General features: G+C 41.6%; 1 protein-coding gene across 1 annotated transcript; it reads left to right on the top strand.

Moving 5' to 3' along the window:
• The first annotated feature begins 46,480 nt into the window (after positions 1 to 46,480).
• LOC107805454 (uncharacterized) lies at positions 46,481 to 49,037 on the top strand. Its single transcript, XM_075248643.1, has 7 exons — positions 46,481 to 46,630; positions 46,728 to 46,998; positions 47,632 to 47,726; positions 47,949 to 48,106; positions 48,189 to 48,309; positions 48,373 to 48,573; positions 48,879 to 49,037. The coding sequence occupies exons 1-7, from the start codon at positions 46,481 to 46,483 to the stop codon at positions 49,035 to 49,037; spliced, it is 1,155 nt and encodes a 384-aa protein (XP_075104744.1).
• The last annotated feature ends 23,052 nt before the right edge of the window (positions 49,038 to 72,089 follow it).

Here is a 72,089-nt window from a genome sequence, read left to right as displayed (position 1 = left end):
GTTCAACTGAGGTTTCAACTGGTACGTATGCTTCGTTCAGGGTCTTGAACAAGATCTTTTGGTGCTCGGTCGACCTCATCAGTAGTGATAGCATGGACATATGTTCGGGTCATTTGTGTAGTTGATCTACCACTTCGTAGTCTGGCATTTTCATTTGTTGGAAGAAAACTTCCGCTTCTTCAACGCTTACAGGCTTCTTTGGTGGGAAGCGTCTCCGCGTGGCGTTGTTTAGCTCTTGAGTGTTCGAATACCTTCCAACGAAAGTATTTTCCAGAAGTTCTCCCGTGACTTCTTTACCTTTGTACGTAACCAATGTTCTTTGATAGTTCCACGGCACTGTGGATGGGTTGGTCATCGGCTTCTGTGGCACGCATCCGATAACCACTGGCTCATTCAGCCGAGGTGGTTGAATCGTTCCCCGGACCACATAGGCCCCTTTTGGTACGTACATTGGCCTTGCCCTTTTGACTTCGAAAATCTGCGGCTTCTCTGCTTGACCTCGCGGGACGTAAAGAACTCCATTCTTCACATCCACCGTCTTTTTCTCCTTCTTTTCAGGCTCGCACTTCACAGTACTGACCTTCTTTCCCCCTTTTTCTAGCTTTTGGGCTGTTTCAGGCTTTTTCCCTGCGTCGACAATGGCGATTATAGCTTTCAAAGCACGGTCAAATTCTTTGTCTTCGCAAATCATTCCAATCAGCGACCCGTTATTGTGAGCTGGCAATGGATTATTAGTCACGTTTGGGACCTCCTCATCCCTTAGCACTATTTTCCCCTGCTCTATTAAATTCTCGACCACCCTTCTCAAAGCCCAGCAGTCGTTGTATCGTGCCCTTCCGCTCCTGAGTGATAGGCGCATCTAACACCGGCTTTGTAAGAAGGTGATGCCGGATTGTGCCTTGTTTGAGGGACTGGCTGCAAGAAACCCAACTGGACTAGTTTCGGGAACAAAGTAGAGTATGGTTCACCGATGGGTGTGAAGGTTCGCCTTCTAGGTGGTTCCTGAGGGCGGAAGTTATTTGGAGGAGGTTGTGGGTTATAGTGGTTGCGGTAGGGAGGCTGGTTTCTGGGAGGTGGAGCTTGGCCCCGATTGGCTTGTTGCGGCGGATGGACATAAGGCTAGGTGTTCATGACCATGTAGGGTTGAGGAGCATATGCCACTTTTTGGTGGGGGTAGTAGTGTTATGGGGTCCTTTCTGGAAAACGGGGCCTGGGATTACGATATTCCCTTGCTTCTGATGCTGCCATGGCCGTTTCTTCCTTTTTCTTTCCTCTTGCCATTCCTCCTGAACCGCTTTGGACGGCTTGGGAGGTTGCCCTTATGGCTGCCTGACGCAAAATTCTACCCGTTTTCAGACCATTCTCCACCATCTCCCCAATCTTAATCGTTTCTGCGAAAGGCTTTCCCATGGCTGACATCATGTTTTGGAAATAGTCGGACTCTTGAGCCTGGAGAAAAGTAGTGACCATTTCTATCTCATCCATGGGAGGCTTCACCCTCGACGCCTGCTCGCGCCACTTAATAGCATATTCTCTGAAGCTTTCTGAAGGTTTCTTCTTCAAGTTTGACAGAGAATTTCGGTCTGGTGCAATGTCGATGTTATACTGGAATTGTCTCACAAAATCTCTGGCGAGATCATCCCATATATGCCATTGGGATATGTCCTGGTCCATATACCATTCCGAGGCTATTCCTACCAGACTTTCCCCGAAATATGCCATTAGCAACTCCTCTTTTCCTCCGGCTCCCCGCAATTGGTTGCAATATTTCTTGAGATGAGCAATGGGGTCCCCATGCCCATCGTACTTCTCAAACTTTGGGGTCTTGAAACCCACTGGTAGGTGTACGTGAGGGAACATGCATAGATCGGCATAGGAGATGCTCTTCTGTCCGCTCAAACCTTGCATGTTCTTCAAACTTTTCTCAAGGCTTCTCATTCTTTTGGTCATTTCATCTTGTTCAGCAATTTTGGGGTTCTGATCCTGCCCAGGTGCAAACTTGCACTGAGGCTGTGGAGAATGAGTGCTGGTGGTGAACCGAGTTGGTTCCATTGAGAAAGATGGTGCTTGGAATGTAAACGAGGATGAGTCAAAATTTGGCTTGTATGTAGCAGGTTGTGCCGTGATCGGGCAGGGTGGTGCAGTAAAGATGTTTGTGTTTACATCCGTTGTTGATACTCGGGGATAAGAATCAGAGGGCGATCCAGCAGAGAAAGCCGAAATGGCTGGATACCCGAACGGGGTAGCAGGATAGCTTATGGGGACATTAGAAGTCCCGCTTGTCCTGGAGAATAACTCAGGAAATCCAGGGACGACACTTGGTGGCTCTTTTCCGTTATTCCAGTCATCCAACATTTCCAACATGCGGAGCCGCAGGATTCTATTTTCCTCCGCAGTTGCGGACTCGGGCGTGAGGACGGCCGAGATCGAACTCTCCTCGGAAACAGGAATTGTGGGCAAAGGAATTTCTGAAGACATTTCTATGCTTCCTTTTGACCTTGTGAAATAAGTGTGAGCATCGCCTCCTGACTTAACAACAAGTAATTGAACACTCCCTTTCGACCTCGTGAAGTATGAGTGTGAGACCAGACTTTCACCAAACCAACCGCCTTTTCTAAAACCTGGAGGAACTCAACGACAAACGAACGGTTAGTTCGAAACAAATAACAGATAGGCAATCTCACGTTGGGGAATGATGCACCTATACAGTTAAGTGGATCCCTACATGTTTGCGACGAAAGCATGCGTCATTCCGGCTTTCTTTTTATTATATTTTTATTTTTCTTTTATTTCTCCTTTTGTTTTTTGTGGTTAAAATGTGACCGGATCCGATGAGGATTGCCTACGTACCACGATACCACGCGAATCAGATCATTACGTAGTTCAAATAAAAATGAGTGTAAAAAGAAGCACACCTTTTATTACTGAAACGATCTATTACAACCAACATTTTTGAAAAAGGAAGAGCAAACCTTGAAAATAAACATAGACTCAAACAGACTAAAACACCCTGATGCGGAAAGATAGACAGAAGATGTTAAGATACAGACTCGACCTATGAATACATTATTGTTTTGAAAATTAGTGCCCGCGGGGCATCGTTCGGCCTCGCCGCGGTCCTGGGTGTGAGATCCCTTTCAAGTTGTTCCAACTCATGCATGGTCTGCTTGACATAACCCATCACTGACGAGATAACGGTAACGCTGGTCATGTTCTCACACCGTAGACACCGCCTGATGATGGCATGGGCAATGGTCCTGATCCTATCTCTGGTTTGTTTCTTCTCTATGAGCAGGCGTTTTATCTAATTACTGCACATCTTGAATACCTGAGAATCCTCTATATGTTGATCCTTCAGTTGCCGCACTTCTACCTTCATCTGGGCTAACAAGTCGTAACAGTATCTGCTCTTAATTTGGAAATCCTCGGCCTGATTAACTGCTTTAAACTCAAGTGCAGCCATCTCTCTCTTCATTTTGGCCACAGTTTTCTCGTGGTCGCCTTTCAATTGATGCAAGTATCCGTGATGCTTATCTACTCTTGTATCCCACTATGCCCTGAGCTCTGTCATGACGTTTTCAGACGTTTCTAAACCATCTCGCCATTCCTTGACTTCACTTTTCAACCTTTTTATCAACTGCTCGTCTGATCGACTCCTTGGTTGTTTATCAGCATCCATCTTCACCTTTCTGATCTGGGCCCTGAGCATCTCGTTTTCCTGAGTCAACCTGTTTCGTTCTCCCAGATCGGTAGCAACTTGCACGTTGTGCTCATATTTCAGGCTTTCCACTTGTTGCTTCAACCTGCTGATTTCGGTATGATAGCCTCTTTCTTTTGCCAACCAATCCCACTGCTTTTGCGATGACTCCGCGAAATTCAGGATGTGGGGTCTTTTAGTCGGCCTTTCATGTTCGAGTTCTCTTCTGTACCATGCAAGGTAGCCTGGTGCAATTTCACTTTTGGCCCGATCCCACACGCAAGTATCTGCTTTCAAATATTGACATTCATTCCACATCTGGCGGATTTTTGCTTCAGGAAATTGTCCGTCAGGACTTATCTCAATTGTTTGAGCACTAAGATCCTCCTCGTGTGGTACTATCTGGTATCTTCCGAGCTGTCTCAAGACTCGGCAGGGCGCGTAAGGTTGAATGCTCTTAAGTCCCATCAGTAGGAAATGAGTTTTAGTTGCTGGCATATATATGACCTCATCAACAGGCAGCCATCCCAGTGTCCACTGTATTTGGCTGGCAGTAAGAGCTTGAAAGAATGAGGTCCATGCCATAACTCTTTTGGGCAGACTGATCTCTTTGGTTCTCGTGTAAAATTCTTCTATGCAAGTTTTCTCCGAGGAACCATGGCTCAAGAGCTCGGAACGATGGCAGAGATGTTCAGTCATCCACATTTGTTGCAGCAAGTTACAACCTTCGAAGAAATTTCCCCCGGCTTTGCAAGCTGTGAGAGCTCGAAAGATATCGGATACCACCATAGGCGCGAGAGTACTGTCGTTCTGAGTGAGCAAAGCACTGACTACCCCGGATATTTTCAGATCAGTATTCCCATCTTTCCTTAGAAATACTAAAAGGCCCAAAAATGTTATCATGAAAGCCACCCGTCTGTGCTTATCCCACTTCTGACGACTACCTTTGCTGCATAGCTTATTAATCAGATTGTTGAATCCTCCTACATGACCATACCTGTCGTATATGAAGCATGGATTACAAAAACCGGCGGCCAAATCTGGGTTGCGGACCATCCTGGGTTTTTTTAGTGAGTCTAGGAATCGATGTACCGTGACAGCTCTTGGGGCGACAAGGTATTTTTGCCTTAACGGAAGTTCAGCATTTCCGATGTACCCAGCCATTTCTTCCATAGTCGGGGTGAGTTCAAAATTGGAGAAGTGGAAAACATTGTGTCGGGTCCCAGTAGGTGACCAAAGCTCTTATGATATCTCCACGAGGCTGGATTTCCAATAAACCCGTGAGACCTTTCAGATATTTCTTGACCTCACCTTGCCCCTCAGCACCTAAATCATTCCACCATAGCCATAACTTGACAGGGATTTTAGTCATTATCGAAAAGTGTTCATTTTGCATTGTGCTCATCCTGCACATTTGTTAAGGTGACTTTTTTTTAAAAAAGAAAAAGATATTTCGACTATTTTTCAAAAGGAAGATCAGATTTTCGAACACGGCCTTTCAGCACTTCGGGGATGAAGATTTTAAGGCTGTGTGGGTCAATTGGACAAGATCCTGAACATGACCCCAAAAGTGGCTGTTTATGCAAAGTCAGCCTTCCGGCGTCCCTTTTGGAAACATTCGGCTATTTATGACAAAACAGCATCACCCGACTTCTTTATGACAGAATTTTGACATGTTTTTGGCTATTTTAGCAAAAAGGGGGTTGGACCCGATGAGGGTTGCCTACGTATCTCACATCCGGTGAGAATCAAACCCGCGTAGTTCGGGCCGATCAGGCGTAGAGTAAATAAACTAAACCCCTTCTGACTACAATCTTTTAAAGAAAAGGAGAAAAATATTTTTCTGGATTTTTATATTTTTTTTTGTATTTTTTGAAAAGAGACTAAGGAAATATTTATGAATTTTAAACTTCTTTTCACTCTTTTTTTTTTTGAAATTTCGAAAATATTTTAAATAGATACTACAAATGAAACAATATTTTTTGAATTTTGAATTTTCTCCCCCTTTTATTTTACTTTTAAATAAATACCCATTTTTTGATTTTGAAAGTGATTGAAAGGAAATTTTTTTTTTAAAATTTTTTTTAATAAATCAAACTAGAAGACAAATTTTGTTTTCATTTTCTTTTCTTTTTTTTTAAGAAAAATCCGGCGAGATTTTGACACTACTTGGACATTGGTTTTATTTTTCAAGAATAAGTAATTATCTCCCTACGCTGCTATTTTTTTTTATTATTTTTTAAAAGGTTTTTTTAGAAACCGGTCAGCATGCAGAACTGAAGCAAATAAATGCGCAAAACAAACGGGATGTAGCAGGATGGTCTTTTCATTTCAGGTTGCCTGTCCTAGACGGACCCAACCCCTGTGTTGAGTCCCCTATGTCAAATGCAACATGATGCAAATAAGCGTTCCTACTAGGGATCTGGCATGCGGCTTTGTTATACTAGGTTTATAACCTGGGTATATGTTCTAGACTGTGTACCCAAGCGGACAACTCGAGTCGAGGAGGGGGCTATGTACCGGGGACCCGCGAGATCGTCCGGCTTTGTAACTTGTCCGGCCTCTTTCTTATTTCAGGTATTGACACTAACAGAATAGGGAGTCTCGACCAGCGAGCTTCTCCCCGGAGGTGAAGAGAGAAGGATTCGGCACAGTTTATATATACAGTCAAATAATATCAAAGCGGTAAAAGCAGCATTTAGCACATTAGGCTCAAACATATAAAAATCAGATAAAGCCAAATATAACAATTATTCTAAGCTCGAATTCTTGAACCCTGAACCAGTGGTTCTGGGGCATTTCCCCAGCGGAGTCGCCAGAGCTGTCACACCTCCTTTTTGCGCGCCCGTCCCCGAAGGGTTAAATGCGTGAGGGAGTTTTTCCAATTTAAGTGACAATATTCGAAATTGGATTATTTTTTTAATTCAGAGTCGCCACTTGGGAAAGGTTTTGTTTTTGGTGTCCCAAGTCACCGGTTTATCTTGAATCCCAAATCGAGGAAATTTTCGACTTTTTCAAATGAAGTCTGCGAACCAGAAATTCTAAGTAAGGAATTCTGTTGACCCGAGGGAAAGTGTTAGGCACCCTCGAATCCCGTGGTTCTAGCACGGTCGCTTAAATTATTATAATGGCTAAATATCTGATTTTAAATACATGTTGTGACTTATATGCTTTTATTAAGTTTAAAACCGCTTTTATTATTATCATTTATTTTTATAGGATTGGAACGTCATGAAAATGCATCTCGAACCACGTCACAATCAATGCACCCGTAGTTGTTAACACATTTCGACTCCATTGAGATTTGAATTTGGGTCACATAAATGGGCACCCAAATTTAAGAATGTAATTTAATTAAGCCGCTCCTTAAAGAGTCTAAACGCGTTATTATCTTTGGGGATGACAGTGAAATTCGCTAAACAGTCGCTCCCAAATTCTGAGTATTTATTGTGATCAATTATGGAGGGCCCCGCAATTTGCATTTTTATTTAGCGAGGCTCGTCTCATTGTTTGAAAGGATAAACCTACAGTGACTACATTTCTATTATGTTTGTCTCTAAAAATAGAAGAAAGAAAATGTATGCTAATTAAATTGCATGCTTAGCTAATCCTGACCTTTTATTAGTTATCTGATTAATTATTTACAAGGTGAAGAATGTTGTACCTCATGGAACATGCTTTTAATTTGATAAAAGGAATTACATACGAGATTGATGAAATACTACACTTACTCCAAACACTCCTTAAGCTAAATTTAAATTAACTCATTTGAACAGGATTAATAGAATTCCTTATTAAAGGATGCTACTAATGGTATTCAAAACTCGTCCTATAAACTGCCTAATGAAGTTGAAACTCGAGAATCTAAAACTGTATTGTATTTGGCGAGATTTAAAAGCCGTCCACCCTACATATTCAAAGCATGCTGGAGAATGAGTTTGAATTAACAATCATACTAGATGGTTGCATATTCCATGAATTATAGTTACATCCTGTATACCACTAAACGAATCACATATCGCAGTTTTAGATCAGCATAAGCTTCAATTAAGTACAAACTTACTAATGTATTCTCTATTGAACTACAAACTAAAATTTACACAATTTAACAACATTTATAAAAACTGTAAGTAAAACAGCAGATGATTATAATTCCTTCAGATCTTTCAATTCATGCTTTTCGTTGTTACATCAGTTACACCAATGTGGGACTCGAAATGTGTACCTGGGAAATGCTTACAATGAAGAAGCAGGAGAGTCAGTAGAGCAGTAGTGTAAACGAAAATTTGGGAATGTTAATGGCTATTAATTAATCCTAATGGGGAACAAAAGGGAGTTGGGAGTGTTGAAAATAAGGAAAAAGTATTCTTAGTGGCTGATTGATTAGAAAAGCTATTTTAGTGCTATTTGAGTGGATTTTTTCTGGTTTTAAAAGAAAGGGAGAGTAGGCTGCTAAAGGGAGGGGAGACTTGTATAAGAAGGGGGTTTAGGGACTGATTTTAGGGGTGGAGAGAGGAATCTAAAAGAGGACTGGATAGTGAAAAAAAACTGGGCAGAACCCAGATAGGAAAAAAGAGAGAGAAAACAGAAAAGACTGGAGAGAAAGATCAGAACAAAAAATCTGAAAAAAAAGAAGGGAATTGAACAAAAACTGAAAGATAGACAGATAAAAGAAACAGAAAAAGAAAACTCTCACACACACACAGAATCTGAAACAGATATAGAAGAAGGAAAGAAAATCAGAAACATAGTTTTCTTTGAACCTGTCCGGGTCTGTTGGTTGATAGGGTTAAATCTGAAATTTCCTAAATTTCTTGCTTCACGGGTCTTGTTGTTTGTTGCTCAAATCTATTAAGACATTGGTATATTATGTTGTTTTGTTGCTACTGCTACTGCTGAAATTTACCTCTTCTACCCTCATTTCCAGGTACATATCTGTAAACTAATGTCATGAAAAGCTTCAACATGGCAAGTAAATGAAGTTTGGAATTATAAGGATGTCTTCTACTCATTTAAATTTTATTAGTTTAAGTTTCAGTTTTGTTTTAGTTGGTTAATATAGTATTGAACTTGACATGATAAACTGTTAATTAATTAACCTTCTGGAGTAGTAAATTCCACGATAATCTTATGTGTTTTGAGGACTAGTGATGACATTTACTGTTTGAATTGTTGAGATAGGGAACATGGCAGAAAGTTGGCCATTAATTATATTTTGTGGTACTGTTGGTTAAGCGTAGGATAGTATGGAAATACCAAAAAACTACATTACTAGCATATCTCGTCCAATATTTGATTTTGTTCAAAGTTAGATGATTGTTAGTTGTATTTTGATCGTATATGGTGCAATAATGGTTATGTGTATAATCAATAGTTGAAAGGTGAATTAATCCGTTACGATTACAATGTTAGAATATTGCGAACAGTTCATGATGTATGTTTGCGTTATATGTGATGTCGTCTTATTAAATCAATTGGTAGATTAGTTCTCTTTCTTAATAACAAATGGCCTAGTTATTTTGGGAGTGCGATCAACTCAATTCTAAAAAACAAAGTATAAAAAATAATGTCAATAATTTTTACAAAATATAGAGTTAGTGTTTACAAATATTTGCATAGGCCGAGAATAAGAATTGGTTTGATTATATCTATCCCAAACTCAATCTTCGTAAGCAAAATTAACCAAAATAATCACACATTTGGATTAAAAGCAAGTGGTGTAGAAGAAGATTGGATTTATAAATCGTAACATTTTAAGAATGTATAAATAGAATTCGCTACAAATAGAATAATGCAAATTCTTCGTAAAATATTAGTTTGTTTATCCGTTTAAATTTTTCCGAATTTTGCGTGTAATTCACTTTTTATACTAATACCATATTAACTAATAAAATGGTAAGTGTAGCTGCACGTTATTTATTTTTTATCATTAATTCTTTAAATTTGAATAGTCTTTGAGAGACATAACCCATACGTGTAAAATATAACTCGCAGTCAACGCCTAATAAATTTTGAATTCTTTTTTTTCAAGAAATTTGGAGGCATCCCAATCGGTGATTCTCCATGACTCCCACATTTAAAAATAGAGGGATGCAATAAACATTTGTAGAGAATTTATATTACCATCAAGAATATTTTGCCTAATTAGGGATGCGTTCGCGTGACCTGATTATACTTCTAAAGGCAATTCGGATTATGCGTTCGCGCAACTTCGAGCAAATTTTTAATAAAAGGGGGTTCCTCGGAGGATGTTAAAATAATTTCATATAACCCGAGATGTGCAGTTCACTATTTAATAATACAAGGGTGACGATGTTCTTAATTTTATTTCGAACATATGATATTTTTTATAACAAAAAAAATATAAAAATATTATCAATCTTATTGTGTACACGTATGCGTGACATGATTCTTTTTATAAAAAATATATAATAAGAATATACGTGCGCGTGATTCATTTCAAAGAATGGTCTATAATTATAAACAATCTAAGGCGGTAACGAAATCATGTAACAACAAAAAATGTATTTAGTAAATCGAGATAATTAAGCCAAGTATAAAAATAGTTAAGCGACCGTGCTAGAACCACGGAATTCGGGAATGCCTAATACCTTCTCCCGAATTAACAGAATTCCTTACTCGGATTTCTGGTTCGCAGAATAACAAACAGAGTCATATTCTCCTTGATTCAGGGATTAAAACCGGTGACTTGGGACGCCTTAAAATTCCCAGGTGGCGACTCTGAAATAAATAAATAAATCCTGTTTCGACTGTCCTTAAATTGGAGAAAACTCCTTCGCACCCTCGCGGGGGCGGAAAAAGGAGGTGTGACATCTCGTATTGGGCTTGGTGCAGTGTTGATGCAGGATGGCAAAGTTATTGCTTATGCTTCGCGGCAGTTGAATATTCATGAGAAGAACTATACGGTTCATGATTTGTAGTTAGCAGCCATTGTTCATGCATTGAAGATCTGGAGGCATTATCTGTATGGCGTGGCATGTGAGATGTTCACAGATCACAAGAGTCTGCAGTATTTGTTCAAGCAGAAGGAGTTGAATTTGAGGTAGAGGAGGTGCTTAGAGTTGTTGAAAGACTATGATATCACCTTCATCCGGGAAAGGCAAATGTGGTGGCCGATGCTTTGAGTAGAAAGTCAGCCAGTATGGGCAGTCTTGCTTATATTCCGGTCGGTGAGAGACCGCTTGCTTTGGATGTTCAGGCTTTGCCCAATCAGTTTGTGAGGCTGGATGTTTTTGAGCCTAGTCGTGTGTTAGCTTACCTGGTCACTCATTCTTCTTTATTGGAGCATATCCATGATCGGCAATATGATGATCTCCATTTGTGTGTCCTTAGAGACACGGTGCGGCACGGAGGTGCCAAGTAGGTTACCTTGGATGATGATGGAGTTTTGTGATTGCTGGGTCGAGTTTGTGTTTTAGAGAAGGCCCATAGCTCCCAGCACTCTATTCATCCGGGTGCGGCAAAGATGTATCAGGATTTGTGGCAGCATTATTAGTGGAGGGGAATGAAGAAGGATATCATTACATATGTAGCTCGGTGTTTGAATTGCTAGCAGGTTAAGTATGAGCATCAGAGGCCTAGTGGTTTGTTCTAGAAGATTGAGATTCCTGAGTGGAAGTGGGAGCGGATCACTATGGGCTTCATTATTGGACTCTCATGGACTTAGAGAGAGTTCGATGCAATGTAAGTTATTGTTGATAGGCTGACAAATCAGCACATTTCATTCCTATGGCAGTTTCCTATTCTTCTAAGAGGTTAGCTGAGATCTATATCTGGGAGATTGCTCGTCTTCATGGTGTGCCCATGTCTATCATTTCGGATCGAGGTACACATTTTACCTCATATTTCTGGATAGAAGTTTAGTGAGAATTGGGCATACAAGTTGAGTTGAGCATAGCGTTTCATCCTCAAACGGACGGGCAGTCCAAGAGGACCATTCAGATTTTGGAGGATATTCTCCGAGCTTCTGTCATTGACTTTGGAGGCTCGTGGGATCAGTTTTTGCCTTTAGCAGAGTTCGCCTACAACAACAGCTACCAGTCGAGTATCCAGATGGCTCTTTATGAGGCATTGTATGGTAGGCGGTGTTGGTCGCCGGTTGGTTGGTTTGAGCTGGGAGAGGCTCGGTTGTTAGGTATGGATATGGTTCAAGATGCCTTGGACAAGGTCAGGATTATTCAGGATAGGCTTCGTACAGCTCAGTCCAGGCAAAAGAGCTATGCCGACCGCAAGGTTCGAGATTTGGCTTTCATGGTCGGAGAGCGGGTATTGTTTTGAGTGTCGCCTATGAAGGGTCTGATGAGGTTTGGGAAGAAGGGAAAACTTAGCCCTAGGTTCATTTGCCCGTTTGAGATTTTTGATCGAGTGGGAGAGGTAGCTTATAGACTTGCATTGCCGCCTAGCTTATCAGTCATGCATCCACTGTTTCATTTGTCCATGCTTTGGAAATATCACGGCGATCCATCCCACGTGCTATATTTCAGCATTGTCTAGTTGTAGAAGGACTTGTCTTATGAGGAGGAGTCGGTAGCTATTCTAGATCGAAAGGTTCGTCAATTGAGGTCGAAGCGTTTTCCTTCTGTTCGTGTTCAGTGGAGAGGTTGACCTGCTGAGGCATCGACCTGGGAGTCCGAGTTCGATATGCGGAGCCATTATTCCCGTTTTTTTCCTGACTCAGGTACTTCCTTCTTATGTCCATTCGAGGACGAACGGTAATTTTAGAGATGGAGAATGTGATGACCTTTTCGGTCATCACTTGTTTTTAAAATGAATTCTGTGTTTCAAGGCCTTAAAAACCTCTTATAGCTTCTCCTCAATTTACGTGCGCAACTCGAGCATGTAGCCGAAAAGCTATTATGTGAAAGATCTGTGAAAATATTGAAATTTTTGCTTAAAATGCATTTAAGTAGACTTCGATCAACATTTTGGGTAAACGGATCCGGACCCATATATGTGATTTGACAGTCACGGAGGGTCCGCGAAAAAAATTGGGACTTGGGCGTATGCCCGGAATTAAATTATGAGGTCCCAAGTTCGAGAAATGAATTTTTAGAAGAAATTGTTTTCTGAAAATATAAATGTTTTTGAAAGTGAAATGCTATGTGAAATCTGTGGTATCGGGCATGTATTATGGTTCCGGATCCCGGTATATGTTCAATAAGAGTTATATATGTTGTCGGTACAGTTTGGTAAGAAATGGAATCTAGTTGACGTGATTCGTACCTTAAATACAAAAGTTGATATTTAAAGAAGTTTTGAGGAATTTCATTAGTTTTGCGGTTTAATTCGATGTTCATGATGTTAATTTGGTGATTTGAGTACACGGATAAGTTCATATGATGTTTTTGAGTTAGTACGTATGTTTGAATGTGTTTCGGAAGGTTTTGAACTCATAAAAGGTTGCAGGTTTCTGTTGTTCAGTGCCCAGGGATTTTTTTCTTCACGTTCGCGTGGGCCCAATCGCGAACGCGTAAGGCAAAATTCCCAAGTGCCAGTTTTCATCTTCGCAAATGCGAGGCTTGGGACGTGAACGTGACCTCCTAGACGCGAACGCGAAGGGTTGAGGAGTTACTTCTCCACGAACGCGACCTCCAGGACGCGAACACAAAGGCTTGAGGAGTTACTTCTCCGCGAATGCGAGCCCTCTTTCATGAACGTGCAGGGCTGTCAGGCCTAACTCAACGTAAACGCGATGACCAAATTCGCCCAGTTATTTTATGTTCCAAAAACAGAATGCATTACAGGAATTCCACCATTTTTCATAAACTCCATCTTCTCCACACCCCTTGGGCGATTTTTGAAGAGGAATTTAACCATAACTTCATAGGTATGTAATCCTATGCTCGTTTTCTTCGATTTTTATCAACATCCACTAGATTTCTAGGCCTAAAACATGTGATTAAGGGTAGAAAATTAGGGATTTAGGTCGAGTTAGGGCTTTTTGATTATTGGGAATTTGACCTCGTTTTGGGGTCGGATTTCAAAACAAATTATATATTCGGGCTCGTGGGTGAATGGGTGATTGGGTTTTGGTCCGAACCTTGTGTTTTGACCAAGCGGGACCGGGGTCGATTTTTGACTTTTGGGAAGAATGATTAGAAAGCTATAATTAAACATTGGAATTGGATTGTTTAGCATTTATTGATTTTATTGAGTTGATTATGTCTAGATACGATTGATTTGGAGCCAAATTCAAAAAGGAAAGCGGTGTTTGAAGCTTGAGTTGGCCATGGAAGTTCGAGGTAAGTGTTCGCTCTAACCTTAGCTTGAGGGATTAGGAGTTGTGTCTTATTTGTTAGTTGCTTCTTGTTGAGTACGACATATAGGCATGGTGACAAGTATCTATACGTCGGTGTCGAGCATGACCGTGAGTCTTAAATAGAAAATTCATTGTGTTCTTAAATGATACTACGGATGCTTAAATTGAGGAATCTCTGTATTGAGCAAGGTTTTAGATTGTTTTCGGGGAAATTACTTATGATTGAGTATTGGTGTTAGCTGAGGTAGTTTGACGTTGGAATAAGTTTAGTTATAGTTGTTTCTCCCTTACCGGGATATATTTGTTTATACTATCGGTTCCCTTGTTGGGATAGTGTAGTTCATTATTGATCCCTTGCCGGGACTCTTGTTATGATTGTTGTTGACTGTATATTTGGATTGGGTTTTGGATGACAACATTGTTATATATTGGATCGTGTTGCACGCCGTAATAGTTACATAAATGGGTCGGGTTGCACACCGCAACAATAATATAATGGATCGAGTTGTACGCCGCAACAAAGATATAAAGGGATCGGGTTGCGCCCCGCAACAGTGATATAAATGGATCGGGTTGTGTGCCACAACAATGGTACAGTTGGATCGGGTTGCACGCCGCAACAGAGATAAATGATAGGGATCGGGTTGCACGCCGCAACAGTGTTATTATTGTTTTGTTGTAGATCTTGAATTGTTCCCTCATATTTCTCTTAAATTACTGCTGGACTTGATATTTTCTCCGTAGCATGTACCCCCTCCCACCTTTATTTGTTTATTTCTGCACAAGTTTATCTGGAGTCTGCTCCTAGCCTCGTCACTACTTTGCCGGGGTTAGGCCAGACACTTACCATCACACGGGGTCGATTGTGCTGATTCTATACTCTGCACTATGTGCATATCCCGGAGTAGCTTTCGGACAATAGCACTTGTGGAGGCTTCCTTCAGTCCAGCTAGAGATCCCGAGGTAGTCCTGCAGGCGTCCGCCGGCCCGGCGTTCTCTTCTATCTTATTAAGTGTTCTATTTTCACTTATATCCAAGACAGACTGTATTTCCTTTTTCAGACACTTGTATGTTGTTCTCCTAGATAGTTCGTGATATTATGACACCAGATTCCGGGTAGAGGAGTGTATTAGCATTGTAGTACTGACTTTGGTTAATTTTATCTGCTTAAGTCTTCTATTTGTTCTGTTTATCGTTAATATTCACTGTTGATTACCTGTTAATTTAAGTTGTTACAAATGGCTAAAATGAAAGATTTAGTGAATTCCATATTTTGCGGCTTGACTAGCTTCCACAAGTAGGTGCCATCACGACTCCTGAGGGTGGAAAATTCGGGTCGTGACACGAAGGATGAACTTGACCCAAAGTCACCTGATAGCTCCGGCATAAGTCAAGAACCACAAGGTCGATCGGGGGCGAGGACGGCCCCACCGGTTCCAAAGTGAATGGGTAGGTATACACACTCAGAAAGCCGGCCCTGTGAGCCGTAATATCTTCATCCCGAGTGGTAATATCCATGAGAATGGTACCCCCCAGCAATAATCGGCCCTCACTCTTCCGACATCCGTTATAAAACTGATATATCGAGTTACTGGCTCGCGGCGTCCTGACTTCGAGGAGGGTCTCTCAACCCTAAAATCGGAGCTTATCTCAATGGGTCCTGGGACACACTTCTCAATACAAGGGGAGCGACCATTTCACCTTGGGAGAATAATAAAGAAGACGAGCCCGCAACTTCCTAGGAAGCGGCAGCGGAAATATTCGCCATCTTTGAAAAAATCCGAGGGAAGAAGAAAAGGGGGGTTGTGCTCCTGAAAAGGAGCAAGAACAAGAAAAAACAGACTTCACTAAGGTTTTCTATTGCGAGATGGGATACGAAAGGGAAGAGGCGAGTATTTATAAAAGCATCATGGGTATATTGAAGGAGGCCAACCGCCACAGTCAATGCTGAAATCTATATGAATGGTGCACATAGCGCGCTTTGACAGCTCGTAACCGTTCGCAGGGACATCGGAGGAAGCAGGAGTTCAAAATCATTTCTCATCGCTTCCAGTCGCCTTCACTCTAAGAAACGCGGAGACTATCTTTATACGGTGAATCTGGGGGCCCGAGTTCCCCGTCATAGGGCCATCTCGCGGTCATACCCCTTGAAGCTCGAAGCCAAGGTCGAGACTCATCCTTGGGGTTCATCAAGAGTCAATCTGAAGGATATTGCATTCCAACTAATACAGCGGGCTTCAACGGGCGAGGGTGGAGTTCCCAAGACACGTGGCTTAACCTGACAAGTACTGCCTATCCGGGGCCTATTTTCAAGATGTCACATCTAGCCATCCTAACCACATACCTTCATGATTAACACGTTTTGTATTATAACGGATTCCCCTCCTACATAAAGGGGATCCCCATCACTTTGTAAACCCAACTGATGTTGCTCCATTTCTCCACAAGTGCAATAATCTCTCTCTCTCTCTCTCTCTCTCTCTTTTCTTTCTAACTTGCTCGTTCTCACTGGCCCAAGGTCACTTTAATAGCTATCACTCTCTTATTTGCCCTTCACCATATTGCTTAATATTGGCCGTAAAGAGCCTTGTTTTATCATATCCTTAACTGTTACCCCATTCCTGGCTTCCCCTGATAATGCGAACTCGACCCGAACCTCGACCCCAAGGTCCCCCGTCGACCAGTCCTGCATCCGGGTAACAGGCCCCTCGATTTGATTACTGCCTTGTTTTAGCTTGAATTTCATCGTTAAACTTTACATTCTTAGCATCAACTGCTCTAATAACTAGCTCGAGAATAGATCACGTATTTTTAGAATCCCATTTACAAATTTAATTGTTGTTACCATTTTCACGGTAAATAAGACTCACAAATAACCTCTTTAAAAAACCAATCGTAATTCCATGTGATTTGTTTGGCAGACAAAGTAAGAAGTAGTTCTTTCCAGGCGTCAATCCTTTCTGGTAAGCCATTGATCATTCCCAACCATGCCTTATAAGAAGGACAAAGCGGTCGTTGCAAATATAGTCCGGGTATTTAGTCCAGACTCAAATCCCACAGGGAATTAACCTATTAATTACTTTTGTCTGACTCACTAAATTCTTCGTAATCAACTTCTAAGATATTTTGAATAACAATTTGGTGTGTTTCTACTAACTAATACTTAATGAACTATCTAAACTACGAGCTAAATATGAATGAGCTGTAAACAATAAAGAGAAGGATCTAAGGTTGTGATTTCCCCATATTGATGGAATCCCTTCCTGGTTTGTTTCATATAAATTTTCCTAATCTTCTCTATCGATAATGAGCACTCTTACTACCATAAATCACTCCCGAGTAATTACAACAAATTGCTACACGCACTCTCCTAAGTTACGCTAGCTAGCTTTTATTACAACTCACTTAGAATGCACCCAAGATTTCTTTATCCCTAATCCCACCTTTAAACCCTCAGTTATTGATTCCTCATATACTTTGGGAGTGGTGTTGTTCAACAACTACCTAAATATGCACTCTCTCCCGAGTAATACATTGAGGATCCTATCAATTAACTACAACAATAACGTAGTTGAACAAATAGAGATTAAATTTGGCAATTATATAAACACAACAAGAAGTTCATCCTTCAACAGGTTCCATCAAAACCTTAGACTAAAAAAATTAGCTACACATGGTAAATCAAGATAAAGGCTTAAGATAATTCATAATTCACAAAATTATGATAACAAGAGGAAGAATGAAAAACTCTAATGGTGACTTGATATTCTCACACTTGTTCTTGCCTCCAATTGAGTCTAAAAACTAGCTTAACCTTTACTTTGGCGAGTTTGATGAGTTTATATAGGGTTAGGATAAGTTTCCCACGCTTTACACTTTAGCCCTCAACATTTTTGGCTTTCTCCAGATCGACAGCGGCCGCCGGCCAACCGCGGTCCGACCGCGGTCATTTTAGACTTTTTGTTTCTCGCACTTCTTTCATCGTGTTTCAGCCGCGGCCCTACCGCGGTCGCGGTGGACTATTGCCTAGTTTTTCTTCCCCTTTTCTTGCTCGTTTTCACCCGAGCTCTTCTCGATTGGTGTTGTATCTACATAATTGACCCCAAAACACTCTATACCCTCCTCCTAACTCGAAGTAACTCCTATAAAGCATAAAAACTTTAATTAGAGCATTTTGTTATCATTTAGCAGTTAAAACATCAATAAAGTATGGTTAATTTAGAGCATAAATAGCATCTACACCGCATAATATAGGCTACTATCAGTCACATTTGTCAATTCTTTTCTGGTGATCATAAGTGTGATTGGGCCACAGCTTACTAAAATTAGTGATCGTAGGATGACGATAAAAATACTCTAAAATCATATCTGTAACAAAATGTTGCAGGCATCAAAGTTTCGTGCGCCCAATTTATATCTATTTAAATCACGAAAAATGGAAGAAAGAATCATAGGGACCAAAGTATAATCATCCCCTTTTGAGGTCAGAGCCTTAACTACACCTGCCAAGCGGATGTCAATGTGTCCTTCCCTTTCAAGAAAAACTACACTTTTGCCTCTTCCTTGATTCCTTATCTTCCTTTGATTTCAATTTTCCCACATTCCTTTCGAAATTGCATTCTAGGTCGTACAAGTGAAACAGAAATCCTAACATAACCCACTTGGCTCCTAAGCCTTCATACTGTCCGTAATTTATGTTCAAGAGCTTCAAAAACTTACGCTCATTCACATTTTTTGGTACTATGGGCCTTTGGCGGCAAAGATTGCGGCCCCACCCCTGGAAATGGGCTATTTCCTCCAAGGTCGGAGTCATTTCACAGTCAGTAAAATGGAACATATTATTTTCAGGATCCCATTGTGGAATCAAAGCTTCGATCACATCCCTCCTGGGCTTAATCGTCATCATGTGAACCAAATGTCCCAAGTCTTCTTTATCTGGTTTCTCTCATATTCCTTAAAATCTCTCCACCAATACCAGAACTATTGTGGTATCTGATCAACAATAAGAAAATCCGGTATTCCTTCTAACCTGGGCCTCTTTTCAGACTTATCTCTTTCCCCACTCATGGTGTACCTATTTATCTAAACACGAGGTTAGGTTTTAATCAAATATATTATTGACACAAAAAATCCGATTTTGTCGGGTTTTGACTCTATAAAAATAAAAAATAATAACTAAACTATGGGACTAAAAAATATTGGTTAAATTAGTAAAATAATTATGAGGAAAAAAGGGCTCAAAATGACTATTTTCTGTAAAAATAAGTGAACATAAACAACCGGCCTCTTTTGTTAAAATGACCATTTCGCATTTTCGAGGAAGATTTCACGGCTATTTTGACAAAAGGACCGAACGCATGGGCAAAACTGGTCAAAAGAGAAAAAACTAATAAAGTGACTATATTATTATTTTTTTTTGACAGGAGAGAAAGAAAAAAACATAGTCCATAGACACCATTTTTATTTTTAGTTTTATTTTTATTTTTTTAAAATGAGGTTGAACCTGATGAAGGTTGCCTACGTATCTCTGGAAAAATGTTTGGAAAAATGTGATTTTACATACTAGAATCCTTCAAAGTTTTATTTAAAAAACGGGTATTTTATAAAAACTTGGAGGAATTTTTCTCTTCAAACTCTCTCATCTGTTCAATCAATCTATCCTAAAGCTAGTAAATATTTGAATGAAGCCTACCAAATAATGTTATATATAGCACATAAATATGAACATGTTGGTCCGAAAAATTGGTACCTGTCCTAGACGGGCCCGGCCCCTGTGCCGAGTCCTGCTAAGTCCAATGCACATGATGCAAATAAAGCTTAGCTTACTAGGAATATTTATTGCTTGTGGCTTGTTCTTATAAGTTTTCAAATCCTAAAGGATATGGTATCTAGACCTGGCTTACCCGAGTAGACAATCTGAACCGAGGAGCGTCAAGCGTCACCAATAGCAGAACAGCATTGGCTAGCTAACAGTCCTCCCGCCTAAACATGTGTGATTAAAAATCCTTCACCAAAAACCGGTACGCTAACTGGCTTTATCTTAAGACATAAATTTTGTGATGCTGCTAGGCAAACACAACATAACTACCTATCAGAAGACTCAGAGGGGTGCAAGAGAGGATACAATTTATATCACAGTTCAAATAAATATTAAAGTGGTAAATAAGCGACAAATAGCACATTAGGCTTCCAAACACAATAATATCCAAAACATGATAAAAGCCGAACAAGAATCAATATACAAAGCTCGAATTCATATTAATCTCAGTCCCCAGAAAAGTCGCCAGAGCTGTCACACATCGTTTTTCCACACAAAACTATTACGAAGTTGAGTTAGAAGAGTTTTTCCAATTGATGTGACGTTTTGTAAAGGGATTATTTATTATTTAGAGTCTCCACTTGGAATTGAGTTTTGGTGTTCCAAGTCACCTTTTATTTGAATCCCTTATCAAAAGGAAGGTTTGATTCCTAATTTATGGTCTACGAAGATAGAAGACTGAGTAAGGAATTCTGTTGGCCGAGGGGAAGATGTAAGTCACCCCTCGAGTCCCGTGGTTGTAGCACGGTCACTTTATTGACTAATGTAAGGGTTAAATCAATCTTTAGCTATTCTTGTATTTTATTGATTATGACTTATTTATTATCGCTTAATTAATTACTATATTTTTCTAATTGTGTTCACCAAGATGCGGAACGCACACAAGGTACTTCTTTGAAATTAAATGGTAAACCAAGATACGGAATGTACACCTGGTTATAACATAATTATTTTAAATCTAAAGGTATCGAGACGCAGAATGCGCACATGATCCTTTTATTACTTAAGCATATCAATCTACGGTTCAGGTATGAACACATCGGCTAATATTTAAAGTGCATCTAAAACTTTTCTAGCGTATTTAGATTATACCATTTATTTGTCTTTTTTAGATCCGAGACAATTATTTATACTAATATTTTACCTATTATGACGAATATTGAGTTATTTCCTAACTCATCTCGCTCCCTCTCAATTTCTTTTACCACTCTTTTTTTTCTTTTTCTTGCAACAGTTTTTAATTAATTCGCAACCCATGTAAGTACTTCACAAATATTCAGGGGCGGTCCGACCAATTTTGTGGCCTAAAGCTAAACTTTACGGGGGGCCTTGACTTTTTAATTAATTAATTAATTTATTTAAAATTTATTTTTTTTGCTTTTCTTAGATACAAAGTTATAAATAATTTTCTTACACAATCAATAACTCCTAATAAGTATTTCTCAATTGACAATATAACTAATCCATTTAACCTTTCTTGTGAACATTGTTATATTTAACTATTTTAGTTAAATACAAATAATATATATATATATATATACGGAATTTGAATTAAAAGATAATTTCGAATTTATAGATAAAGTTCTAAAATTCAATTTAAATTAAAAATAAAATTTATCTTTTTTATCATGTTATCATGTGCAATCATGTTAAGAACTTTTGTTATTTTTCTAATTATTTAAATATTACTTCGCCTCTACAAATAAATAAAAAAACTACTCCATATAACTATAAAACTCTTTCACATTTAAAATCCTATAAGTATAGTTCTTTAAAACACTGTAGCTAGATTTGAATAAAACGAAATTCTTTTAAATAAATGTAATATATAGAGTACACGTCTATGTTTATCTAAATAACAAAAAAGAGTTTACAAAACCAAATAAAAATTTATTTACATATATAATAAAGTAAACATACATGCTAAAGAAAGAAACATTACAAAATCAGTCAATATTAAAAAACAAGTTATTTCTTTTTTCTTCTTGAAGAATATTTGTTTCAAGAGTCAATTTGCATAAATGGATATCAAACAAATAACAAAAATTTAGCTATACAATTGTTATAATTAATTTCACTTTAGCACATTCAAGGAATTAAAGGGTATAAGCTGAAATCCCTTCATTTAGCTGTAGTCAGGCCAATATTGCAAGGGTATAATATTTTGTCCGTTGAAAAATATTAGTTTTGAATCATTAGATTATGTGAAAGGTTTTATTTTTAAAACTCAACAAAAGAGAAATTGGTTTCTACTTGATAGTTTCTATAGCGACTTTTAAGTGTAACAAAGAATATATATAAAGAAAAAATTGGTATGACGTGAAATATTTTTTTTAAAAATGTAAACAAATAATTTCGGAAAAAATCTTTACTTTTTTTAATTCAAAGATAATAAAAAGATAAGATATTTTTTAACATTAGTAGAGAGTTTTAAAATTATTATAATAGAAATTATATCATGGATAAACTCAAAAAACCGAAATCTTATGGAATATTTACATAATTGTCACACCTCCTTTTTCACCTACACCCCTTCGAAGGGACGTAAATGGATAACACACGATTATACACATATTATATATGGATTATATATAAATTACACATCATTCAATTTTAAAATTTAAGTGGTCGGGTGAACACCTATTTAGGCTGATTAGATAAAGCCAAAAGAAAACTATGAAATAATTTCAACCAAAGACTAAAAATATAATTAAAGTTCATATGTAGACAATTTTTATTAAAACTCATCCTTTTATAGTGAAATAAATTATTATTTTTGTAACAAAAGAAATAATGACATAAAAAATAAGATAAAGAAAATAAATATTGAAAAAAAATGTTAGAAAGATCTAAAAACGAGAAATAAAAGATGACAACAAATTTCTTCTTATGCTTCATCTTTGTTGAGAATAAAAATTTTGAAAGTTAATCTCATTGATTTCAAATATTTTTTTTTCAACTCAAATACATAGATTATAAGATAAGGATATCTTAGAATATTTTTTTTTTTAATTTACATTATGTGTCATTTTTAAAAAAATCACTATTACTAACAAACTAATATGATATTCGAATTTGAATTGGAATGCAATTTGAGTAGTTTGCATTGAGCTTAAGCCAAGTATGGTGTCGAAAAATAAACTACTTGACAATTTTAAGACAATATATGCATTGTTTTATAATAATAATCAACTAATTTAACATTTGATGATTAAAAGAACAAAAATATTGTATATATAGGTTATTAAAAATTCAAATTCTGGGGCTAGAGATATCGATAAATTTAAAGTCGAGTCATACTGAAATAAATCCGGCCAAAGAATCATTTAAATTTTTAGACAGCCGATTAAAGTGAATTTTAAATTAACGATAATATCTTCATTTGCATCATTATAAAGATAATCATTATTATAATATATATAAAGTTTTAGAAATTGAAATTTCAGAATAGAAATATTTTTTGAAAGATAAAATCGTACCAAATAAGAGTTCAAATCGTTGTATAAGAGTCACGTCGTAATCAAAGAATCGTTTATATCGTATCAACCTTTGTGTTTTGCCATAAATATGAGTTATTATTTCACTTTGCGTCTATTTTTAGGTTCCAATTACACCTGTAAATAGTACAAAAATAAAATTATCACTACGAGAATTGAGAAAATGTTAGTCTTTTTTCATGAATTGAGAAAAAGTTAGTCTTTTCTCATGTAGTGTTTCTTAATTAATATCTTACGAATATCTATAATTATTTAGAAGATTTAAATGTTAAGGTTATTTACATATAATTCAAATAACTCAGATATTTAACATGGTTAATGTCAAATATTAAAATGGAGTAAACAAATTCACTAGCTAAAGAATTTTTTATATTTTTAGATAGCCAACTAAAATGAGTTTTGAACTAAGAGTAATATTTTCAATTACATTATTATAAAAATAATTATTATTAAAAAATAATGTTTTAGAAACTGAAAGTTTAAGAAAGAAATATTTTCTAAGAGATATCAACACACCAAATAAGAGTTCAAGTAGTAGTAAAAGAGTTAAGTCTTATCCAAAGAGTCATTGTCTCAACATTTGATTGTATTGCCATAAATATGAGTTATTATTTTGCTTCCTGACTATTTTTAGGATCCAATGACACCAGCAAGAATGGTATCAAAAATGAAAAATAGAAGAAATTGTTAATTGTTTTCATGTAGTTAATATCCAATGTTTAACTGTATTTACTGAGAAAGTATAAATTTTAAAATTATTTACATACAATCCAAATAACATAAATATTTAATATGATTAGTGTCCGCGCATCCGCGCGTGTACTAATACTAGTATATATTAAAGCAAGAAAGTTTGCCTTCTCAAGAAAGTATCTTTAATTAAAATTTGGATTATAAATGGAAAAATATTTAATGAAAGTATAATTTATTTATGGTAGGAATTCTTTTTAAGAAAGACTTAATTAAATAAATATTTTGTATCTTACATCTATATTATATTAAAGAAAATAGACTAAAAAATTCATAAAATAATCAAAGCCAAATATTTTAAAATTTAAACAAAAAATGTTCTCCTTTGAGAACCTTGTCACGACCCAACCCCGAACCCGGTCGTGATGGCGCCTCTCGGGAAGACAAGGCCAGCCAGTCCAACAACAATACACTTCTTTAAGCAGTTCAATGGCAATAATTAGCGGAAATTTAGATAACAATAGAAGAACCCATTCAAACACAGCCCAAACCGGGGTGTCACAAGTCAAGAGCCTTTATTACATGTTTTAGAAAGCCTACAGAGATAGTCTAAAAATTCTGAAAGAATAAAAGCCAGAAGGAGAGAATCGGGTCTGCGGATGCCATGCAACTACCTCGATGACTCTAGTGAATGCTGAACAGCAAGAAGGCTCTCTATATGCCTCGGGAACACCTGGATCTGCACATAAGGTGTAGGGAGTAATGTGAGTACTCCGACCCAGTGAGTAATAATCATAAATAATGGCTGACAGTATGAAAACAAGTAAAGGCACTAAGCATTTCTATATCAGAGTAGTAAAACAACTTAAAACGATAAAATAGTGAAGAAATCAAGTAAAATCTCTTTAAGTTAGGTAAACCAGGTACTTATTCTCGAGCATACTATCCATTAATTAGTACTTATCCTCTGCACTAAATCCATATATCTCTCCCAATAATCGAAATAAAAATAATCGCTGCGGCGCGCAGCCTGATCCATATATCGCTATGGCGCACAGCCCGATCCATATATATATAATAGTCGACTACGCTCACTGGGGGTGTGCAGACTCCGGGAGGGGTTCCAATAGACCAAGCGCTATATTGTTGCGGCGTGCAGCCCGATCCACATAAACATTTGTTGCGACGTGTATTCCGATCCATATAAGCATTTGCTGTGGCGTGTAACCCGATCCATAACATACATAACATCCTCACGGTTGGGTTCTCAACCCCTCTCAATCATTATACTCACAGCCTCTTGGGCACAATAATATAAAGTAGGGATCTCAATCCACATATTTCTCTCATTTATGATTAGCATTGATAAAGTCGGTTCTTATTATTTAACAAATAGAAACATGATTGAGAATATGATTTTTAACAAGTAAAGTGAGGAGAACAGTCAAAATGCCCCTAAGGGTTCTACAGGTCGGCACAAGGTCCCAAACATGGCAACTAGCCCAATCATAATGATATTAAATAAATCTGAGTCAAAAGAATGTGGTGAAATCATCAATCGGGACGGACCAAGTCACAATCCTTAGTAGTAATAGACCTCACGCGCATCATACAACGTGTGTCTCAACTCAATATAGCACTTCGTTGTGCAAATCCGGGGTTTCAAATCTTCAGGACATCATTTACAATCATTACTCACCTCGAAGCGGCTAAATCTCTAGCTCGCGACGCCTTTGCCCCTCAAATCAGCTTCCACATGCGTCGAATCTATCAAAAATCAGAACAAATACATCACAATATGCTAAGGGAACAAAGCCCAAGCGAAAACAATCAACAAAGGGCACAATTCCCGAAATTACCAAAACCCGAGCCTCGGACCCACGTCTCAGAATTTGACCAAATTCACAAAACTAGAATCCTTATACTCTCACGAGTCTACCCATACAAAAATTATCAAATTCCGATACCATTTTGCCCTTCAAATCATCATTTTATAGCTTTGAAAGATTTCACAATTGTTTCCCAAATTCCACCCCAAATCACGAATTAAATGATGAATTCAATGATAGATTCATGTACTCTAGCCAAATCTGAGTTAAAATCACTTACCCCGATGAATTTCTTGAAAAACCTTCAAAAAATTGCTAAAATCCGAGATATCTAGGTCAAAATATTAAATAAAACCCAAAGCCTCCATGGGCCGCACCAAATCAACCGCGGGCCGCACAAGCCAGTACGGTCCGCACAAAAGTGACCGCGGCCGCACAGGCTTTTCTCTGCAGGATAGGATTTAGTATTTCTTCCATAACATTTACTAAAGATGTCCAAATTGCGATGTCTTTACCTTTCTGGAAACTAGACACGAAGGGATACAACTTTCGTTTTTAAATTATCTCAACATTCCTTGTTTATCAAAAGATATGAGCTTCCGAAGTAGGACCAGCGGAATGCTCTTCACCGCGGCCGCGCCCTCTTTTGTGCGGTCCGCACGACACCTACCGCGGCCACGACCACTTTTGTGCGGTCCGTACAGCACTCAACGTGGGCGCACTTATTTTTGTGCGGACCGCGTGGGTGAGTTCCGGGGACTGCAACCCTTCTGGACCTGCTACAGCTATGATTTTTGCACTAAAACATCCGGAACTTCAAACCAATTGTACCAACACATCCCATGACATCGTTCAAACTTGCTCAAAACTTCGGAAAGCTCACAACAACATCAAAGCACCAATTTAGCATAGGATTCAAGCCTAAGAGCTCCAAGAACTCTTAAATTATGCTTTCGATCAAACAATTTATCAATTCTCGTCCGAATGACCTGAAATTTTGCAAGCAAGTCATATTCAACACTACGAAGCTACTACAACTTTCGAAATTGCATTCCGACCCTTAATAAAAATCTCATTATCGGACCGATAACTTCAAACATCCGACTTTCGGCATTTCAAGCCTAAATTAGCTATGGACCTCCAAAATACAATTCGATCACACTCCTAAGTCACAAATCACCTACCGAAGCTAATCAAACCATAGGAACTCACATCCGAGCCCTCTAACACATAAGTCAACATCCGGTTGACTTTTCCAAATTAAGCTTTCTTAAAAGAGACTAAGTGTCTCATTTTTTACCAAAATCCTCTCTGAACTCAAACTAATCAACCCGATCGCATAAAACACGGATAACCAAGCGTAAAGAAGCTGAAATAGGGAAAAACAGAGTGGTAACTCATGAGACGATTGGCCGGGTCGTCACATCCTCCCCAACTTAAACAAACGTTTGTACTGGAACGAGTCAAGAAACATACCTGAAGCCTCGAATAGGTGAGGTTATCTGCTCCGTATATCCCGCTTGGTCTCCCAGGTAGCCTCCTCCACGGGCCGACCTCTCTGCTGCACTTTCACTGAAGCTATATCCTTTGACCTCAACTTCCGAACCTGACAAGCCAAAATAGCTACTGGATCTACATCAAAGGTCAAATCATCATCCAACTGAACTGTGCTGAAGTCCAGAACATGGGGCGAATCCCCAATATATCTTTTGGAGCATAGAAACATGAAATATCGGATGCACACTCGACAAGCTGGGTGGCAAGTCAAACTCATAAGCCACCTCTTCAATCCTCCGAAGCACCTCAAAAGGCCCAATGAACCGAGGACTCAACTTTCCTTTCTTCCCAAATATCATAACACCCTTCATAGGTGAAACCTTCAACAGAACCTTCTCGCCAACCATGTAGGACACATATCGAACCTTCCTATCAGCATAACTCGTTTGCCTTGACTGCGCTGTACGAAGCCTCTCCTGAATCACCTTTACCTTCTCTAACACATCCTGTACCAAATCAGTCCCCAATAGCTTAACCACGCCGAGATCGAACCAACCAACTGGAGATCTACATCACCTCCCATACAAAGCCTCATATGGAGCCATCTGAATACTTGACTGATAGCTGTTGTTATACGCAAACTCTGCAAGTGGTAAAAACGCATCCCATGAACCTCCAAAATCAATGACACAAGCACGCAACATGTCCTCTAATATCTGAATAGTACGCTCGGACTATTCGTCCATCTGAGGATGAAACTTTGTGCTCAACTCTACCTGAGTACCCAACTCTCTCTGCACGGCTCTCCAAAACTGTGAAGTAAACTGAGTACCTCTATCCGAGATGATGGAAACCAGAATGCCGTGCAACCGAACAATCTCCCGGATATAAATCCCTGCCAACCGCTCTGAAGAATAGGTAGTACACATAGGAATGAAGTGCACGGACTTGGTCAGCCGATCCACAATCACCCAAATAGCATCGAACTTCTTCAAAGTCCGAGGAAGACCACTCACAAAATCGATGGTGACTCTCTCCCACTTCCACTCGGGAATAACCATCTGCTGAAGCAAGCCACCCGGTCTCTGATGCTCATATTTCACCTGCTGACAATTGAGACACCGAGCTAAAATCCCACGATATCTTTCTTCATTCTTCTCCACCAATAGTACTGCCTCAAATCCTGATACATCTTCGCGGCACTCGGATGGATAGAATACCGCGAGCTATGGGCCTCTTTTAGAATAAACTCTCTAAGCCCATCCACATTGGGCATACAAATCTGGCCTTGCATCCAAAACACACCATCATCACCGATGGTCACATATCTGGCATCATCATGCTGAACTCTGTCCTTAAGGACAAGCAAATGTGGATCATCATACTGGCGTTCTTTGATGCGATCATATAAGGAAGACCGAGAAACCACACAAGACAACACCCGACGGGGCTCCAAAATATCTAATCTTACAAACCGATTGGCCAAGTACTGAACATCAACTACAAGGGGTCTCTCCCCAATTGGAATATACGCCAAACTCCCCATACTCACTACCTTTCGTCTCAAAGCATCGGCCACTGCATTGGCCTTTCCCGGATGATACAAAATAGTAATATCATAATATTTAAGCAACTCTAGCCATCTCCACTGCCTCAAATTAAGATCCTTCTGCTTAAACAAATACTAAAGACTGCGATGATTGGTGAATTTCTCGCAAGATATGCCATACAAATAGTGCTTCCAAATCTTCAATGCATGAACTATGGCAGCCAATTCCAAATCATGAACAGGGTAGTTCTTCTCATGGGGCTTCAACTGACGAGAAGCATAAGCAATAACTCTACCCTTCTGCATCAACACACAACCAATCCTAACTCTCGAAGCATCACAATATGCGGTATATGAACCTGAAGTTGATAGCAAAACCAACATTGGAGCTGTGGTCAAAGTTGTCTTGAGCTTCTGAAAGCTCTCCTCACACTCGTCTGACCATACAAATGGAGCACCCTTCTGAGTCAACTTGGTCAACGGCGATGCAATGGATGAAAATCCCTGAACAAACCAACGATAATAGCCTGCCAACCCAAGAAAGCTACAAATCTTTGTGGCTGACGACGGTCTAGGCCAACTCCGAACCGCCTCTATCTTCTTTGGATCAACCTGAATACCCTCGCTGGACACCACGTGTCACAAGAAAGCCACTAAACCGAGCCAAAATTCTCACTTGGAGAACTTTGCATAAAGCTTCTCCTCCCTCAATCTCTGCAATACCACTCGCAAATGCTCTGCGTGTTCCTCTTGACTACGTGAGTACACGAGAATATCCTCAATGAATACGATAACAAATGAATCTAGATAAGGATGAAATATACATTTCATCAAATGCATGAACGCTGCTGGGGCATTGCTCAGCCCTAAAGGCATCACAAGGAACTCATAATGACCATATCTGGTCCTGAAAGCAGTCTTAAGAATATCTGAATCCCTGATCTTCAACTAGTGATAACTCGAACGGAGATCACTCTAGGAGAACACTCTCGCTCCCTGAAGCCGATCAAATATATCATCAACGCGAGGCAAAGGTTACTTGTTCTTAATCGTTACTTTGTTCAACTGCCTATAATCAATGAACATTCTCATCGTGCCATCCTTCTTCTTCACAAATAAGACTGGCGCACCCCACGGTGACACACTAGGCCGAATGAACCCCTTATCTAGGAGTTCCTAAAGTTGTTCTTTCAATTCTTTCAACTCTGCTGGTGCCATACGATATGGCAGAATAGATATGGGTTGCGTGCCCGGCACCAGGTCAATACCAAAATCAATATCCCTGTCCGGTGGCATGCCTGGCAGGTCTGCAGGAAACACATCGGGAAAATCCCTAACAATTGGGACCAAATCAATACTGGGAGTCTCAGCTCCAACATCCCTCACAAACGCCAAATATGAAAGGCAACCCTTCCCAATCATACAATGGGTCTTCAAGAAAGAGATCACTCTACTAGGAACATAATCAGTCACACCACGCCACTCGATCTGCGGTACACCTGGCATGGCCAAAGTGACTGTCTTAGCATGACAGTTTAGAATAGCACGACATGAACATAACCAATCCATGCCCAAAATGACATCAAAATCCACCATGCTCAATAGCAATAGATCTACTCGGGTCTCCAGACCCCCAATAGTCACAACACATGACCGGTACACACGGTGTACAACAATAGTATCGCCCACTGGGGTAGGTACATGAACAGGTAAAGCAAGAAACTCACGGGATATACCCAAATAACGAGCAAAATATGATGACACATAATAAAAGGTGGAACCGGGATCAAATAATACAGAGGCATCTCTATGGCAGACTAAAACAATACCTGTGATAACAACATCTGAAGCAATAGCATCGGGTCTGCCTAGGAGTGCATAGAAACGAGCCTGGCCACTGCCTGATCGGTCTCTCCCTCTGGGACGACCCCTGGCTGCCTGACCTCCAACCCTAGCTGGCTGGGCGAGTGGTGAAGTAACTGGAGCAGAAGTCGAGGGCTGACCCCTCTGCTGATACTGACCATCATGAAGTCGAGGACACTGCATCCTCATATGTCCAAACTTTTCGTACTCATAACAACTACCCGATGCTGGAGATGGGGACTGAGGGGAACCCCTGGCACCAGAATGACCAGTAGAAGGTCCTGCCATTGAAGAACTTTGGACTGATGGGGCACGAGATGAACTTTGAGCTGGAAGGGCACTGAGTGATGACTGGCCCTGCTGCAACCCATGATAACCACGACCTGAGGATGCCCCATGATACTCTGGACGGGACGACTGAGTGGGCCTGAAAGAATGACCTCTACCCTACTGGAATTGGCCCCTCGAAGGAGAACAACTAAAATAGCCAGAGCCTCGAGGCCTCCCTCTCCTCTCTATCCTGACGACGAACCATATCAATCTCACGAGCGTTATCAACCACCTCCTCGAATGTAGCACTCAATACCCTCTCTCTAGTCATCAAGATATGGAGATGGTAGTTAAGGCCATCAACAAATCTCCTGATCCTCTCACGATCGGTCAGAACCATCCAAACAGCATGACGATCCAACTCAGAATACCTCACCTCATACTGTGACACCGTCATATCTCCCTACTTTAGCCACTCAAACTGCCTATGCAGCTCCTCCCTGCAGGACTGCGGGACACACTTCTCCAAGAAGAGAGTGGAGAACTCCTGCCAAGTTAGGGGCGCTGCACCAACCAGACTACGCCTCTCATAAGCCTCCAACCAAGTGAAAGCAGTCTCAGTAAACTAAAAAGTAGTAAATGCCACACTGCTAGACTTAAGAATCCCTGTTGTACGGAGCATTCACTGACACTTATCAAGAAAACCCTAGGCATCCTAGCCCTCAACACCACTGAATGACGGAGGCTAGAGTCTACCAAATCTCTCAAGACGACGCTGCTCATCATCTGTCATGACTAGCAAAACAAACTCCTAAGCTAGTCCAACCGGCTGGGCTCGATGTGACCCCGGTGTCTGCAATCCCTGTACTACCTGGTCAGGTGTGCGAGCAGCGGGGGTTTGATTGCCCGGCCTGTGAAGTAGCTACTGTTGTGGTAGCAGAAACTGCCTGATCCAGCCCTGTGCAAACTGTCAAGATCTGTGCTAAGGCCTCCTATAGACCCAGAATCACGATGGGCACTGCTGGTGCCTGAATCGGTGCTGCTACTAGAGCCTGATCCGAAGCCGGGGCAACTGGTGGATCAACAGGTGCTGCCCTCGCTACTCTACCTCTGCCACAACCACGACCGCATCCACGGCCTCTGGTGGCCTCAATGGGTGGAACTGGTGGTGGTCCACCTAGTCTGGTAGCGCGAGTCCTCGCCATCTGCGAGAGAATAGAATGAAAAAAGTTTAGCACTCGGATCAACAAGTTCGAATGACAAGAGTTTCAAGAATATGAAGTTTTTTTCCTAAAGGTTCTGCAACCTCTTGAGGATAAATACAAACGTCTCCGTACCGATCTACGAGACTCTACTAAACCGGCTCATGACTAGCAAGACTTATGTAACCTAGGCTCTGATACCAACTTGTCACGACCTAACTCCGAACCCGATCGTGATGGCGCCTCTCAGGAAGACAAGGCCAACCAGTCCAACAACAACACACTTCTTTAAGCAGTTAATTACCATAAACAGTTTAAAGCATGATTCAATGGCAATAATTTGCGGAAATTTAGATAACAATAGAAGAACAAACACAACCTAAACCGGGGTGTCACAAGTCAAGAGCCTCTATTACAAGTTTTAGACAGCCTACAGAGATAGTCTAAAAATGCTGAAAGAATAAAAGCCAGAAGGAGAGAATCGGGTCTGCGGATGCCATACAGCTACGTCTATGACTCTGGTGAATGCTGAACAGCAAGAAAACTCTCTCTATGTCTCGGGAACACCTGGATCTGCACACAAAGTGCAGGGAGTAATGTGAGTACTCCGACCTAGTGAGCAATAATCATAAATAATGACTGACAGTATGAAAACACGTAAAGGCACTAAGCAGTTCTATATTAAAGCAGTAAAACAACATAAAACAACAAAATAGAGAAGAAATCAAGTGAAATCTCTTTAAATCAGGTAAAACAGGTAGCATATTAGGTAATTAACAAGTATAAATCCGCTCCTCGAGCATACTATCCATTAATTAGTACTTATCCTCCGCACTCGATCTATATATCTCTCCCAATAACCAAAATCAAAATAACCACTACGGCGCATAGCCTGGATCTGTACATCGATGTGGCGCACAACCCGATCCATATATATATAATAGTCGACTGCGCTCACTGGGGTTGTGTGGACTCCGGGAGGGGCTCCTACAGGCCAAACGCTATATTACTGCGGCGCGCAGCCCGATCCACATAAACATTTGTTGCGGCATGCAGCCCGATCCATAGAAGCTTTTGCTGCGGTGTGTAACCCGATCCATAACATACATAACATCCTCACGGTTGGGTTCTCAACCCCTCTCAGTCATTATTCTCACAGCCTCTCGGGCACAATAATATAAGGTAGGATTAGCATTGATAAAACTGATTCTTATTGTTTAACAAATAGAAACATGACTGAGAATATGATTTTTAACAAGTAAAGTGAGGAGAATCAGTCAAAATGCCCCAAAGGGTTCTATAGGTCAGTAAAAGGCCCCAAACATGGCAACTAGCCCAATCATAATGATATTAAATAAATCTCAGTCAAAAGTATGCGGTGAAATCATCAATCGGGACGGACCAAGTCCCAATCCATGGTAGTAATGGACCCCACGCTCATCATACAACGTGTGTCTCAACTCAATGTAGCACTTCATTTTGCAAATCTGGGGTTTCAAACCCTCATGACATCATTTAAAATCATTACTCACCTCAAACCGGCTAAATCATTAGCTCGCGATGCCTTTTGCCCCTCAAATCGGCCTCCACGTGCGTCGAATCTATCCAAAATCAGAACGAATACGTCACAACATGCTAAGGGAACAAAGCCCAAGCGAAAACAATCAACAAAGGGCATAATTCCCGAAATTACCAAAACTCGAGCCTCAAGCTCATGTCTCGGAATTTTGCCAAATTTACAAAAATAGAATCCTTATTCTCTCACGAGTCTACCCATACAAAAATTATCCAATTCCGATACCATTTGGCCCTTCAAATCATCATTTTACATTTTTGAAAGATTTCACAATTTTCTTCCCAAATTCCACCTCAAATCACAAATTCAATTATAAATTCAATGATAGATTTATGTACTCTAGCCAAATCTGAGTTAAAATCACGTACCCCGATAAATATCTTGAAAAACCTTCGAAAAATCGCCAAAATCGGAGCTCTCTAGGTCAAAATATTAAATAAACCCAAAACCGCATATTTATAGAGTACCCCTCAGATTTCAGCCTGCGCGGGCCGCACTAAATCAACCGCGGTCCGCGCAAGCCAGTGTGGTCTGCACAAAAGCGACTGCGGTGGCACAGGCTTTCCTCTGCAGGACAGGCTTTAGTATTTTGTCCATAACTTTTGTTACAATGTCAAAATTGTGATATCTTTAGCTTTTCGGAAACTTGACACCAAGGGATACAACTTTTGTTTTTAAATTGTCTCAAAATTCTTTGTAGATCAAAATATATGAGCTTCCGAAGTAGGACCAGCGAAATGTTCTTCACCGCAGCCGCGCCCCCTTTTGCGCGGTCCACGCGACACTTACTGTGCCCGCGCCCACTTTTGTGCAGTCTGCACAACACTCAATGCGGGCGCACTTATTATTGTGCGGACCGCGTGGGTGAGTTCCGGGGCCTGCAAGCCTTCTGGACCTGCTACGACTATGATTTTTGCAATAAAACATCCCGGAACCTACCCGGAACTCCCGGAACTTCAAACCAATTGTACCAACACATCCCATGACATTGTTCAAACTTGCTCAAAACTTCGGAACTCTCACAACAACATCAAATCACCAATTTAACATAGGATTCAAGTCTAAGAGCTCCAAGAACTGTTATGTCACGACCTGGACTTCCCACCCTCGGGGTCGTCATGGCGCCTACTGATAGGATCTAGGCAAGTCAACTTAAATTACTTTCCATTTAACACGCATTCTTTTTCCATAATTATCAACATGTAATAAAGGCAACATAATTAAAATTTCAAGCGGAAGTCGTAACTTATATAAAAAAAAATTAAATAGAAATGCGGAAAGTTTAACAAAATTCTCTACCCAAGATTGGTGTCACAATGCTCACGAACTTCTAAGATAACTAAATACAATCACTTGAAAGAAAATTTTAAACTGTTTGTTTCGGTACAAAAAATAACAAATTGCATTAAGAGAGAGAGACTCCGGGCCTGGGGATGTCAGCAAGGCTACCTCGGTGTCTCTAAACTGAAGGCCTGCTCCCGATCTACTGCTATTGTCCAAAGGCTACTCCAACTACGTGATTTGTGCAAAAGAGCACTGAGTGTACCATCAGCATAACCGACCCCATGTGCTGGTAAGTGTCTGGCCTAACCCCAGCGAGGTAGTGACGAGGCTAGACCCAGACTCCAGATAAACCTGTGTAGATATATATATATACAAGTACAATGGAAATAACGAAAAGTAAACAATTAAATCTGGGAGGGGGACCATGCTTACGGGGATAGCAGATAAAACAACATATTAGAAATAATAAGGGAAAACTACATTTGCTTACTTCTACCATAGAATAAGGGAAAAACAACCACTTTCACTTGTCTTAGTTACCTCTTGTCGCAGACATGCAACCCGATCCCATTTCATGACATCTTGTGGTAGGCGTACCACCCGCTCCCATTTCATCACATCTCGTGGTAGGCATACCACCCGCTCGCATTTCATCATATCTTGTGGTAGGCGTACCACCCGCTCCCATTTCATCATATCTTGTGGTAGGCATACCACCCGCTCCCATTTCATCATATCTTGTGGTAGGCGTACCACCCGCTCCCATTTCATCATATCTTGTGGCAGGCGTACCACCCGCTCCCATTTCATTTCATAACTTGTGGTAGGAGTACCACCCGCTCCCATTTCATTTCATGACTTGTGGTAGGCGTACCACCCGCTCCCATTTCAGTACATAACTTGTGGTAGGCATACCACCCTCTCCCATTTCGTTTCATGACTTGTGGTAGGCGTACCACCCGCTCCCATTTCAGTCCAACACAATATCACAAGATAATCCCGATAAGGGATCAAGATAATATGATAAGTTTCCCGGCAAGGGAACAAGGTATCAAATCAACTATGCCGGTAAGGGAGATCCTGCTATAACCAATTTATTCAATTTCTGCTTGACACAATTAATACAAATGCTCAATCATAACATTTACTTGCTCGGTTTCAAGGATCTTCAACCAAGTTCTCATAAGCATTAATTAAGAATACAACAATTTAGCAATTTAGTACTCACGGTCATGCTCGACCCCCAACATATAGATACTCGTCACCATGCTTATACGACGGACACAACACAAACCAAGTAGCAAGTAACACTCAACTCCTAATCCCTCAAGCTAGAGTTAGACCGAACACTTACCTCAACTTCCACGGCCGAATCAATCCACAACAACCTCTTTCCATCTCGAATTCAGCTCCAACTCAATCAAATCTATGCAATAACGACTTTATAATATCAATATAAGCTAAACAAATCAAACCCAATTCCTAAATATAGATTCCCAACCTTTCTTCCCAAAATTCCAAAAATCGACCCCGAGCCTGCTTGGTCAAAACACGAGGTTCGAACCAAATTCCCGGCACCCATTCACCCACGAGCCCGAATATATAATTTGCTTTCAATTTTGACCCCAAAACGAGGTCTAATTCAATAAAAATCAAAAAGCCCTAACCCTACCCAATTCTCTAATTTTATACCTATTTTCACATTTTTTAGGCCTAGGATTTCGATAGATGTTGAAGGAAATGGAAGAAAACAAGTAAAGGATTACTAACCCAAGAGATTTTGGTGAAGAATCACCTCAATGGTCGCCTAAAAGCTTGGGGAAGAAAGAGTTTGTGAAATTTTGCAAAAATCCCGTAAGGCTACTATTCTGGATTTAAAAATTTAACTGGGCGAATTTGGCCTATGCGATCGCGGACAAAGGAGTGTGATCGCAAAGAGTAAATGGTACAGGGCTCTGCGATCGCAAATGACACTATGCGATCGCATAGAGGAAATAGTGAAGGCCTGGGCTAACACACTGCGATCGCAGAGGACGTAATGTGATCGCGTAGAGCAAAATATAGGACCTATAAGGCTAACACTATGCGATCGCGGAAGGAACTATGCGATCGTATAGAACAAACTGAACCCCTGAAAATTTTACACTATGCGATCGCAGACATAGCTATGCAATCGCATATCACAAGAGACAGGACATCAACAAGCCAGCTATTTCTGCAACTTTTCCTAAGTTCAAAACTTCTCGAAACACATCCGAATCACACCCGAACCCTCAGGGCTCCTTACCAAACATACATACTAACTCAAAAACATCATATGAACTTATTTGTGCGATTAAATCGCCAAAATAACATCATAAACAATGAATTAAGCCTTAAAATCCATGATTTCTTCGAAATTTCATAAACTTTCAAATTTTCCATTTTGAGTCCGAAAAACGTCAAACGACATCAGTTTTCAACCAAACTTTACAGAAAGTGCTTAAACCATATATAAGACCTGCACCGGGCGCCGAAACCAAAATACGGGCCCGATACCATCACTTTCGAATCAAATTTCATTTCCATTTTCCTTAAATATTTTTCAGAAAATAATTTTATTCAAAAATTCATTTCTCGGGCCTGGGAACTCGGAATTCGATTATGGGCATACGCCCAAGTTCCATATTTTCCTACGGACCTCCCGGGACTGTCAATTCACGGGTCCGGGTCCGTTTACCCAAAATGTTGACCGAAGTCAAATTTAATCATTTTAATATCAAAACTTAGCAAATTTTCACAAAATTTCATATTTGAGCTTTCGGCTACGTGCTCGGACTGCGTACGCAAATCGAGGCGACTATAAATAAGGTTTAAAGGCCTCAGAAGCATGAAATGGATAAGAATACAGGTGATGACCCTTTGGGTCGTCACATTCTCCACCTCTAAAACAATCGTTCGTCATCGAATGGACAGAAGAAGGAAGTACCCTTGAGTCAGGGAATAGATGAGGATAACGACTCCACATATTGGACTCAGACTCCTAGGTCGATGCCTCAGGAGGCTGACTTCTCCACTGAACGCGAACAGAAGGAAACTCTTGGATGTCAACTGACGAACCTGCCGGTCTAGAATAGCTATCGGCTCTTCCTCATAAGACAAGTCCTTGTCCAACTAGATAGTGCTGAATTATAACACGTAAGATGGATCGCCGTGATACTTCCGAAGCATAGACACATGAAAAACTAGATGCACAGGTGATAAGCTAGGCGACAATGCAAGTCTATAAGCCACCTCTCCCACTCTCTCAAGAATCTCAAACGGGCCAATGAACCTAGGGATAAGCTTGCCCTTCTTCCCAAATCTCATCACGCCCTTCATAGGCGCCACTCGGAGCAATACCCGCTCACCAACCATGAAAGCTACATCTCGAACCTTACGATCTGCATAGCTCTTTTGCCTGGACTGAGCTGTACGAAGCCTATCCTAAATGATTCTGATCTTGTCTAAGGCCTCCTGAACCAAATCTGTACCCAACAACCGAGCCTCTCCCGGTTCAACCCATCCATCAGAGATCGAAATTGCCTACCATATAAAGCCTCATAAGGATCCATCTGGATACTCAGCTGGTAGCTGTTATTATAGGAAAACTTTGCTAAAGGCAAGAACTGATCCCATGAACCTCCAAAGTCAATAACACAAGCTCAGAGCATGTCCTCCAATATCTGAATAGTCCGTTCGGACTGTCCGTCTGTCTGAGGATGAAATGGTTGTGCTCAACTGCACCTTGGTGCCTAACTCTCGTTGAACTGCTCTCTAGAAATGCGAGGTAAACTGCGTGCCGCAATCTGAAATGATAGATACCGGCACACCATGAAGGTGAACAATCTCCCGGTTAAAAGTCTCAGCTAACCTCTCGGATGAATAGGAGACTGCCACAGGAATGAAATGCGCTGACTTGGTCAGCTTATCAACAATGACCCAAACTGCATCAAACTTCTTCCGAGTCAACGGAAGTCCAGTAACGAAGTACATAGTGATTTGCTCCCACTTCCACTTGGGAAGCTCAATCCTCTGAAACAAACCACCAGGTCTCTGATGCTCATACTTAACCTGCTGACAATTCAAACACTGTGCCGCATATGCCACATTATCTTTCTTCATTCTACGCCACCAATAATGCTGCCACAAATCCTAATACATCTTCATGATGCCCGGATGAATAGAGTGTCGGGAGCTATGGGCCTCCTCTAAAATCAACTCTCGAAGCCCATCAACATTAGGCACACAAACTCATCCCTGCAAATCTCAAAACTCCATCATTATCTAAAGTCACCTGCTTGGCACCTCCATGCTGCACCGTATCTCTAAGGACACACAAATGGGGATCCTCAAACTGCCTCTCACGAATACGTTCCAATAATGAAGAACGAACAACCGTGCAAGCTAACACTCTGCTAGGCTCAGAAATATCCAACCTCACAATACGATTGGCCAAGGCCTGAACATCCAAAGAAAGCGATCTCTGGCTGACTGGAATATAAGCAAGACTACCCATGCTGGCGGACTTCCTACTCAATGCATAGGCCACCACATTAACCTTTCCCGGGTAATATAGGATAGTGATGTAATAATTTTTCAACAACTCCAACCACCTCGTCTATCTCAAATTCATCTCCTTCTGCTTGAACTAATACTGAAGACTCTTATGATCTGTGAACACCTCACACGTCACGCCATACAGATAGTGCCTCCAAATCTTCAATCCATGAACAATGGCTGCTAACTCTATATCATGAACCGGATAATTCTTCACGTGGATCTTCAACTGCCTCAAAGCATATGTAATGACTCTGCCATCCTGCATCAATACTACACCAATCCCAATACGGGAAGCATCACAATAGACTGTATAAGGCCCTGAACCTATGGGCAAAACCAATACCGGTGTCGTAGTCAGAGCTGTCTTGAGCTTCTGAAAGCTCGCCTTACACTCGTCTGACCATCTGAACTGGGCACCCTTCTGGGTCAACCTGGTCATTGGGGCTGCAATGGATGAAAACCCCTCCATGAACCGACGATAGTAACCTACTAACCCCAAGAAACTCCGACTTTCTATAGCTGAAGCTGGTCGAGGCCAGTTCTTAACTGCCTCTATCTTCTTCGGGTCCATTTGAATACCCTCTGCTGATACAACGTGACCCAGAAATACAACCAAGCTCAACCAGAACTCACACTTTGAGAACTTAGCATATAACTGACTATCCTTCAGAGTCTGAAGAACCACTCTAAGGTGCTGCTCGTGCTCCTCCTGGCTGCGGGAGTATATAAGAATATCATCAATAAAGACTATCACGAACAAGTCCAAATAAGGTCTGAACACTCGGTTCATCAACTCCATAAACGCTATTGGGAAATTGGTCAACCTAAATGACATGATGAAAAACTCATAATGCCCATATCGAGTGTGGAATGCTATCTTAGGGACATCGGATGCCCTAATCCTCAACTGACGGTAGCCAGATCTCAAATCAATCTTTGAAAATACCTTGGCACCCCGAAGCTGATCGAACAAATCATCAATACTCGGCAGTGGATACTTATTCTTGATTGTAACCTTGTTCAATTGCCGGTAATCAATGCACATTCTCATCGAACCATCCTTTTCTTAACAAACAACACCGGCGCACCCTAAGACGAAACATTGGGTCTAAGGAAACCCTTTTCAAGCAAGTCCTGTAACTGCTCCTTCAACTCTTTCAACTCTAGCGGGGCCATGCGATATGGTGGAATAGAAATGGGCTGAGTGCCCTGAGCCAAATTGATGCAAAAATCGATATCCCTATCGGGTGGCATCCCCGGCAGGTCTGATGGGAAAACCTTGGGAAACTCACGAACCATGGGCACAGAATCAATAGAGGGAATCTCAGCACTGGAATCACGAACATAAGCCAAGTAGGCCAAACACCCCTTATTGACCATACGCCGAGCTTTCACATACGAAATAACACTGCGGGTAGAATGACCAGGAGTCCCTCTCCACTCTAAACGGGGCAAATCCGGTAAGGCTAAAGTCACAGTCTTGGCATGACAATCCAAGATCGCATGATACGGGGACAACCAATCTATCCCTAATATAACGTCAAAATCCACCATATCTAAGAGCAACAAATCAACACGGGTCTCAAGACCCCTAAACACCACAACACAGGAATGATGAACCCGATCAACCACTACAGAATCACCTACTAGTGTAGATATATATACAGGAATACTCAAGGCCTCACTAGGCATAACCAAGTAGGGTGTAAAGTAGGACGACACATGTGAATATGAAGATCCAGGGTCAAATAGCACTGAAGCATCTCTATTACAGACCAGAATAGTACATGTAATAACAGCATCGGATAACTCAGCCTCTGGCCTGGCTGGCAAAACATAACATCGGGGTTGGGCCCCATCTCCCTCAATCATATCCCTGGGACGATTGGCTGTTCACTGACCCCTACCTCTAGCGGTCTGAGCTCCACCTCTATGACATCTACCTCCACCTCTATGACCTCTACCTCTACCTTTATGTCCTCTACCATACGAATCTCTACCTCCAGACGAGGTACCACTGAATATGCCTGAATGACGGGGCCTCTTATCCGACCCATGACCACCTCCCTGTGACAGAACCATCTCAACTATGCAGGCCACATTGGCCGCCTCCTGAAATGTGATCTCGCTCCCGACCTCCTTGGCCATTTGAAGACGAATCGGCAGAATAAGACCATCAATAAACCTTCTCACCCTCTCTCTCTTGGTGGGAAGTATGATGAGAGCATGGCGAGCTAAATCGATGAACCTTGTCTCATACTGGGTAACACTCATGGAACCTTGCTGGAGGTGCTCAAACTGCCTCCGATAGGCCTTTCTCTGAGTAACGGGGAGAAACCTCTCTAGAAACAACACTGTAAACTGCCCCTACCTCAGCCTCTAGTATGGACTCGGCCTTGCCCTCGCCCTCTGCCCCTAGTGGGAGCTGCTACTGGGGGCTCGGGCTGCTGAGCGGTCGATGAGGAAGCACGTGTCCTCTCCATCTCCGAAAGAACGGAGTAGAAATTCAATCTGTATTGGGGAAATAGAACCGCATGACAAGAAAGAACATATGTGAAGTTTTCCTAACTCTGTAGCCTCTGGGGATAAATACAAACGTCTCCGTACTGATCCCTCAGACTCTACCAACTTTGTCCGTGAGTTGTGAGACCTATGTAACCTAGTGCTTTGATACCAACTTGTCACGACCTGGACTTCCCAACCTCGGGGTCGTGATGGCGCCTACTGATAGGAGCTAGACAAGCCAACTAAAATTATGTTCCATTTAACACACATTCTTTTTCCATAATTATCAACATGTAATAAAGGCAACATAATTAAAATTTCAAGCGGAAATCGTAACTTATATAAAAAAAACTAAATAGAAATGCAGAAAGTTTAACAAAATCCTCTACCCAAGATTGGTGTCACAATGCTCACGAACTTCTAAGATAACTAAATACAATCGTCTGAAAGAAAATTTTAAACTGTTTGTTTCGGTACAAAAGATAACAAACTGCATAATGAGAGAGAGACTCCGGGCCTGCGGACGTCACCAAGGCTACCTCGGTGTCTCTAAACTGAAGGCCTGCTCCCGATCTACTACTATTGTCTAAAGGCTGCTCCAACTCTATGATCTGTGCAAAAGAGCACAGAGTTTAGCATCATCACAACCGACCCCATGTGTTGGTAAGTATCTGGCCTAACCCCAGCGAGGTAGTGACAAGGCTAGACCCAGACTCCAGATAAACCTGTGCAGATATATATATATATATACAAGTACAATGGAAATAGCGGAAAGTAAACAATTAAAGCTAGGAGGGGGAGCATGCTTACGGGGATAACAGATAAAACATCATATTAGATATAATAAGGGAAAACTACATTTGCTTACTTCTACCATAGAATAAGGGAAAAACAACCACGATCACATTTCATCATATCTTGTGGTAGGCGTACCACCCGCTCCCATTTCATCACATCTCATGGTAGGCGTACCACCCGCTCCCATTTCATCATATCTTGTGGTAGGCGTACCACCTGCTCCCATTTCATCATATCTTGTGGAAGGCGTACCACCCGCTCCCATTTCATTTCATAACTTGTGATAGGCATACCACCCGCTCGCATTTCGTTTCATGACTTGTGGTAGGCGTACCACCCGCTCCCATTTCATTATATCTCGTGGTAGGCATACCACCCGCTCCCATTTTATTATATCTTGTGGTAGGCGTATCACCCGCTCCCATTTCATTTCATAACTTGTGGTAGGCGTACCACCCGCTCCCATTTCGTTTCATGACTTGTGGTAGGCGTACCACCCGCTCCTATTTCGTTTCATAACTTGTGGTAGGCGTACCACCCGCTCCCATTTCATTTCATGACTTGTGGTAGGCGTACCACCCGCTCTCATTTCAGTCCAACACAATATCACAAGATAATCCCGACAAGGGAGCAAGATAATATGATAAGTTTCCCGGCAAGGGAACAAGGTATCAAATCAACTATCCCGGCAAGGGAGATCCAGCTATAACCAATTTATTCAATTTATACTTAACACAATTAATACAAATGCTCAATCATAACATTTACTTGCTCAGTTTCAAGGATCTTCAACCAAGTTCTCATAAGCATTAATTAAGAATACAACAATTTAGCAATTTAGGACTCACGGTCATGCTCGACCCCCAACATATAGATACTCGTCACCATGCCTATACGTCAGACACAACACAAAGCAAGTAGCAAGTAAGACTCAACTCCTAAGCCCTCAAGCTAGAGTTAGACCGAACACTTATCTCAACTTTCACGACCGAATCAATCCACAACAACCGCTTTCCCTCTCGAATTCGTCTCCAACTCAACCAAATCTATGCAATAACGACTTTATAATATCAATATAAGCTAAACAAATCAAACCCAATGCCTAAATATAGATTCCCAATCTTTCTTCCCAATATTCCAAAAATCGACCCCGGGCCCGCTTGGTCAAAACACGAGGTTCGAACCAAATTCCGGTCACCCATTCACCCACGAGCCCGATTATATAACTTGCTTTCAAGTTCGACCCCAAAACGAGGTCTAATTCAATAAAAATCAAAAAGTCCTAACCCTACCCAATTCTCTAATTTTCTACCTATTTTCACATGTTTTAGGCCTAGGATTTCGATAGATGTTGAAGGAAATGGAAGAAAACAAGTAAAAGATTACTAACCCAAGAGATTTTGGTGAAGAATCGCCTCAATGGTCGCCTAAGATCTTGGGGAAGAAAGAGTTTGTGAAATTTTGTAAACGTCCCGTAAGGCTACTGTTCTGGATTTAAAAATTTAACTGGGCGAAATTGGCCTATGCGATCGCAGACAAAGGAGTGCGATCACATAGAGTAAATGGGATAGGGCTCTGCGATTGTGAATGACATTATGCAATCGCATAGAGTAAATAGTGAATGCATGGGCTAACACACTGCGATCGTAGAGAAAGTAATGCGATCGCGTAGAGCAAAATATAGGACCTCTAAGGCTAATACTATGCGATCGCGGGAGGAACTATGCGATCGCATAGAACAAACTGAACCCCTAAAAATTTACACTATGCGATCGCAGACATAGCTATGTGATCGCATATCACAAGAGACTGGACATCAGCAAGGAGCTATTTCTGCAACTTTTCCTAAGTTGGAAACATCTCGAAACACATCCGAATCACACCCGAGTCCTCGGGGCTCCTTACCAAACATACATACTAACTCAAAAACATCATACGAACTTATCTGTACGATCAAATCACCAAAATAACATCATAAACAATGAACTAAGCCTTAAAATCCATGATTTCTTTGAAATTTCATAAACCTTCAAATTTTCCATTTTGAGTCCGAAACACGTCAAACGGCGTCCGTTTTCAACCAAACTTTACAGAAAGTGCTTAAACCATATATAAGACCTGTACCGGGCATCAAAACCAAAATACGGTCCCGATACCATCACTTTATAATCAAATTTCATTTCCATTTTCCTTAAATATTTTCAAAAAATAATTTTACTCAAAAATTCATTTCTCGGGCCTGGGACCTCAGAATTCGATTCCGGGCATACGCCCAAATCTCATATTTTTCTACGGACCTCCCGTGACTGTCTATTCATGGGTCCGAATCCGTTTACCCAAAATGTTGACCGAAGTCAAAGGTATTCATTTTAATATCAAAACTTTAGCAAATTTTCACAGAATTTCATATTTGAGCTTCCGACTACGCGCTCGGACTGCGCACGGTAAATCGAGGCAACTATAAATGAGGTTTTCAAGGCCTCGGAAGAGCGAAATGGATAAGAATACCGGTGATGACCCTTTGGGTTATCACATCTTAAATTATGCTTTCGATCAAAAAGTCTATCAATTCTCGTCCGAATGACCTGAAATTTTGCAAGCAAGTCATATTCAACACTACGGAGCTACTCCAACATTCAAAATTTCATTCCGACCCTTGAATAAAAACCTAACTATCGGACCGGAAACTTCAAACATCCGACTTTCGGCATTTCAAGCCTAAATTAGCTATGGACCTCCAAAACACAATTCGATCACGCTCCTAAGTCACAAATAACCTCCCAAAGCTAACCGAACCATCGATACTCACATCCGAGCCGTCTAACACATAAGTCAACATCCGGTTGACCTTTCGAACTTAAGCCTTCTTAAAAGAGACTAAGTGTCTCATTTCTTACCAAAATCCTCTCCGAACTCAAACTAATCAACCCGATCACATAAAACACGGATAACTAAGCGTAAAGAAGCAGAAATAGGGGAAAACGGAGCGGTAACTCATTAGACGACTGGCCGGGTCGTCACAAACCTGTTGGACGTCCAAATCACAAAAATATTTTATAGGTATCTTTAATTAAAATTTGTATTATAAATGGAAAAATATTTAATGAATGTATAATTTAGTTATGGTAGGAATTCTTTTTAAGAAAGACTTAATTAAATAAATATTTTGTATCTTACATCTGTATTATATTAAAGAAAATAGACTTAAAAAGTTCATAAAATAATCAAAGCCAAATATTTTAAAATTTAAACAAAAAATGTTCTCTTTTGTGAACCTGTCGGACGTCCAAATCACAAAAATATTTTGTAAGTATCTTTAATTAAATTTGTGTCTAATTCAATTATGGTAGGTTTTCTTTTTTGAGAAAGAATCAATTAATAGAATTTTAAGTACCTTACACATTAATGTTAAGTTGAAATAATAATTCTACATTTAATTTACTACTATAGTATTTTCTTACAAATCTTTATTTAAGCAACTTTTACTTAGGTTTGTCTCCTCTACATTGCTTAGGGTTTAGCTCTCACACAAACTTTGCCAAAGTATGGCTCCAAACTATAACTATATCAGCGAAATAGCAATGTCCAAAATGAGTTGGAATTTGAAAGTTCGTGTTGTTAGATTGTGGCACATTCCAGACCGCGAGAAACCAAAAAATTCTAATTCAATCGTATTAATTATTCAAGATGAAAAGGTGCATACTCTTTTACATGTTGTTATTTTTTCGAGTTGTGATGTATTTTCTTCAACTTATGCGCCTTACTAACTTCTTTTCACATTTTTGGTTTTAGGGTGATCGAATTCACGCAACTATTGGAAGAGCTGTTATGCGTATTTTCAAAACAAAAATACATGAAATAGGATTGTATGTTATGAAAAACTTTGTGGTTGGACTAAACAATCTGAAAATTAAGACCAACAAACATAAATTAAAACTGACATTTTCTCATAGGACGAGTGTGGATGAAATTAGTGATCCACAATTTAGTTTGAATATTTTCAACTTTAAGCCTTTTCAGCATCTCACAAATCAAGTTGAGGTTGATGAGAATGAACTATTCGGTAATTGTTTTACCTTTCCCTATTTTTTGTTGAATGTTTTATCACCTTATTCATAACTATTATTTAAATGTGGCAGATGTCAATGAGAAGTTATTGGTCATGGTAACGTAGAATCTTATAACCAAGGTGGTAAAATAAGTACATTTATGAACTTGGAGCTCGAGGATCATGAGTATGCTTGCAACCATGAATAGAATTAGTTATAGAATCAATCACTATTATTTTGTCATTATTAATTTGTGTATTTTACATATAGGAGGAACAATATTTCAGCAATATTTTGAGGAGAATTTGTAGATGAAATCTTGTCTCACTTGGATGGATCACCCCATCAACGTGTCATAGTGGTTATGCAGCTACTAAAAGCTCACAAATTTCAAGGTACTCGGATCGTAATATTAGATTTGAATTCTATTTGTGTGTGTGTTATTAAATTAAAATTAATTTTATATGTAGACAAATATTCTGTGTGTAATACTTGGCATTCCTCGAAGCTTTGGATTAATCCTGATCTTCCACAAGTTGCTTAATTTATATCCTGGTTTTTTATATATAATATAAAATTTCTATATGTACTACATAATTTTTTTAGCATATTTAGAACTAATACAAATTTGGATTAATGCAAATTAGGAAGTGGGCGTGAAGTTAATCTTGAGAGGTTTAGTCAAACAACTTCTCAACGTAGTTATTCTGTTTCTGAAGAACTGGCTGCTGGGAAAGTGGAAGTTAAAAACATTGGAAAATTAATTGATTTTCTGTAGGTAAGTAAAATGTTCTCTAGATAAACTATGACTAGCAAATATAGCTCTGTAAACAATTTTCTTTGCTTATTAAATATAATGAATGACATTACATTTAGTTTTGGTTTGGTGCAGATTTTTTAGCATTTTTATTTACAATCAGTTGGAAGTATATACGTAATATTAGTAATGACTTTCTTTGTACAGGAAGGGAAAATATGGATTGTTGCTACTGTAGTGAATTTAGAACTTGAAAGGAGATGGTCATATGTAGTGTGCAAAAAATGTTTGAAGAAAGTTGATAAAATTGGAAATAAGTTTTACTGCAAGAAATGTGAACGTGTAGATCATTTTGCTCTAAAAAGGTTTGACCATAATTTATAATGGATTAAAAAATATTAGAACATAAGTTTAAGTTAAAATTTTTTAACTTAAAGAAGTTATCAGATATAGGCTTCAGGTTCGAGTAATTGATGTCACTGGCTCAATTTCTTTGTTGCTTTGGGATCGTGAGGCGACAAAACTCACTGGAAAATCTGCTGATACCTTGAAAGAAGGTGTAGTAGAGGTATGATATTTTATTTCGATTGTTTCATGGGTTTTAGCACTTTTAATACTAACATTGATTTAGACATCTAGTGCTGCTTATGAGTGTTCTCATCCATTGGAGATTGATGCTATTCTGGATAGAAAATTTATGTTTAAACTGACAGTGAAACCTTCCAACATTGAGGAGAATGATGAAGTTTATATCGTCGTTAAGGTCAGCGACGATGAGGACCTTATACAAAAATATAGTCCGTCTTCAGAAGCAGAAGCATATGCCTTTACTGTATGTGATCTTTACTCAAATTCCTCACAATATATATATATATATATATATATATATATATATATAGAGAGAGAGAGAGAGAGAGAAAGAGATTGAATTGTGAGTTCAATGCTAAAACTTATTATTGTTTGTTAACTTTTCAACTGTGATATCATTGTTAGATCCAAATTTCAATAATGAACAAGTCACAAGTGGAGATACGAGAGACAAGGTGATTAATGTAAAGAGCTTCTCATGATATAATGAGAATGGTAAATGATTTTCTACTTTTGGTTATGTCAACCTTCATTGTTTTGCTTTTGTAGGATTCTGTGGCTGATAATGAGATGATCTCTCCTGCACTGACCCCTTCCAAGAGAACTAGAGACAATGCTGGACCAACCACTGTAGAAGTTGATGATGATGCGGGACAATTATCAAGCAACAGGGTGAAGAGAGTGATTAAAAAGGAGAAAAATCCATGAGTTGCTGCACAAGCATTAATTGACATAACTTAGTTGAGTACTTAGACTTACTTTTCAGCCGTTAGCTTTGGCTATGAACCAAGTGATTCTTACCAATATTTGGTTATGTCGTTATTTTGAAGTAACTTTACTCTTTATGTTATTGTTTTGAATTCATACTATAAGACGTAGCTCTTTGTTGCAAAAACGTCTTTCACCTTCTAATGAATACAGAAGATAGAAGATGTTATTTTCTTGATAAATATCTTCAATCTTGGTAATTATTAACTAATATGGGAAATGTTCTTCAATTTGATGAAACCAAATATATTCCAAAAGGTTAGCTCATAGCGGACTTGAAATACCTATTGAGTGTGGGAGCTGCATATGTATTATATAAGCTTTGCACTAATTTATTTCCTTAGCTCTACACCCAACATTCTAGCTAATTGATCTAACAAAGTACCATTGGTCGAATCATCAATACTTGCACGCTCTTGGGCAGGTTTTGTGATATAAGACTCCATATTATCTGGCTTGCCTGAACAAAGAAAAAGGACATGCATTCTTTAATAGTGTGCAGTACGATTTCTCCACATAATTGATCATGGTAGGATATCCAGGCTACATTTTGGATGAGAGGATTTAGAATGAGAAAGAAAAGGAGAACGTAAAGTTACTATTTGAATAGTCATGTGTTTTGCAGTTTTGTGAATATAAGCCATATCTTGATTTTTAATCTTTGTACTATAGACACAGAATTATTTAAACTTTCAAATCTTGAGACTAGATGTGACGACCCGGCCTGTCGTCACGTGAGTTACCATATCGTTTCCCCCATTTTATGGTTCTTCATGTTTCGTTATCGGTATTCGGTGTGTTAAATAGAAAAATAGATTGTGTTAAATACAATATTAAAACCTGCAAAGATATTATTAGATATAATAAATTACGTAATAAAGCTTTATTAACTATAGAAAATGAAATTGAATTTTATGAAGATAAACTTGAAAGTTATCAACACAGAAAAGAAATAACACTGAGAAATATAGAAACCATGGATATATGTATCAACAGGTATACATCTCAGTATTAATATGAACAAATCAAAAATTGATAGTTACAAATATTTTAAGTACTGGTTAGAAATTCTAAAACATATAAATATGTCAAAAATAATATTAGAAAAAATATAGAAGAATATCAAAAAACTAAAGATATTAAATACTTAGAATACACACTTGAAAATATAAAAGAAATTTCAAGGTTAATTTTGCTAGCTACAGATAATCATGAAAAAGCATTTAATTCCACAACTACATAAAAAAGATCCTATGAAAAATAAGATGAACTCAAACAACCCCCCCCCCCAAATTAGTCAGCCCTAATGCTGACTATCAGACAATGCTCAGTTCAGGGTCGGAGCCCTAATGCTGGCCGAATGGAAAGAGTTCAGTTCAGGGTTGGAGCCCTAATGCTGACTAACTGGAATAAGTTCAGTTTAGGGTTGGAGCCCTAATGCTGACTAAACGGAAAAAGTTCAGTTCAGGGTTGGAGCCCTAATGCTGAATAACTAGAAAAAAGTTCAGTTCAGGGTTGGAGCCCTAATGCTGACTAACAAACAAAGTTCAGTTCAGGGTTGGAGCCCTAATGCTGACTAAATGGAAAAAGTTCAGTTCAGGGTTGGAGCCCTAATGCTGACTAAATGGACAAAGTTCAGTTCAGGGTTGGAGCCCTAATACTGACTAACTAGAAAAAGTTCAGTTCAGGGTTGGGGACCTAATGCTGACTAACAGACAAAGTTCAGTTCAGGGTTGGAGCCCTAATGCTAACTAAATGGAAAAAGTTTAGTTCAGGGTTGGAGCCCTAATGCTGACTATCAGACAATGCTCAGTTCAGGGTTGGAGCCCTAATGGTGACTAACAGACAATGCTCAGTTCAGGGTTGGAGCCCTAATGCTGGCCAAATGGAAAAAGTTCAGTTCAGGGTTGGAGCCCTAATGCTGACTAAATGAAAAAAAAAGTTCAGTTCAGGGTTGGAGCCATAATGCTGACTATCAGACAATGCTCAGTTCAGGGTCGGAGCCCTAATGCTGGCCTAATGGAAAGAGTTCAGTTCAGGGTTGGAGCCCTAATGCTGACTAACTAGAATATGTTTAGTTTAAGGTTTGAGCCCTAATGCTGACTAAATGGAAAAAGTTCAGTTCAGGGTTGGAGCCCTAATGCTGACTAACTAGAAAAAAGTTCAGTTCAGGGTTGGAGCCCTAATGCTGACTAACAGACAAAGTTTAATTCAGGGTTGGAGCCCTAATGCTGACTAAATGAAAAAAAATTCAGTTCAGGGTTGGAGCCCTAATGCTGACTATCAGACAATGCTCAGTTCAGGGTCGGAGCCCTAATGCTGGCCTAATGGAAAGAGTTCAGTTCAGGGTTGGAGCCCTAATGCTGACTAACTGGAATAAGTTCAGTTTAGGGTTGGAGCCCTAATGCTGACTAAATGGAAAAAGTTCAGTTCAGGGTTGGAGCCCTAATGCTGACTAACTAGAAAAAAGTTCAGTTCAGGGTTGGAGCCCTAATGCTGACTAATAGACAAAGTTCGGTTCAGGGTCGGAGTCCTAATGCTGACTAAATGGAAAAAGTTCAGATCAGGGTTGGAGCCCTAATGCTGACTAAATGGCAAAGTTCAGTTCAGGGTTGGAGCCCTAATGCTGACTAACTAGAAAAAGATCAGTTCAGGGTTGGGGCCCTAATGCTGACTAACATACAAAGTTCAGTTCAGGGTTGGAGCCCTAATGCTTACTAAATGGAAAAAGTTCAGTTCAGAGTTGGAGCCCTAATGCTGACTATCAGACAATGCTCAGTTCAGGGTTGGAGCCCTAATGCTGGCTAAATGGAAAAAGTTCAGTTCAGGGTTGGAGCCCTGATGCTGACTAACAGACAATGCTCAGTTCAGGGTTGGGGCCCTAATGCTGGCTAAATGAAAAAGTTCAGTTTAGGGTTGGAGCCCTAATGCTGACTAACAGACAATGCTCAGTTCAGGGTTGGAGCCCTAATGCTGGCTAAATGAAAAAGTTCAGTTCAGGGGTGGAGCCCTAATGCTGGGTAAATGAAAAAAGTTCAGTTCAGAGTTGGAGCCCTAATGCTGACTAACAGACAATGCTCAGTTAAGGGTTGGAGCCCTGATGTTGGCTAAATGGAAAAAGTTCAGTTCAGGGTTGGAGCCCTAATGTTGACTAACTGGAAAAAGTTCAGTTCGGGGTTGGAGCCCTGATACTGACTATCAGACATTGCTCAGTTCAGGGTTGGAGCCCTGATGCTGGCTAAATGGAAAAAGTTCTGGGGATACTAACTGACCCATTTTTTTGAGTTTTTCTTGTTTTAGTAAAAATGTAAAAGAGAATTTTGTGGAAACTTCCCTTTCGAGTGGATTCCTTATTGCCAAACTGTTTCTTGCACTCATGTGTTTCTTTTCTTCTTTGGGTGACACCTGCTTCTTGCACGGTTGTCTTGGATCATACCTGTTTCAACTTTTCAAACAAAGAACAATTGTCAGTTCGGAAATGGCGGTTGGTTCGGTGACCTTGATTGTTCCGGTTGCTTTGTTGCGCCTTTATTTCTGTTGAGAAATTCTGCCATTGATCGGATTCAAATGGCGAAACTCTTTTAGACTGCTCAGGCTTGCATTTCCAGATTCCGTGATGATTTGCCTTATGAGGCTTTGGTTTTTCCATCCCGTTTCGCTTGGGGATTTTCAATGAGGATTTTATTGGGGAGACTCTGTGGGGATTTCCACAAGGGGAAACTCTATGGGGATTTGTCTGAAGGTGGCTCTGTGGGGATTTTTTACAAAGCGGACTGGCCGGGGATTTGTTGGGGAAGGATCGCTGGGGAATTTCACAAAGCGGACTTGCTGGGGATTGGTTGGGACAGGCTTGCTGGGGAATTTTACAAAGCGGAGCTCCGTGGGGATTTGTACAAAAGGGAAAACCTGTGGGGATTTTGCTGGGCAGACTCTTTGGGGAATTTTTACAAAGGGAGGCTTTGTGAGGATTTGTACAAAGGGAAAACCTGTGGGGATTTGTACAAAGGGAAAAACCTGTGGGGATTTCTTTTTTTTTACTTTACTTAGAATGCAGTGAACATCATGATCCATCAGGTTTGGACGAACATACCAATGAAGCGAGGCATTTTCCTTTGCGAAACGGAAATCCGTGAAGCCAATCTTGCCACCTATCCTTTCCGGTATATCTGGAACTTAGGGTAAAAAATGAAGGGTATTCAAAGAAAAGTAAAACAAAGAAAGGAGGAAACAAATTTTAGAAGGGAAGTGTCCCTTTTGGGACAAGAAAAGACTTATCTTAAAGGAACATGCTGACTTTAAATGGACATGACATGCTTTTTGGACTGGACGCCTGACCTTCAACGAACTTGCATTTTCTCACGAACCACAATGGACCTATGTTTCCAAAATCGGTGGAACTTTGCCGAGACTTCCTGAGGTAGAGTCATCATTTCGGCCAATAGCGCCCTTTGCTTGTTTTCGCTAGTTGACCTCTCTCATTTCTCTTCCTGTCATCTCTTGATAGCACTCTTTGCGAGTTTTTACTAAACAAGCTCTCTCATTTTGGTTTCTCTACTCCCGTCACCTCGCGGTACCCGAAGGTTTTCACTGACAAGACTCTCTCATTTTACTTCTCTCAATTTAGAATGTACCGGCCTCCAATCATGATATCTCTTGGCTCCCCCTACCTTTGGTAATTGATCCGAAAGGCCTGTGTTTGGTAAAGAACGGTAGATGATACTACAAATTCTTAAACCGTTTGGAGTGCCCCGGCTTCAATTTCAGGGTAAATGGGATTTTATTATTGGTGTGACTGAATCTCAGAGAGAGGCTGCCTACGTATCCTTTCGGAATCAAGTCAGACGTAGTTCAGGCTCTCATCAATGTTTTGTTTTGTTTGTTTTGTTTCTCTTTTTTTTTCTCTTTTTTTTCTTTTTTTTCTTTTTTTTTGTTTTTTCCCCTTTTCTTTTTGATTGGTAACCAAAAAATGTAACCGACTAAAAGTCTTGTAGAGAGATTTGATAGTGTTTGGGTTAGTGGGATTAAAACCTTCATCATTTCAAATGTGTCAGGACCACTAGAGTATAATGCAGACATAGTATCTTTGACTGCATCCGCATTCACCGCTATTTTGGGATCATTTCCTTCAATATCACCTAGGTATAATGCTCTTCTCGGCAATATCTTCCTGATGATGTATGAGCCTTTCCAGTTTGGAGCAAATTTCCCTTTTGCTTCCTGGTGATGTGGCAGAATGCGCCTCAGCACCAGTTGACCCACTTCGAAATTCCTGGGTCGGACTTTCTTGTTGTAAGCACGAGCCATTCTTCGTTGGTACAACTGCCCATGACAAACCGCATCCATTCTTTTCTCGTCAATCAAAGTCAACTGCTCCAATTGAGTCTTAACCCATTTGCTGTCTTCGATTTATGCTTCGACAATGGTTCGAAGCGAAGGAATTTCTACCTCTACTGGTATTACAGCCTCGGTTCCATAAACCAAGAGATAAGGGGTTGCCCCTACTAACGTGCGTACCGTAGTGCGATATCCCAACAATGCAAACGGTAACTGCTCATGCCACTGTTGGGAACTCTGGATCGTCTTCCTCAAAATCTTCTTGATGTTCTTGTTTGCTGCTTCTACAGCGCCATTGGCCTTGGGCCGGTAAGGAGTAGAATTCCTATGCATTATTTTGAACTGCTTGCATACATCTCCCATCAAGTGACTATTCAAGTTTGCTGCGTTATCTGCGATGATAGTTGCAGGAATGCCGAAACGGAAGATAAGATTTGAATGTACAAAATCCACTACAGCTTTTTTAGTGACCGACTTGAGAGTGACAGCCTCTACCCATTTTGTGAAGTAGTCGATGGCAACCAGTATAAATCTATGTCCATTTGAGGCCTTCGGCTCGATCGAACCAATGACGTCGATGCCCCAAGCAAAAAATGGCCAAGGTGCAGACATGGGATGCAATTCCGTGGGAGGTGCATGAATCAAATCACCGTGCACCTGACACTGATGACACTTCCGAACGAAGCTAAAGCAGTCCTTTTCCATGGTCATCCAGTAATAACCTGCTCGAAAGATTTTCTTTGCTAAAACATACCCGTTCATGTGAGGTCCGCACACTCCTGCGTGTACTTCGTGCATGATCCTCCTTGCCTCCTCGGCATCAACACATCTTAGTAGATTGAGGTCTGGGGTCCTCTTATACAACAATTCGCCGCTCAAAAAGAAACCACTTGCATGTCGCCTAATGGTTCTCTTTTGATCTACAGTAGCATTTTCGGGATAATCCTGTGTCTTCAAGAACCTCTTGATATCATGGTACCATGGTTGTGTACTCGATCCTGTCTCGATTGCGTTGCAGTAGCTGTGTCTTCCCTGATTTAGATTTCCAAGGGATTGATGTGGGCGTTGCCTGGGTAAGGTAGCATTAAAGCCAAGGTAGCAAGCGCATCCGCTAGTTCATTGTGACACTGCGGGATATACTTGAACTCTATTGATTTAAAACGCTTGCCAAGGTCCTCTACGTGCCGTCGGTAAGGAATAAGCTTGACATCCCGAGTTTCCCATTCACCTTGGGCTTGCCGGATAATCAGGTCAGAATCTCCCATAATCAGTAAGTGTTCGACATCCTGATCGATTGCCATATGCATGCCCATGATGCAGGCTTCATACTCAGCTGTATTGTTCGTGCAAAAGAAACGCAGTCTAGCTGTGGTAGGATAATGCTGACCGGAGGGCGAAATCAAAATTGCCCCGATTCCTACACCTTTGGCATTTACGGCCCCATCAAAGAACATCTTCCAAACATGAGTGTCTTCGGAGACTACTTCTATGGTGTTTATTTTTTTATCTGGAAAATAGGTACTCAACAGCTGTTATCTCTCATCAACTGGATTTTCGGCCAAATGATCTGCTAACGCCTGGGCTTTCATTGTCGTGCGTGTGACAAAGACTACGTCGAATTCAGTAAGCAAGATTTGCCACTTGGCCAGTCTTCCAGTAGGCATCGGTTTCTGAAATATATACTTCAAAGGATCCAGCCTGCTTATGAGGAAAGTAGTGTGGGCTTGGAGATAATGTCTCAACTTTTGAGCAACCCACGTCAGAGCGCAACACGTTCTTTCTAGCAGAGTATACTTGGCCTCGTAGCCGGTGAATTTCTTGCTCAAGTAGTAGATCGCTTGTTCTTTCTTTCCGGTTATGTCATGTTGCCCGAGGACGTAACCGAAAGAATTTTCCAAGACTGTCAGATACAAGAACAGTGGTCTCTCTGGCTCTGGTGTGACCAAAACTGGGGGATTTGAATGATATTCTTTGACTTTGTCAAAAGCTTCTTGACACTCAGCCGTCCATTTGATCGCCGCATCTTTCCTCAATAGCTTAAATATGGGCTCACACGTGCTTGTCAGCTGGGCAATGAATCGACTAATATAGTTTAGCCTGCCCAACAAACTCATCACGTCTTTCTTCGTTCTCGGGGGAGGTAGATCTCTGATAGATTTAATCTTTGTTGGATCTAATTCGATACCTCTCATGCTCACTATGAAGCCCAAAAGCTTGCCCGATGGGACTTCGAAAGCACATTTGGCTGGGTTCAGCTTCAAGTCGTACTTCCTCAGTCTCTCGAAGAACATCCTCAAATCTTGGATGTGATTATCCTGCGTCCTGGACTTGACTATCACGTCATCCACATACACCTCTATTTCTTGATGCATCATGTCATGAAAAATGGCAGTCATGGCCCTCATGTAAGTTGCCCCAACATTCTTCAAAATGCCCAAAAATGTTATTTAGCCATGGCGGGGTGGTGACAATGGTTTCTTATGCCGTATTTGATGTCCGGGACAAATAGTAGGCGATTCCAAGACGGATCCATCCAGGCCTAAGGCGGAAGGCATGGGCTATAGCACACAAAAATTTGGGACTCGCGCGGATTTTCTATTTTATGGCTGTAAAATGCCAAAAAATTTTAATTTGGTCATGGCGGGGCGGTGACAATTGTTTCTTAAACTGTATTTGATGTTCGGGACAAATATTAGGCGATTCCAGGACGGATCCAACAGGGCCCAAGACGGAAGGCATGTGCTATAGCACACAAACATTTGGGACTCGCGCGGATTTGCAGGTTTATGGTTGTAAAATGCCAAAAAATTTAATTTGGTCATTTCGAGGCGGCGACAATGGTTTCTTAGGCCGTTCATGATGTCCGGGACAAATATTAGTCGATTCCTGGACAGATCCATCCGGGCCCAAGGCGGAAGGCATGGGCGATAGCACACAAAAATTTGGGACTCGCGCGGATTTCCAGTTTTATGGCTGTAGACTGCCCAAAAATGTTATTTGGTCATGGCAGGGCGGCGACAATGGTTTCTTAGGCCGTATTTGATGTCTGGGACAAATATTAGGCGATTCCAAGATGGATCCATCTAGGCCCAAGGCGGAAGGCATGGGCTATAACACACAAAAATTTGGGACTCGCGCCGATTTGTAGTTTTATGGCTGTAAAATGCCCAAAAATGTTATTTGGCCATGGCGGGGTGGTGAAAATGGTTTCTTATGCCGTATTTGATGTCCGGGACAAATAGTAGGCGATTCCAAGACGGATCCATCCGGGCCCAAGGCGGAAGGCATGGGCTATAGCACACAAACATTTGGGACTCACGCGGATTTTCTATTTTATGGCTGTAAAATGCCAAAAAATTTTAATTTGGTCATGGCGGGGCGGTGACAATTGTTTCTTAAACTGTATTTGATGTTCGGGACAAATATTAGGCGATTCCAGGACGGATCCAAGAGGGCCCAAGACGGAAGGCATGTGCTATAGCACACAAACATTTGGGACTCGCGCGGATTTGCAGGTTTATGGTTGTAAAATGCCAAAAAATTTAATTTGGTCATTTCGAGGCGGCGACAATGGTTTCTTAGGCCGTTCTTGATGTCTGGGACAAATATTAATCGATTCCTGGACAGATCCATCCGGGCCCAAGGCGGAAGGCATGGGCGATAGCACACAAACATTTGGAACTCGCGCGGATTTCCAGTTTTATGGCTATAGACTGCCCCAAAATGTTATTTGGTCATGGCAGGGCGGCGACAATGGTTTCCTAGGCCGTATTTGATGTCTGGGACAAATATTAGGCGATTCCAGGATGGATCCATCTAGGCCCAAGGCGGAAGGCATGGGCTATAACACACAAAAATTTGGGACTCGCGCCGATTTGTAGTTTTATGGCTGTAAAATGCCCAAAAATGTTATTTGGCCATGGCGGGGTGGTGACAATGGTTTCTTATGCCGTATTTGATGTCCGGGACAAATAGTAGGCGATTCCAAGACGGATCCATCCGGGCCTAAGTCGGAAGGCATGGGCTATAGCACACAAAAATTTGGGACTCGCGCGGATTTTCTATTTTATGGCTGTAAAATGTCAAAAAATTTTAATTTGGTCATGGCGGGGCGGTGAAAATTGTTTCTTAAACTGTATTTGATGTTCGGGACAAATATTAGGCGATTCCAGGACGGATCCAATAGGGCCCAAGACGGAAGGCATGTGCTATAGCACACAAACATTTGGGACTCGCGCGGATTTGCAGGTTTATGGTTGTAAAATGCCAAAAAATTTAATTTGGTCATTTCGAGACGGCGACAATGGTTTCTTAGGCCGTTCTTGATGTCCGGGACAAATATTAGTCGATTCCTGGACAGATCCATCCGGGCCCAATGCGGAAGGCATGGGCGATAGCACACAAAAATTTGGGACTCGCGCGGATTTCCAGTTTTATGGCTGTAGACTGCCCAAAAATGTTATTTGGTCATGGCAGGGCGGCGACAATGGTTTCTTAGGCCGTATTTGATGTCTGGGACAAATATTAGGCGATTTCAGGATGGATCCATCTAGGCCCAAGGCGGAAGGCATGGGCTATAACACACAAAAATTTGGGACTCGCGCCGATTTGTAGTTTTATGGCTGTAAAATGCCCAAAAATGTTATTTGGTCATGGCGGGGTGGTGACAATGGTTTCTTATGCCGTATTTGATGTCCGGGACAAATAGTAGGCGATTCCAAGACGGATCCATCCGGGCCCAAGGCGGAAGGCATGGGCTATAGCACACAAACATTTGGGACTCGCGCGGATTTTCTATTTTATGGCTGTAAAATGCCAAAAAATTTTAATTTGGTCATGGCGGGGCGGTGAAAATTGTTTCTTAAACTGTATTTGATGTTCGGGACAAATATTAGGCGATTCCAGGACGGATCCAATAGGGCCCAAGACGGAAGGCATGTGCTATAGCACACAAACATTTGGGACTCGCGCGGATTTGCAGGTTTATGGTTGTAAAATGCCAAAAAATTTAATTTGGTCATTTCGAGGCGGCGACAATGGTTTCTTAGGCCGTTCTTGATGTCCGGAACAAATATTAGTCGATTCCTGGACAGATCCATCCGGGCCCAAGGCGGAAGGCATGGGCGATAGCACACAAAAATTTGGGACTCGCGCGGATTTCCAGTTTTATGGCTGTAGACTGCCCAAAAATGTTATTTGGTCATGGCAGGGCGGCGACAATGGTTTCTTAGGCCGTATTTGATGTCTGGGACAAATATTAGGCGATTCCAGGATGGATCCATCTAGGCCCAAGGCGGAAGGCATGGGCTATAACACACAAACATTTGGGACTCGCGCGGATTTGCAGGTTTATGGTTGTAAAATGCCAAAAAATTTAATTTGGTCATTTCGAGGCGGCGACAATGGTTTCTTAGGCCGTTCTTGATGTCCGGAACAAATATTAGTCGATTCCTGGACAGATCCATCCGGGCCCAAGGCGGAAGGCATGGGCGATAGCACACAAAAATTTGGGACTCGCGCGGATTTCCAGTTTTATGGCTGTAGACTGCCCAAAAATGTTATTTGGTCATGGCAGGGCGGCGACAATGGTTTCTTAGGCCGTATTTGATGTCTGGGACAAATATTAGGCGATTCCAGAATGGATCCATCTAGGCCCAAGGCGGAAGGCATGGGCTATAACACACAAAAATTTGGGACTCGCGCCGATTTGTAGTTTTATGGCTGTAAAATGCCCAAAAATGTTATTTGGCCATGGCGGGGTGGTGACAATGGTTTCTTATGCCGTATTTGATGTCCGGGACAAATAGTAGGCGATTCCAAGACGGATCCATCCGGGCCTAAGTCGGAAGGCATGGGCTATGGCACACAAAAATTTGGGACTCGCGCGGATTTTCTATTTTATGGCTGTAAAATGCCAAAAAATTTTAATTTGGTCATGGCGGGGCGGTGAAAATTGTTTCTTAAACTGTATTTGATGTTCGGGACAAATATTAGGCGATTCCAGGACGGATCCAATAGGGCCCAAGACGGAAGGCATGTGCTATAGCACACAAACATTTGGGACTCGCGCGGATTTGCAGGTTTATGGTTGTAAAATGCCAAAAAATTTAATTTGGTCATTTCGAGACGGCGACAATGGTTTCTTAGGCCGTTCTTGATGTCCGGGACAAATATTAGTCGATTCCTGGACAGATCCATCCGGGCCCAATGCGGAAGGCATGGGCGATAGCACACAAAAATTTGGGACTCGCGCGGATTTCCAGTTTTATGGCTGTAGACTGCCCAAAAATGTTATTTGGTCATGGCAGGGCGGCGACAATGGTTTCTTGGCCGTATTTGATGTCTGGGACAAATATTAGGCGATTTCAGGATGGATCCATCTAGGCCCAAGGCGGAAGGCATGGGCTATAACACACAAAAATTTGGGACTCGCGCCGATTTGTAGTTTTATGGCTGTAAAATGCCCAAAAATGTTATTTGGTCATGGCGGGGTGGTGACAATGGTTTCTTATGCCGTATTTGATGTCCGGGACAAATAGTAGGCGATTCCAAGACGGATCCATCCGGGCCCAAGGCGGAAGGCATGGGCTATAGCACACAAAAATTTGGGACTCGCGCGGATTTTCTATTTTATGGCTGTAAAATGTCAAAAAATTTTAATTTGGTCATGGCGGGGCGGTGAAAATTGTTTCTTAAACTGTATTTGATGTTCGGGACAAATATTAGGCGATTCCAGGACGGATCCAATAGGGCCCAAGACGGAAGGCATGTGCTATAGCACACAAACATTTGGGACTCGCGCGGATTTGCAGGTTTATGGTTGTAAAATGCCAAAAAATTTAATTTGGTCATTTCGAGACGGCGACAATGGTTTCTTAGGCCGTTCTTGATGTCCGGGACAAATATTAGTCGATTCCTGGACAGATCCATCCGGGCCCAATGCAGAAGGCATGGGCGATAGCACACAAAAATTTGGGACTCACGCGGATTTCCAGTTTTATGGCTGTAGACTGCCCAAAAATGTTATTTGGTCATGGCAGGGCGGCGACAATGGTTTCTTAGGCCGTATTTGATGTCTGGGACAAATATTAGGCGATTTCAGGATGGATCCATCTAGGCCCAAGGCGGAAGGCATGGGCTATAACACACAAAAATTTGGGACTCGCGCCGATTTGTAGTTTTATGGCTGTAAAATGCCCAAAAATGTTATTTGGTCATGGCGGGGTGGTGACAATGGTTTCTTATGCCGTATTTGATGTCCGGGACAAATAGTAGGCGATTCCAAGACGGATCCATCCGGGCCCAAGGCGGAAGGCATGGGCTATAGCACACAAACATTTGGGACTCGCGCGGATTTTCTATTTTATGGCTGTAAAATGCCAAAAAATTTAATTTGGTCATGGCGGGGCGGTGACAATTGTTTCTTAAACTGTATTTGATGTTCGGGACAAATATTAGGCGATTCCAGGACGGATCCAACAGGGCCCAAGACGGAAGGCATGTGCTATAGCACACAAACATTTGGGACTCGCGCGGATTTGCAGGTTTATGGTTGTAAAATGCCAAAAAATTTAATTTGGTCATTTCGAGGCGGCGACAATGGTTTCTTAGGCCGTTCTTGATGTCCGGAACAAATATTAGTCGATTCCTGGACAGATCCATCCGGGCCCAAGGCGGAAGGCATGGGCGATAGCACACAAAAATTTGGGACTCGCGCGGATTTCCAGTTTTATGGCTGTAGACTGCCCAAAAATGTTATTTGGTCATGGCAGGGCGGCGACAATGGTTTCTTAGGCCGTATTTGATGTCTGGGACAAATATTAGGCGATTCCAGGATGGATCCATCTAGGCCCAAGGCGGAAGGCATGGGCTATAACACACAAACATTTGGGACTCGCGCGGATTTGCAGGTTTATGGTTGTAAAATGCCAAAAAATTTAATTTGGTCATTTCGAGGCGGCGACAATGGTTTCTTAGGCCGTTCTTGATGTCCGGAACAAATATTAGTCGATTCCTGGACAGATCCATCCGGGCCCAAGGCGGAAGGCATGGGCGATAGCACACAAAAATTTGGGACTCGCGCGGATTTCCAGTTTTATGGCTGTAGACTGCCCAAAAATGTTATTTGGTCATGGCAGGGCGGCGACAATGGTTTCTTGGCCGTATTTGATGTCTGGGACAAATATTAGGCGATTTCAGGATGGATCCATCTAGGCCCAAGGCGGAAGGCATGGGCTATAACACACAAAAATTTGGGACTCGCGCCGATTTGTAGTTTTATGGCTGTAAAATGCCCAAAAATGTTATTTGGTCATGGCGGGGTGGTGACAATGGTTTCTTATGCCGTATTTGATGTCCGGGACAAATAGTAGGCGATTCCAAGACGGATCCATCCGGGCCCAAGGCGGAAGGCATGGGCTATAGCACACAAACATTTGGGACTCGCGCGGATTTTCTATTTTATGGCAGTAAAATGCCAAAAAATTTTAATTTGGTCATGGCGGGGCGGTGACAATTGTTTCTTAAACTGTATTTGATGTTCGGGACAAATATTAGGCGATTCCAGGACGGATCCAACAGGGCCCAAGACGGAAGGCATGTGCTATAGCACACAAACATTTGGGACTCGCGCAGATTTGCAGGTTTATGGTTGTAAAGTGCCAAAAAATTTAATTTGGTCATTTCGAGGCGGCGACAATGGTTTCTTAGGCCGTTCTTGATGTCCGGAACAAATATTAGTCGATTCCTGGACAGATCCATCCGGGCCCAAGGCGGAAGGCATGGGCGATAGCACACAAAAATTTGGGACTCGCGCGGATTTCCAGTTTTATGGCTGTAGACTGCCCAAAAATGTTATTTGGTCATGGCAGGGCGGCAATGGTTTCTTAGGCCGTATTTGATGTCTGGGACAAATATTAGGCGATTCCAGGATGGATCCATCTAGGCCCAAGGCGGAAGGCATGGGCTATAACACACAAAAATTTGGGACTCGCGCCGATTTGTAGTTTTATGGCTGTAAAATGCCCAAAAATGTTATTTGGTCATGGCGGGGTGGTGACAATGGTTTCTTATGCCGTATTTGATGTCCGGGACAAATAGTAGGCGATTCCAAGACGGATCCATCCGGGCCCAAGGCGGAAGGCATGGGCTATAGCACACAAAAATTTGGGACTCGCGCGGATTTTCTATTTTATGGCTGTAAAATGTCAAAAAATTTTAATTTGGTCATGGCGGGGCGGTGAAAATTGTTTCTTAAACTGTATTTGATGTTCGGGACAAATATTAGGCGATTCCAGGACGGATCCAATAGGGCCCAAGACGGAAGGCATGTGCTATAGCACACAAACATTTGGGACTCGCGCGGATTTGCAGGTTTATGGTTGTAAAATGCCAAAAAATTTAATTTGGTCATTTCGAGACGGCGACAATGGTTTCTTAGGCCGTTCTTGATGTCCGGGACAAATATTAGTCGATTCCTGGACAGATCCATCCGGGCCCAAGGCAGAAGGCATGGGCGATAGCACACAAAAATTTGGGACTCACGCGGATTTCCAGTTTTATGGCTGTAGACTGCCCAAAAATGTTATTTGGTCATGGCAGGGCGGCGACAATGGTTTCTTAGGCCGTATTTGATGTCTGGGACAAATATTAGGCGATTTCAGGATGGATCCATCTAGGCCCAAGGCGGAAGGCATGGGCTATAACACACAAAAATTTGGGACTCGCGCCGATTTGTAGTTTTATGGCTGTAAAATGCCCAAAAATGTTATTTGGTCATGGCGGGGTGGTGACAATGGTTTCTTATGCCGTATTTGATGTCCGGGACAAATAGTAGGCGATTCCAAGACGGATCCATCCGGGCCCAAGGCGGAAGGCATGGGCTATAGCACACAAACATTTGGGACTCGCGCGGATTTTCTATTTTATGGCTGTAAAATGCCAAAAAAATTTAATTTGGTCATGGCGGGGCGGTGACAATTGTTTCTTAAACTGTATTTGATGTTCGGGACAAATATTAGGCGATTCCAGGACGGATCCAACAGGGCCCAAGACGGAAGGCATGTGCTATAGCACACAAACATTTGGGACTCGCGCGGATTTGCAGGTTTATGGTTGTAAAATGCCAAAAAATTTAATTTGGTCATTTCGAGGCGGCGACAATGGTTTCTTAGGCCGTTCTTGATGTCCGGAACAAATATTAGTCGATTCCTGGACAGATCCATCCGGGCCCAAGGCGGAAGGCATGGGCGATAGCACACAAAAATTTGGGACTCGCGCGGATTTCCAGTTTTATGGCTGTAGACTGCCCAAAAATGTTATTTGGTCATGGCAGGGCGGCGACAATGGTTTCTTAGGCCGTATTTGATGCCTGGGACAAATATTAGGCGATTCCAGGACGGATCCAATAGGGCCCAAGACGGAAGGCATGGGCTATAACACACAAACATTTGGGACTCGCGCGGATTTGCAGGTTTATGGTTGTAAAATGCCAAAAAATTTAATTTGGTCATTTCGAGGCGGCGACAATGGTTTCTTAGGCCGTTCTTGATGTCCGGAACAAATATTAGTCGATTCCTGGACAGATCCATCCGGGCCCAAGGCGGAAGGCATGGGCGATAGCACACAAAAATTTGGGACTCGCGCGGATTTCCAGTTTTATGGCTGTAGACTGCCCAAAAATGTTATTTGGTCATGGCAGGGCGGCGACAATGGTTTCTTGGCCGTATTTGATGTCTGGGACAAATATTAGGCGATTTCAGGATGGATCCATCTAGGCCCAAGGCGGAAGGCATGGGCTATAACACACAAAAATTTGGGACTCGCGCCGATTTGTAGTTTTATGGCTGTAAAATGCCCAAAAATGTTATTTGGTCATGGCGGGGTGGTGACAATGGTTTCTTATGCCGTATTTGATGTCCGGGACAAATAGTAGGCGATTCCAAGACGGATCCATCCGGGCCCAAGGCGGAAGGCATGGGCTATAGCACACAAAAATTTGGGACTCGCGCGGATTTTCTATTTTATGGCTGTAAAATGTCAAAAAATTTTAATTTGGTCATGGCGGGGCGGTGAAAATTGTTTCTTAAACTGTATTTGATGTTCGGGACAAATATTAGGCGATTCCAGGACGGATCCAATAGGGCCCAAGACGGAAGGCATGTGCTATAGCACACAAACATTTGGGACTCGCGCGGATTTGCAGGTTTATGGTTGTAAAATGCCAAAAAATTTAATTTGGTCATTTCGAGACGGCGACAATGGTTTCTTAGGCCGTTCTTGATGTCCGGGACAAATATTAGTTGATTCCTGGACAGATCCATCCGGGCCCAATGCAGAAGGCATGGGCGATAGCACACAAAAATTTGGGACTCACGCGGATTTCCAGTTTTATGGCTGTAGACTGCCCAAAAATGTTATTTGGTCATGGCAGGGCGGCGACAATGGTTTCTTAGGCCGTATTTGATGTCTGGGACAAATATTAGGCGATTTCAGGATGGATCCATCTAGGCCCAAGGCGGAAGGCATGGGCTATAACACACAAAAATTTGGGACTCGCGCCGATTTGTAGTTTTATGGCTGTAAAATGCCCAAAAATGTTATTTGGTCATGGCGGGGTGGTGACAATGGTTTCTTATGCCGTATTTGATGTCCGGGACAAATAGTAGGCGATTCCAAGACGGATCCATCCGGGCCCAAGGCGGAAGGCATGGGCTATAGCACACAAACATTTGGGACTCGCGCGGATTTTCTATTTTATGGCTGTAAAATGCCAAAAAAATTTAATTTGGTCATGGCGGGGCGGTGACAATTGTTTCTTAAACTGTATTTGATGTTCGGGACAAATATTAGGCGATTCCAGGACGGATCCAACAGGGCCCAAGACGGAAGGCATGTGCTATAGCACACAAACATTTGGGACTCGCGCGGATTTGCAGGTTTATGGTTGTAAAATGCCAAAAAATTTAATTTGGTCATTTCGAGGCGGCGACAATGGTTTCTTAGGCCGTTCTTGATGTCCGGAACAAATATTAGTCGATTCCTGGACAGATCCATCCGGGCCCAAGGCGGAAGGCATGGGCGATAGCACACAAAAATTTGGGACTCGCGCGGATTTCCAGTTTTATGGCTGTAGACTGCCCAAAAATGTTATTTGGTCATGGCAGGGCGGCGACAATGGTTTCTTAGGCCGTATTTGATGTCTGGGACAAATATTAGGCGATTCCAGGATGGATCCATCTAGGCCCAAGGCGGAAGGCATGGGCTATAACACACAAACATTTGGGACTCGCGCGGATTTGCAGGTTTATGGTTGTAAAATGCCAAAAAATTTAATTTGGTCATTTCGAGGCGGCGACAATGGTTTCTTAGGCCGTTCTTGATGTCCGGAACAAATATTAGTCGATTCCTGGACAGATCCATCCGGGCCCAAGGCGGAAGGCATGGGCGATAGCACACAAAAATTTGGGACTCGCGCGGATTTCCAGTTTTATGGCTGTAGACTGCCCAAAAATGTTATTTGGTCATGGCAGGGCGGCGACAATGGTTTCTTGGCCGTATTTGATGTCTGGGACAAATATTAGGCGATTTCAGGATGGATCCATCTAGGCCCAAGGCGGAAGGCATGGGCTATAACACACAAAAATTTGGGACTCGCGCCGATTTGTAGTTTTATGGCTGTAAAATGCCCAAAAATGTTATTTGGTCATGGCGGGGTGGTGACAATGGTTTCTTATGCCGTATTTGATGTCCGGGACAAATAGTAGGCGATTCCAAGACGGATCCATCCGGGCCCAAGGCGGAAGGCATGGGCTATAGCACACAAACATTTGGGACTCGCGCGGATTTTCTATTTTATGGCAGTAAAATGCCAAAAAATTTTAATTTGGTCATGGCGGGGCGGTGACAATTGTTTCTTAAACTGTATTTGATGTTCGGGACAAATATTAGGCGATTCCAGGACGGATCCAACAGGGCCCAAGACGGAAGGCATGTGCTATAGCACACAAACATTTGGGACTCGCGCAGATTTGCAGGTTTATGGTTGTAAAGTGCCAAAAAATTTAATTTGGTCATTTCGAGGCGGCGACAATGGTTTCTTAGGCCGTTCTTGATGTCCGGAACAAATATTAGTCGATTCCTGGACAGATCCATCCGGGCCCAAGGCGGAAGGCATGGGCGATAGCACACAAAAATTTGGGACTCGCGCGGATTTCCAGTTTTATGGCTGTAGACTGCCCAAAAATGTTATTTGGTCATGGCAGGGCGGCAATGGTTTCTTAGGCCGTATTTGATGTCTGGGACAAATATTAGGCGATTCCAGGATGGATCCATCTAGGCCCAAGGCGGAAGGCATGGGCTATAACACACAAAAATTTGGGACTCGCGCCGATTTGTAGTTTTATGGCTGTAAAATGCCCAAAAATGTTATTTGGTCATGGCGGGGTGGTGACAATGGTTTCTTATGCCGTATTTGATGTCCGGGACAAATAGTAGGCGATTCCAAGACGGATCCATCCGGGCCCAAGGCGGAAGGCATGGGCTATAGCACACAAAAATTTGGGACTCGCGCGGATTTTCTATTTTATGGCTGTAAAATGTCAAAAAATTTTAATTTGGTCATGGCGGGGCGGTGAAAATTGTTTCTTAAACTGTATTTGATGTTCGGGACAAATATTAGGCGATTCCAGGACGGATCCAATAGGGCCCAAGACGGAAGGCATGTGCTATAGCACACAAACATTTGGGACTCGCGCGGATTTGCAGGTTTATGGTTGTAAAATGCCAAAAAATTTAATTTGGTCATTTCGAGACGGCGACAATGGTTTCTTAGGCCGTTCTTGATGTCCGGGACAAATATTAGTCGATTCCTGGACAGATCCATCCGGGCCCAAGGCAGAAGGCATGGGCGATAGCACACAAAAATTTGGGACTCACGCGGATTTCCAGTTTTATGGCTGTAGACTGCCCAAAAATGTTATTTGGTCATGGCAGGGCGGCGACAATGGTTTCTTAGGCCGTATTTGATGTCTGGGACAAATATTAGGCGATTTCAGGATGGATCCATCTAGGCCCAAGGCGGAAGGCATGGGCTATAACACACAAAAATTTGGGACTCGCGCCGATTTGTAGTTTTATGGCTGTAAAATGCCCAAAAATGTTATTTGGTCATGGCGGGGTGGTGACAATGGTTTCTTATGCCGTATTTGATGTCCGGGACAAATAGTAGGCGATTCCAAGACGGATCCATCCGGGCCCAAGGCGGAAGGCATGGGCTATAGCACACAAACATTTGGGACTCGCGCGGATTTTCTATTTTATGGCTGTAAAATGCCAAAAAAATTTAATTTGGTCATGGCGGGGCGGTGACAATTGTTTCTTAAACTGTATTTGATGTTCGGGACAAATATTAGGCGATTCCAGGACGGATCCAACAGGGCCCAAGACGGAAGGCATGTGCTATAGCACACAAACATTTGGGACTCGCGCGGATTTGCAGGTTTATGGTTGTAAAATGCCAAAAAATTTAATTTGGTCATTTCGAGGCGGCGACAATGGTTTCTTAGGCCGTTCTTGATGTCCGGAACAAATATTAGTCGATTCCTGGACAGATCCATCCGGGCCCAAGGCGGAAGGCATGGGCGATAGCACACAAAAATTTGGGACTCGCGCGGATTTCCAGTTTTATGGCTGTAGACTGCCCAAAAATGTTATTTGGTCATGGCAGGGCGGCGACAATGGTTTCTTAGGCCGTATTTGATGCCTGGGACAAATATTAGGCGATTCCAGGATGGATCCATCTAGGCCCAAGGCGGAAGGCATGGGCTATAACACACAAACATTTGGGACTCGCGCGGATTTGCAGGTTTATGGTTGTAAAATGCCAAAAAATTTAATTTGGTCATTTCGAGGCGGCGACAATGGTTTCTTAGGCCGTTCTTGATGTCCGGAACAAATATTAGTCGATTCCTGGACAGATCCATCCGGGCCCAAGGCGGAAGGCATGGGCGATAGCACACAAAAATTTGGGACTCGCGCGGATTTCCAGTTTTATGGCTGTAGACTGCCCAAAAATGTTATTTGGTCATGGCAGGGCGGCGACAATGGTTTCTTGGCCGTATTTGATGTCTGGGACAAATATTAGGCGATTTCAGGATGGATCCATCTAGGCCCAAGGCGGAAGGCATGGGCTATAACACACAAAAATTTGGGACTCGCGCCGATTTGTAGTTTTATGGCTGTAAAATGCCCAAAAATGTTATTTGGTCATGGCGGGGTGGTGACAATGGTTTCTTATGCCGTATTTGATGTCCGGGACAAATAGTAGGCGATTCCAAGACGGATCCATCCGGGCCCAAGGCGGAAGGCATGGGCTATAGCACACAAACATTTGGGACTCGCGCGGATTTTCTATTTTATGGCAGTAAAATGCCAAAAATTTTTAATTTGGTCATGGCGGGGCGGTGACAATTGTTTCTTAAACTGTATTTGATGTTCGGGACAAATATTAGGCGATTCCAGGACGGATCCAACAGGGCCCAAGACGGAAGGCATGTGCTATAGCACACAAACATTTGGGACTCGCGCAGATTTGCAGGTTTATGGTTGTAAAGTGCCAAAAAATTTAATTTGGTCATTTCGAGGCGGCGACAATGGTTTCTTAGGCCGTTCTTGATGTCCGGAACAAATATTAGTCGATTCCTGGACAGATCCATCCGGGCCCAAGGCGGAAGGCATGGGCGATAGCACACAAAAATTTGGGACTCGCGCGGATTTCCAGTTTTATGGCTGTAGACTGCCCAAAAATGTTATTTGGTCATGGCAGGGCGGCAATGGTTTCTTAGGCCGTATTTGATGTCTGGGACAAATATTAGGCGATTCCAGGATGGATCCATCTAGGCCCAAGGCGGAAGGCATGGGCTATAACACACAAAAATTTGGGACTCGCGCCGATTTGTAGTTTTATGGCTGTAAAATGCCCAAAAATGTTATTTGGCCATGGCGGGGTGGTGACAATGGTTTCTTATGCCGTATTTGATGTCCGGGACAAATAGTAGGCGATTCCAAGACGGATCCATCCGGGCCTAAGGCGGAAGGCATGGGCTATAGCACACAAACATTTGGGACTCGCGCGGATTTTCTATTTTATGGCAGTAAAATGCCAAAAAATTTTAATTTGGTCATGGCGGGGCGGTGACAATTGTTTCTTAAACTGTATTTGATGTTCGGGACAAATATTAGGCGATTCCAGGACGGATCCAACAGGGCCCAAGACGGAAGGCATGTGCTATAGCACCCAAACATTTGGGACTCGCGCGGATTTGCAGGTTTATGGTTGTAAAATGCCAAAAAATTTAATTTGGTCATTTCGATGCGGCGACAATGGTTTCTTAGGCCGTTCTTGATGTCCGGGACAAATATTAGTCGATTCCTGTACAGATCCATCCGGGCCCAAGGCGGAAGGCATGGGCGATAACACACAAAAATTTGGGACTCGCGCGGATTTCCAGTTTTATGGCTGTAGACTGCCCAAAAATGTTATTTGGTCATGGCAGGGCGGCGACAATGGTTTCTTAGGCCGTATTTGATGTCTGGGACAAATATTAGGCGATTCCAGGATGGATCCATCTAGGCCCAAGGCGGAAGGCATGGGCTATAACACACAAAAATTTGGGACTCGCGCCGATTTGTAGTTTTATGGCTGTAAAATGCCCAAAAATGTTATTTGGCCATGGCGGGGTGGTGACAATGGTTTCTTATGCCGTATTTGATGTCCGGGACAAATAGTAGGCGATTCCAAGACGGATCCATCCGGGCCTAAGGCGGAAGGCATGGGCTATAGCACACAAAAATTTGGGACTCGCGCGGATTTTCTATTTTATGGCTGTAAAATGCCAAAAAATTTTAATTTGGTCATGGCGGGGCGGTGACAATTGTTTCTTAAACTGTATTTGATGTTCGGGACAAATATTAGGCGATTTCAGGACGGATCCAACAGGGCCCAAGACGGAAGGCATGTGCTATAGCACCCAAACATTTGGGACTCGCGCGGATTTGCAGGTTTATGGTTGTAAAATGCCAAAAAATTTAATTTGGTCATTTCGATGCGGCGACAATGGTTTCTTAGGCCGTTCTTGATGTCCGGGACAAATATTAGTCGATTCCTGTACAGATCCATCCGGGCCCAAGGCGGAAGGCATGGGCGATAGCACACAAAAATTTGGGACTCGCGCGGATTTCCAGTTTTATGGCTGTAGACTGCCCAAAAATGTTATTTGGTCATGGCAGGGCGGCGACAATGGTTTCTTAGGCCGTATTTGATGTCTGGGACAAATATTAGGCGATTCCAGGATGGATCCATCTAGGCCCAAGGCGGAAGGCATGGGCTATAACACACAAAAATTTGGGACTCGCGCCGATTTGTAGTTTTATGGCTGTAAAATGCCCAAAAATGTTATTTGGCCATGGCGGGGTGGTGACAATGGTTTCTTATGCCGTATTTGATGTCCGGGACAAATAGTAGGCGATTCCAAGACGGATCCATCCGGGCCTAAGGCGGAAGGCATGGGCTATAGCACACAAAAATTTGGGACTCGCGCGGATTTTCTATTTTATGGCTGTAAAATGCCAAAAAATTTTAATTTGGTCATGGCGGGGCGG

The sequence above is a fragment of the Nicotiana tabacum genome, unplaced genomic scaffold (genome assembly GCF_000715075.1).
Source record: "Nicotiana tabacum cultivar K326 unplaced genomic scaffold, ASM71507v2 Un00007, whole genome shotgun sequence".
In the NCBI taxonomy this organism is placed as follows: domain Eukaryota; kingdom Viridiplantae; phylum Streptophyta; class Magnoliopsida; order Solanales; family Solanaceae; genus Nicotiana; species Nicotiana tabacum.
This window is presented reverse-complemented; position numbering and strand designations above follow the sequence as displayed.

Excerpts from the sequence above, each read along its gene's own strand:
- LOC107805454 (XM_075248643.1), top strand. The coding sequence starts at position 46,481 with ATGGCTCCAAACTATAACTATATCAGCGAAATAGCAATGTCCAAAATG. Across the intron at positions 46,999-47,631 it reads TGATGAGAATGAACTATTCG|GAAGTGGGCGTGAAGTTAAT; the intron begins GTAATTGTTTTA and ends AATGCAAATTAG. Across the intron at positions 48,574-48,878 it reads CAGAAGCATATGCCTTTACT|GATTCTGTGGCTGATAATGA; the intron begins GTATGTGATCTT and ends TTGCTTTTGTAG.